This window comes from Botryllus schlosseri, chromosome 11 (genome assembly GCF_051294905.1).
Source record: "Botryllus schlosseri isolate E-star chromosome 11, Bs_hap1, whole genome shotgun sequence".
In the NCBI taxonomy this organism is placed as follows: domain Eukaryota; kingdom Metazoa; phylum Chordata; class Ascidiacea; order Stolidobranchia; family Styelidae; genus Botryllus; species Botryllus schlosseri.
Window position 1 is genome coordinate 10807537 of NC_137246.1, and position 72089 is coordinate 10879625.

The following is a 72089-nucleotide window of genomic DNA, read 5'->3' on the forward strand; positions in this document are numbered from 1 at the left end:
AGGTCCTGCCACTGATTGATTGACTGACTGCGAACTGCTACAGATATCGTACTGTGCTAAATACACCTTTTAAAACGGATATTTACCGTCTGTGGCTTTCTTTAATCGTTCGTTGCCTTCCATCACATTGTTAGCGGTTACATTGTCAGTTTATTGGCGGACGTTTCTGGGCTGGTTTTGCTCTCACAATATATTACTAGAAAGTACAACACCAAAATTCGGTTTGAGTTGACGTTGTATTGTCAAAATACCTTTCAATTTCAGAAAGTGATAGAGCTACCTCCGCGACCCGAGGATTTTTGCACGCTTTGTGACCCGGTCATGGAAACGGATTTTCGCTTGGCAGTCTTCACGACATTCTGCTGTTGGCTGCCACTGGGAATTGTTCCTGTGGTATTTGGAATAGTCAGCATTTATTTTGCGGTGAAGGTAAGATTCTAATCTGTTTTTTCGGAGTCTTCACTGAACCCTGCGAGCCTGGTATATTGCAAAATTACACTACCGTCTAGTTCGGGTCCTCCATTATTGGTGTTGTTTGTTTTTCATTGTGTCTCGACAGCATTGGTCATTTTACACCAGGCCGATATTGTTCATCCTTCAACACTTATGTAGGAACTATGGAGTCGACCTCGGCCGGACTCGAACCCGCAAGGGCCGTAACCTATCGGTGTTGTAGCAGTGGAACGTGCCACCACGTTATCTCGCACTCGCCATGTTCCATTAGTTTATTTGTTAACGAGAATTGTATTTTCGATACTATTGTGCCACCGTGGAAGCCTTGAAACATTGGCTGGCCGTATCAAAGCATATAGGAAACATTGTCTATTCTCCAGGAATCGCGTATGTCTATTCTCCAGGAATCGCGTAGACGAAAATTGAGTGCCAATGACTGTATTACAAGAATGCCATATAACCGGATGCTATCGGCGGCTTCTTAAAAATGAGCTGAAAATTTCACTTCATTTTTCAAAAGCGACCTTTAAGCAATGCGAACCCCAAAACCGGTATCAGATCAGTTGTAGCGTTATTTTGAAGCGCCACCTATATTGTTTCCACGCGGTACTCCGAGTCCAATGAGTGCCGATTTACCAGGCGTCGAATCCTGGCTACTAAATCTGATAATGCGACCTACGGGCAGGCGTTGCGTGTCGGTCTTCTATTCTCAAACATAAACAAGCGGTCCAATGTAACAATACGGAATAGCTTGTTCTGATTTAGTAAATTCGTGAAGCGATAGGTTCGCAATAGTGGCTGCTCGTCCGATAGTTGTAGAGAGAGTGAAAAACAGTAACGAAGAAAATATATGTAGACCACAGACGGCGCAACAATCAAATTAACCAATCAATCAAATCAAACTGAACAATTAAGAGTTGTCGATGAGAAAAACGAAATACCAATGAAGGACAGTTGAACTAAACTGATTTCCTAAAAACACGACTTGTCAAAACATACTATAACGCGGGGGCTCTCAAAGTAAAGGTCGCGACCCATACGTATAATTATGGGTCGTGATGGTACCAGATCGATGTTTTAATATGTATAATGTAATATTTATTGACTTTTTTGGAACAAAAAAATCTTTCGCGCTTCGCGCGATTCCGTGTTGATAGTTTCTACACTTCCGAGGTCACTGTCTTGGGTACTGGTGCTGGTACCGGCCAATATGGGAGAAAAGTATAGAAAAGTCGTTTCTACAATATGGCTTGATCATGAAAATGTGCCGACCTCTGTATTATACAAATTGGTTTGAATTCATGATAAGAATTTTCCAACATCGTTTCTCTGGAAAACACAACGTACAAGTGTTGTCTGCACGTTCTCTATCAAACATGCCCGTAAAAACGTAACATACTATTAATATGGAAAATACATTCTTTTTGACTTGTGGGGCTTGGGTTGGAAGATGTCCCAAAAACTAATATTTGGGTCACGGTCTGAAATGTTCAAGAAAAACTGTGTCCGGTAAATAGCAATCAATTGGAGAGGAATTTCTCCTTGCAGGAAAATTACAAGTGATCCTTAGTGCTGTGTGTTCACTGTTCGCAATACATACACACGCGCTCGGCTCTGCATTTCACGTTTCGCAGAATATCACGTAGCACTACTATATATGCTAGTGCTGAGCATGGACCGGAGCCGGATTGGATATCCTGCCGGATTTTTTTCAATATTGGCCGGAGCCGGATCGGATCGGATCAGTACTTTTTGATACGGCTGGAATCCGTATTGTTAAGCATGACTTAAGTAGCTAAATAACTACCAACCCCACGCAAGCAACCGCCAAGCCAGTGCGAAATTATACGAGCCATATTCATAGATTCGCGGAAACACCGTACCGTGTTGGGTGGACCATGGACCGGACCTGGATTGGATATCCGGCCGGACTTTTTCATTTTTCGCCGGAGCCGGATCAGTACTTTTCCTGATACGGCCGGAGACGGATCGGACCAGAGAATTTGTCGATCCGCTCCGCACTAATACATACGTTGCTATGGTCTTGATGAACAGAGGTTGACGAGTTCGTAATTACATGATCGCTATTACCGCGCTCAGTCCACAGCTTCCAACATGGGCCGTAGGAGTAGGTTTGTGCGAAGTTGCTTACCGTTTTGTAATAATCACCACGCCAAATTGAGAAGTGGGTCGTGGACTATTTTCAAATCGAAATTCGGGGTCGAGGCCATTAAAAGGTTGGGGAGTGGGGACCCCTGTTCTACATCGATCATACTTTCACGACTTCATAACGACTGCTACTCGAATTATTGATTCGACTCGAAGCGTAACACTCAATGCAGACTCGAATCATCCAAGTACTCGATATTGCGCTGTCATAATATTATGCACCATATCCTTCAGCCAGACGCATCAACGGTTTGGGAGTATACATTTTATTACTATGATTCCAGGCAAAGCACGCTAAGTCAGAAGAATCACAGAAGATATATTCGAATAGGTCTCGAACGATCTCATGGATAGGCATGATGTTGTTTGTCGTCATTCTGACCATGGCAGTGATCATTATTGCGACTTCCGGTGTACTGTGATTGGAGGTGGAGCCCCAGAACGTGTCAGAATGAAGTTTATGATTCGAAATTTTCAGCCTTTGTCGCGTGTAGCCTATACACCGTATTCCATTCACTATTTTTTGTTATTATTTCGTTGTTCACGGTCTGTTGCTTACACTGGGTCCCGGCTAACACCGTGTATTACTGGACTAAACGCATGTTCGCTGCCAAAATACTTTTGAGAAGCTTGTTATGTTTTCATTTAGTAATACACCTTGACTTTTGGATACTGTGGTATGCGTAGTGACACTAGAGGACAGTGTAGTGTAGTCACCACCTTCGACTCACAAGTAATCTCGAGTCATTACCCATTTTGACTCAAGTCAATCAATTTTCAAAGGAGACTCGAGTCAAGTCATGTCGCTCGAATTTGGAAGGTGACTTGACTCAATAAAAGAGAAGTCATGAATCATGTGAAGTTACTTTTTCGAAGTACTAGGCAGGATTAAAAGTAATTCCATTTGTAACTGTTTGAAACACAGATTGAGTCGCCATTCGTTCTGAAAAGATGCACGCAAAAAGGATTTATATCGGTCGCGCATACGTAGAACTTTCAAGCTACGTAAGTATAGGCTAACCGTATAGCGTCCGTCTCTAATCATTAACCTAAATAGAGGATCGAATACGAAGCTCGGAAAGTTACTACAAATCGATATGTTGCATTACACTACAGCCACCTTCACATCCATGCGATGCAATTTAAGCCCGCTTCAAATGTTGACGATTAATATAAGCGTAATTACTATATTCATTCGATGTAAATGATATAAGAGGGTTGTTCGAGGTGAGCACTGTAGAATCGAGATATATTGCTATTAGATAACTCTACCAGGGACGTCACTGGGATATTTCGGAAAACCCCAGATTTGGAGGCCAAATAAACCCAGATCCAGAGGTGGTCAAAGTAGTCGAAAAAGATACTCAAGTAGAAGTAGCGACGAAAATATCTGCTCAAGTACGAGTAGAAGTACTTCTTACATAAGCAACCTAAAACTGCCTGAAGTAGAATTGACTGACTTTAAATCTACTCAAGTAAGTAAGTAGCTGTGAAAGCGAAAGTAATTCGTTAGCATGGACCGTCAAGAGCAGCAAATGGCGCTATACGGAAGGAATAGAGAGTTCGATTCATATTGATGCATCCCAGGAGTTATCGATTTTTGACAGAATTAGCAGTCGTCCACATCATAGGATGTAAATGATAGTATTGATATGGAAATGCGATACTACTCCTTTGTTTACTCGAACACCCCGTTTAAGAGAATATCATGTCATGGTGCCCGACCCCATATTATAAGGCCCCTAGCACAGTCGAGGAGCAATACGGAGAAAAGTTGTGTCGGATTGGACTTCAACACTTTGGGCAATTAGTACACGTTAATTAAAAATATGGCAGATAGTAAAAAATGCCATATAGTGTATAGCTTCATTTTCGGAAAATATAAGGCATTACTACACTTTCTTTTTTACTTCAAAATGTATGTTCTCCAGACAAAAGAACTGAAACTATAATTAGAACTCAACGTATGATACTAGTAATTGGAAGAAAAATACAAATACCACTTCTAAAAAGCGGAAAATATATTTCCTTTTTTTGTCCAGAAAGTTTCAACGATCTGCTAAAACAGGTCTAACGTTAAAAAAAAGTCGAAGGCCACTTTTCCAGGTTAGGACACGTCATGGGCTGCTAGGTATAAAAGGTAATTGCTAGATTGCGAAACGGTAGTTCCAAACGTTACGGGGGCCATACTTACTGAGATGAAATATTTTATATAGGCGACAATGCGACGTGAACGGAACCACGCAACCCGGTATCTAAATGATATTCAGCGATACTTTCGTCAAAACATATTTGTCATTCGATATCTACTGTGCGCAAAGCGCAACGAAATTTCTGGGTATTACATAACTTTTATGAAAATTAAATGTTGGTACTACGTGAAAACAGTCCCGAAATTCCTCAGGCTATCTTTCTTATCGGAGTATCAAACTACTTCTACTTGACAAACTGAAAATAGCGAAAAGTAAGTAAGTAGTTCACAAAATATTTCGGTGTAGAAGTAGAAGTAGCGAAAAAAAGATCTACTTGAGTAAGAACCAAAAGTAGAGGAAAACTACTTGAGTACTTCGAAACAGTAGAAGTACTTCGTTACTGACCGCCTCTGCCCAGATCTTATACTTCCTTCAAATTTATATAAGATAGCTGTGAAACTGGAACCTGTCTTCAATTACAGTCATAGAAGCCTTTGATATTGAATTTCCAACAGTTCACTATGCATTTTGCTCGGTTACCGTAACACTGCGAATCACACAAAAAATGTGTTATTTTCCTCCCGACGCATTGCTATGAAACAATTGGTGCCCGGCGTCAATACTTAATAGTATATACATTATATCATCGCGCTGCGAAAGTTCGTAACAATGCCATCCCTTCCCTAATTATGAGGATGATTTTCGTGTATTTTCAGTGACCTGACCGGATTCGAAGTAGCTTTCGATTGATTAATCCTGGGACAATCGCGTTTATCTAGGATAATGACGCAGACCCATGTTTCGTCGAAAGAGTAACCGCCAAATAATATAGGAAAGGAAAGGAAAGGACGTAGTATATTTTTGTCCTTGATGTTTTTTGCAGCATATACACCGACTCACGATACACACACACACACGATCTGTGCATATGCATACCATGGGTGCATGATGTGCATATGCCGCTGGACAAGAAAGTGCAGATATAGCCTTTACGGCTTTCTAAGTTATGCACCACCCCTCCATGCTATCCCAGTGATGCATGAGCGCCAAGCAGGGAAGTCGTGGATACCAGTGTTACTAATCAGGTCTTTGGTCTGACCCGGCCGGGGATCGAACCCACGACCTACCGATCAAGAAGCCGGACGCTTCACCATTACGCTATCTTGTCGGCAGTATAACTCAGGGTGTATTCGAAATTCGAATGTGTTGATAACCAACGCCTCCGACTAACTTGCTGGAGGTATCCAACTGTCTCTCTCTCTCAGAGTTTTGTTGTAAGAACTAAATTTGGGTTGCCATACGTCCGGAATTTCCCGGACATGTCCGGAATTTCACTCTTCAAACTAGCGTCCGGGAGAAATTACAAAAATATGCCAAATGTCCGGAATTTTGAAGACTTGACGGAGGCTCATAATTTTTTCGTAAATCAGCATAGAAACAATATTTTTTGGAAATATTTATACTGATGCATGACATTTATCTTCGCAGTATATTCCTAGAAATTGTTAAGGCCGTTTAAATGTTTTATTCAAAAAGTGGTTCCAAACGGGGGGGGGCTTTGCCTTTATTCTGGGGTTTGTGAATATCTTGAACGTAACCACATTCCAAAATAGCCCGTGAGTAAGTCTGGGCAAAGGTACTGACTTCTTTTAGTAATCAGCTCGTCAAATTTTGATCTGGGCCACGGAACATTTCCAAATTGGAGATGGAGTCGCGACCATAAAAGGTTGGAAACCACTGGATGTGGGGTGTTTATAAATCTCCGTGGTGCGCATCGGCATAAGGCTGATAAACAATCTTATCGGTAGGACATGAACAGGAACATGACTTAACGATGTGCAATTACGCTCCCTGTATTTTCGAACTCATCATCCTCCACCAGCTCTGCCGCTAACTCTGATCATGTGGTAGGAGGGTAGTATCTACATAGTAATATATGAAACGATCAATATTATTGACGTAATTCATTCAGATGATTTAACGACCAGACGCGCATAGCAATCAGATTCATATAGCAAGAACCCTGCTCCGAGAAGTTGCATCGATTACCCTATAGTGTGGGTCAAAATCATTGGTTATTTGGGCGGGAGGGGGCTGAAATCATGTGCTATCGGTCCCGGTTAGACTACACACAGTCACATACTCCTGAACCGGATCGTGACCACCTCTGGTCTGTGAGCAAAGCTTTGCCTGTGTGACGTCATAACTTATTTTGAAATCCACTAGTGAGCGCTATAGAGTGTCCGAAATTTGGGTTGCTGAAATATGGTAACCCTAAACTAAATATACCAGTACTCAGATAACAATATGATATATTAGGCCAGGGGTTCTCAAAGGGTGAGCCATGGCCCACTGGTGGGCCACAGGGGAATTTGAGGTGGGCCACGGAGCCATTTCGAATATTGTAGAATTAGTGAAAATTTGGTTATATTTATTACGTTATTCGCTCAAAAATATATTTATTATTGCTATCAAATTATACGTATGCTACATGAAATGATTGTACCGTTGGATTGGCTGTTCTGACATCGCAACTTCAGTAGATACGTGAATTACTATATATACTGTACGAACATTGAAATATTCTTTCTCCACATCTGTGCAGATTCCATTTCACCAAAGAATTATTTGAAGCTGCCCCAGCCCCAATCCGCACCATAGTGGAACTAAAACCGCAATCACGCAGTGGATGCGGGAATTAAATTATTGGGTTTCGCGACGCGAGTGGAACAACGGCCATATCAATGTACACAAGAGTTATACGATCTACCAGAACCGTAACTGCAGCACCTAAAAATCCCAATTGGGGGGAGATTAAAGGGGCCTAAATTTATTTGGTCGTTTGTTTGTTGGATGAGATTTATTCAACTCGAAAATTTTCGTCGCGCTTGCCGCGATTTCTTTCATTTGAAGGTCTAAATTTGTAATGATCAGTAAGAGAAAATGCGGATATTTTAGAGACATAGGTATATCGGCGCCAGCGATGACCACGCCTTGAACGGGACTATGAATCTAGAATAAGAGGTGGGCCACAGAACATTTTCAAACCGGAAAATTGGCCCCGGGCAAAGAACGGCTGAGAACCGCTGTATTAGGCGGATCATCACATGGTCCATACCATATAGTAACATGTTATTTATTGCTACACGACGAATTTGTCGGAGTGATACAGGATTGTAATGACTCGACTCGAGTCGTGATTTTCTGATGACTCGACTTGACTCGAATCATTTTCTCATACTACGGAAATGAATCGACTCGACTCGAGCCAACTCGTGTATTGACTCAACTGGGACTCGAGTCATTGCGCATGACTCGAACCAAGTCATATGACTCGAGACTCAGACGGCCAAGACCGACATTTCGTTGTAATTTCGAAGAATATTAAAGTGACCACACTATTCGGATTTCGTCTATTAGTGCTGGTACTTGAAAATGCAACCAGAAACTGCTAAAAGGGAGGAAAATTAGTACATTATAAATGCGAACCTTTCGATATCACCAAAGAGAGTTATAAAAAGTGGGTTTCGCAAGACTTTAACTGGAAACTGAGCAGTCCACACAATGACTTGGACTCGGACTCGAGTCATAATACCATGACTCGGACTATATAGATCCTCTGCTCGCTGATTTGGACTCGGACTTGACTCGGTGGTGAATTGAAAATGACTCCACTTGACTAGACTCAAGTGAGATTGACTTGTGACTCGGAGCCTTGTGACTTGGTTACAACCATGGAGTGATACTAGCATTCAAGTCTTAAATCGTTTTAAATTGCAAGTTAACGTTGCCAGTAAGTTTCCCTAAGCATTGTTTTCTGCGACCTGTAAGTTACGATTCCATGATGCTCTATCGCATTAGGTCGAGGCCTCACATTTTAGTAGTGAAACAGTCTCCCAAGACTTTACCGTTACATTAACTGCTAAATCCATCTACAATGGCGAACAATTTAACATATCATGATCTTACTGACCTAATAATTAATTTTCGGGTGTAAACTAACCTGACGAAAATGATGGTGAAAAAAAACAGATTTCAAGGACAAACACCCAGAAACCCGGGTTCCTTGAGAAAAAAACAGATCTGGGTGAAAAAAACAGGAGTGGCATGTCTGAACTCTATTACTCATCTACTCTATTACTCTGATCGCTTCACTCATCACTCAGTAAAACGCACGTCTGTTGGATGATTGGTTGCTCTCACAGGTCACATCGATTACCTGATGTTTAGAAAATGACTACTATATTTTACCCAAATCAATTCGTACGAAAAAGTCGAATTGAATCTGATGTGTCATTGATTTTCATGGTGTTTTAGACATTGAATAATCATTTTACACCAGGTCCGTTATATATTCGATTTTGGTAGGGCGCATTTCCATAGCTCCAGAGCATATGATTCAACACCTTTAGCTGGGCTGGAACACTAAATATAGTAGGAAAAATGCATATGTAAAACACTTGTAAGCTGTATGAAATGTACCAATATACCCATTCAGCAGTATATTTTAGTTGTCTTACTATTTACTAATATGTCCGTATCGATAGTTCTTTCAAAGTGTTCTATCGACTCGACACAAGATGCGAACCGATGAATCGATCGGGCTCTAGTCTCACATCTAATTCCCTCGCACGTGATTTGACGACGATACTTCGATATGAATTCTAATGAGTTGATGTTGAAGATTTGGTGCTGATGAAATTGTTGCTGCAGTTGAATTATAAATATCAAGCAGATCATTCGGGACTATAGGGCTGCATTTCAAACAAACATGTTTCAAACATGGCCCTTTGAACATGTTTTTTATTGTTGTTTTTAAAAACATGACGTCGCGAATCGGTAATTGTGACATCACAGTAAATTGACATTGACAATTGAAAATATAGAGTAAATCTGGTTCTTTTACGAAAGACGCTTCCAATCCGTGTCATAAACGGATCAAAAATATCTTTAACCAGGACCACATCGTTAGGCAGTATTTTTACGGTCGGCGGTCATCATTATCAGAACACTCGTTTCGTACCAATGATCTGTATCGACGTGCCATAACCTGTAACTGTTGAACCGACGACGATTTCGGGAGTTCCAACCGTTCCATATCGCATACGTCGACTATATCAGGTGAAAATCGTCCGTAGACTTACTGCATGCTTTTTTGGCAAGTATTCACACAGTTATGGCATAATTGAACGTCTGAAAAAAGATTTTTTCGGGCATTTTTTAAATACACTGTTTAAGACGTGTTTTAAACACAAGTGCTGCGAGGGCATCTTGTTCAGGATACGTCCTGAATGCGTTCGTCTTGCGACTAGGCTCTAGGCTCGGCATATTCGCTCACCGTTCACCGTTCACCGTTACCACTGAAACACGACATAACTGAAAAATGTGCACCTGATACAGATCAAATTTTAATCTCTTTCAAATCATGTGCTTTGATACAGGCAAGGTTTATACAGCGCTTAGAGATTTTCTCGAAATGTAGCGCTTCAGCCAACGAAGCATTTTCTTTCTCGCTTTGTAAATCATGTCCTTGTTAGGGTCGTCTGGAGTGGGTAGCTTTCTGTGTACAAATCCGTGACTTTGACCAGAGTATTTTCGAACGGCAAATTTCATAGTGTTCTTTTTCAGACTTCTCCGTAGCTTGTTAATCTACGCGCGCATGATAAAAATGAGAATTAATGAAACGTTGCATTCTGCAAATCCCTTATTATGCGTAGGCCTATCTCTCACTTTTCTGTTTGGAATTACCGGGTCTGAACCCCCGAAAATAAACAGTGTCGGTCCATTGATTTCCCCGAATCTAGGATCGTTGCCATCCATGAGTCCGTAACATGACACAGCCGCAGAAATGTCTTTACGAGAGGCCATCGTGTAATGAGCGGCACCGCCTCCCCAGCAAAATCCGACTATACCGAAATTTGTGATAGCGTATTCGTTGCGCAGGTATTCCATACTGGCGGTGATTACGCTGTATTGATGCGAATAATTATGTTGGTCTTGTAACGAAGCACTGATAGAACCCAAGAGGAAGGAATGGGAAATTTGATGGCGATTGTGCAATGCGCATTCTACTTCAATCTCATGTCAGCTGAGTGTATATGAATGAATACAAATATATTCATCGCATTACCCAGAATTTGAAAGTATATAGCCAATTTAACCATCCGTGTGAACGTGTAAGTACCCAGAACAGCATAATAAATAATTACAAATAAATTACAATCATTACAAAATTCTAGATCTAAGGATATTAATTAGTGTTGGGCCGATCGACAAATTCTCTGGCCCGACTCCGATCCTGTTTTTCAATTCTCTGGTCCGACTCCTATAGGCTGGATTTTGAAAGGACCCTGATCCGGTCCGAAAAACTACGATTATAATCTTCAACGAGTACTTATTGCCAGTAAACTACATAAACAGTAGATTATACCGTACGGGTTGAAGTTATATATTGAATATTGCATAACAACAAAAAAACATGAAAATAAAAACTCACAGTTTTTTATTGAACTTATGCTTGTATACCATGTGCCATAATTATAGCATTGAACAGCTTCTTGGAGGTACAGAACTTCAATATACAATTGAATAGTAGTAGTAATAGTAGTATTCAATTATAGCATTCGAATACACACTGCCATGAATGCCATTCTTATCCTAGTCATAATGCTGCTCAAGATCCTTGCCCACGTCGTCAGCGCTTTGTAAGCATATACGTCCAAAATAAGGTAAAAACTTACTTATCTATTGCTGATGCTGGACGTTGCCTAATAAATCCGAAAAATTCGCTTCTGGGCCTTGACCGATTCCATGCTGCTTTTCCTTCAAACGAATCGGGCATAATCGCTCTGATTAAGCGTAAAAGATTTAGATATATAGCGACACACAAACTTCAACATATACCAACGTGAAACCGTTATCCATAAGCATGTCAACCATTGCTCTTGTGTTTGAGAGCGTCCATCCATTAATGTCCTGCAGCACTATTACCCCTCCTCTAGACGTAACATTTGTCGGGTGTGATACATATGCATCAAGTCCGCCTTAATGAAATGAGATCGATGTAAGTTTTCCTTCAAATCAAAAGAGCAGGATGTCTGATTAAACCTGGCAACTGCACTTCTTCGCCCAATTTTCCGTATTCGATTTTATCTCCGAACTTGCAAGGCTCTTTCATCTGCCCTTTGACCTAAATATTGAAGCAGATAACTCCACCTAACGCATATATACACGGTAGTCTTTGTTCCACTATTACATTATTGCAGCTATAATTAGATCTTTAGATATACTATTAGAAAGCCATTATAATTCTAATACTATGACGCCCGATCCCACTGCGGGGCTGATCTCGACGAATAGATGTATAGAACTTCAGACTACTAACCACGAAAAATTGTAGCGTAAATACAACAATCGTTATGGACATAACCCGCCGATTTTCCGACATCATCATGCAGCTTTGATAACAATCGGATACAGGCTTAGTGGTTCATTCAACGGCATTTGCTTCAGCTATATACCCCTACTATATGGCCTGCGGCAGTAAAAGACGCATTCAGTTTCTTATCACAGTTTAGATATATTATGCAACGATTTCTCATATTCTCGTCCGTTGCATAATTTCTCGTACTAAAGAGGGTTCGAAATGTCGCCGTCGTGTGACGGTGATGTGATATCGCATCCGATTTGTACAAATATAATTTTTTAAATGCTTCATACCCGATTAATTCATATTGCTAGTGAAGAGTAGGTAGGCCAGTACAAATACATAATTTAATATGAAAAGTATTGCGAAAGAAAACTCACTGCGGGGTAGTTAGCTGGAAATTGACCCATCGGGTTTGCGCAGTGTGTAGATGTTGCAAAGATATTCATCGCTTTTATTATCATTTGTTAGGGAACTAACGCTATTTATGATGCAGACGTATCACAATATTTCATTGAATCTAATACTGAACATATGAAATTCGAAATCTTCCTTGAATGAGGCCTACTAAATCTAAACAATTTCTCGTACAATGTGCACGCGATTTAGCTCGACCATAATTCGTTCAGAACTCTGGCTACTCTACAATTCAAATTGTAATTTCACCTCACGTCAAATACTGCGAGACCAGGAAATGCGATTAGTCCTGGCTTGCAGCAAAACGCGCGAAGTATTTGAGATCAATCACCGTGTCGCACGCATGACAAATGGAAGGTAAGAATAACAGATAAGAATACGGTTGAACAACCAAATATTTAAAAAATGCTATACGAATATATCGACAGCATTGTGCCATATTTAATACGAACTGTGTTATTTGTCGACACGATGTCTTTTATTAATACTTTTTCGTATTTTAAGCAGAGAAGGTCACAGTCCTCAGGAGTTCTATTCAGGTAGAAGTAACAGTGATCGCATGTGGAAGTAACGCTGTAAATTTCTGCTCAATTACCGATGTCACAGACGTACCAATGTCACAGACGTACCAATATTGCTTCAAGCAGAAAGTGAAATGTCTGGAAAGCACTTAGGGGCGATTAGTTTGAAAAAGTAGATTTGGGCGAGTGGTGGAATATTTCCAGCACTCAATCAGACATAAGCTAGCCAACGTGTTCAAAGCTGCATAATCGTGACTGACACAAAATTACACGACAGGTACAGGCGCACTTCCGGAAAAATATTCACTTTCCGCGATAAAGTTGAAATTTCACCTGTTTAGATGAGACAGTTTCGGTTGCAAAAGGGATGGAAACCAATACGACAATGCTTTCTACTTTACTGAAACTGAATTGGAAAAAAAGTATAGTTTTACTTCAATATCTTCAAGTAGAAGTACTTTTTATCAAGAATATGACAGCCTACCGTCTTCCACCATGAAATCAATACTTGATACTTTATGGAAATAAACCACATGCTAAGTCCAAGTTGGCATAATTACTTCAGATAAGGATTGGGGCTGATCTTTGAGATTTTAATGTCTTTTCTGCATTGTTTCAATCAATATTCAATACCATCCTGTGAGTAGATAATTAATTACACTGGACAACAAAACAATTTCATCATGGTAGGTGAGAACGATTTAGGGTAAATCGGGGGCGCTGAGCTCAAAAATGACATTGGTATCTGCAGATTGGCTCTATTTTTCAAGATATCAACGAATTTGGACATCTTTATTTTTTTTTAACTGGAGTTACCATATTTTGGAAATCTTAAAAGAGAACACTTTTTCATAATTTTCAGACTTGCAAAACCGGAGAAGAATCCTCAAAAAACGCTAAGTTTTTCCCACTTTGAGATCGGTTAACCAAAAAATAAATAAATAAAAAGTCAGCTTCCCGCCCGGCTCCCGAAAAATACCCCCCGCAGCGTCACTTCGGTGCTGATTTACGGCATATCAGTCGCATTTTGCTATAAATATAACCTAAATTCTCAAAAAAGAGGACAAAAGGGCGTCCTCCGAGGACACTTTCAAAAAAGCCAAAAAAGAGAACAAATCCTCTTAAAAGAGGTCGTACAGTAACCCTAATTTAAACTAGGTTCCATTTTATCCTAACAGACTATATTGTATGTTTTAGTAAGTCCGCCTGTACTGAATCCACGAGAATGTGAGAAATGTGAAACATAATTGGATCGGCGGAACGAAACTGTGCTGCATAAATCGATTCTTTTCCACATATCGAACACAAAAATATCTCATTTATTCGTATTTTCATAGGATTCTCCTAATACATTGTAATTTGTGACAATAAGCTTCCTATACAGATCAATGTGCTTGAAGTTAACAACAAATAGCAGTAGCTCGGTAATAACAAACCAAGTATGCCTGAACCTGCAAAAAGACTTCGATGTGTACACACAGACGAAATAAACCAGCAAGCAATATATTTGTTTACCAATAAATATTCAAATTTTCTCGTAGAAATAAATCAATATCGGGATGTGCATTAGTGAAGTTATTAGATGCAACTCCTGTTATTAACTCGAATTAGCTTGAAGTCATCTGCAGGAAAGTAATTTTGTACGATTTTGATAGGGACGGATTCGCAATTGGCAGCTGGCAGTAATCAGTCATAATGTGAGCATCCTAACTGTCTTGATATTTCTCTCCCATCTATTTGATTTATAGGAGAAACCTTCCACCTCGTCTCTCACTCATATTTCCCGGGTTTTCGGAGAAGCGATGATACTGAACTTTTATGCTCATGCTTATCCTTGATCCAAGAACGTTCATGAACATCACCTCCACTTTATCCCCATAGTTCATTTGTTGTCGCCACAACACAAGTCAAGAATTTCGTTGTTTAGCTGATCTCGAGTAAAAGGCGTTGGTTCACTCTGTATACGTAATAATGTTGAGGAGTCGGTGTCAATGGATTTTATACAGCATACACTCAGTGTTGGGATGACTCGAGTCATGACTTGACTCGAGTCAGACTCGAGTCAACTTTTTCGAATGACTTGACTTGACTCGAGTCACTTTGCAAAAATGATTTGACTTGACTTGACTCGGCGCTTCAAAAATGTGGATTGACTCGTGACTCGGAGCAAAATTTACGAGTCAATTTCAAGTCATCAAGTAAACGGTGTCGACTAAATCAATGCATTCTGTGCATGTTCGGATTATTCACGATACGCTATTGTAACTTGTGAGAGCAACCAGTCATTCACTGGTTGTACGTTTCACTGATCCTACATTGTTAGCCTACATCACAGACTGGCCGCATACGAAATGATCACAGCTTGCCTTGTCGTAGTAGCAGATTAATTTAATAGCAACGTATCGCAGTTTATTGGACGGCTCTGTCCTTACATTGCACGGCGCTCACCTTTACCAACTCTCTTGTATGATTTAAATCTAACAAATATATTTTATGTGTTTATATCCTCACCGATCTATATAGATGGCTAGTGTATTGTACGATATCAATTTCTTTCATCTTCTCGAGGCTTCGTATTCGATCCTCTATTTTTGCTGATAATAAGAGAATGTATAGCATGTCGCTCAGAGTTGTCAAACTCAACTGACGTCGCGGGTCGAATTCAAATATACAGATCACTCGCGGGCCGCACATGTCAAATGATTCCAAAATATTACTAACTCCTAACTCAATATATGCACTTTTTCGCATTCTCGGAATTGGGTGTTAATGTCAGCGATTTTCTCTTGACGATAACTACAATCACAACTCCGCTGTCGAGTTGTTATAATGTGGCCTATGAAACATACTCGAAATTTGCTATCTTGAAGGAATATTTATTGGTAGTATTTCTTACTGCAAATTTGAGAAATGTGTTGGATAAAATCACACAATTTTCACCATATACTCAGAATTTCTTCGCGGGCCGAATGAAATCATTTGGCGGGTCGCATGTTTGACACCCCTGATGTAGCTATATACAGTTACTTACGTATTTTATTTGCAGTTCTACGTGTGCGTGAGCGATACAACGCATTTTTGCATGTATATTTAACTTTATATTCGTTATTTGATTCAAGATAAATGACCAATTGATCTCTTTAACATAGTCAGTAAAATATAATGAATTTGAATGATCACTCATACTTCGAAAATGCAATTTGACATGAATTGTGACTTGACTCGTGATTTGACTTGACTTGACTTGACTTGACTCGAGTCACCTCCAAAAAACGAGTGACTTGACTGGACTCGAGTCACCTTTGAAAATCGATTGACTTGACTTGACTCGAGTCAAAATGTGCAATGACTCGAGATGACTCGTGACTCGAAGGTAGTGACTTGATCCCAACACTGCATACACTATTGCTAGCTACATCTTCCACAACTTCCACTACATACTATATCGTGGCATCTTTTGAAATCAGATCTGGCAGGGACATAAAACTGCAACTGGAATTTCAGGGAGTGGGTAATTGGCTGTAACGCAGTGTCAATGTTGAGAAAGTGCTATGACGTCTTGTTTTAGCTTCAGCCTGATATCTCATCCATGTACAAATATCAATCATCATGGTTGCTCGTTGGCTCGCAAAAAAAACTACAGGGATCACAAATTGCATCATTTAGACCAGTGATTCCCAACCTTTTTCGGTGGCAGGGCCAAATTTAGAATTTCAGAGTACGGCCGGGGCCGCACGAATACCAAGGCAATGTAAGGAACCCAAAATATTCACCAAAATATGAAAATTGGCATTGCTCCGATCATTCGCTTGACGCCTGTGGCCATTGTGTTGCCGCGTTCCCGTTGTTCAGAACAATCAGCCTTTGCTGGCTATTTCGGAGTAGTTTTATTGCCAATTCGTATTTTGGGAATCAGTGCGACACTTGCTTTCGATGAACACCGACATATCAAATTATTCGGACGCTTGGGTCGCGAGCTATGGAACTACCAATTATGCTGTTTTTTTTTGCCGGCTAAGCAGTACGCATCTCGGCGTATTCAATCGTGAGTCACTTGTTGCACATCTATCCGTAAATAAGTTATCAATACCCAGGGCCGTAACAGCACTTCGTCAGCCCCCCCCCAAAAAAAAAACGTTTCTCTTTGGCCCCCATAGGGTGATAAACAGAAATTCGAAGCCCCCCAGACCCCCACAGGCTAGATTGCTGTTTACCGCTATTTATCATCTAAATCGGGTGTCCGTTTTGGTATAGGTTCTCTCGACTAATCGCGCGAAGCGCCAAAAAGTTCTATAATTCATGATTGAATCGGTCAATATAATCGGGAATTCCATATATATCGGTATCAATTTTTATCCTCTCTCTGTTCACGTAATCAGATAGACCGGTTGAGCCGAGTGAGTTGTGTTTGATAAGGTATAGGACCACTCAAAAACAATTATTATACATCTTTGGGCGTATACCCGTCGGCAGGAACGAAACAGCACTTCGCCAGGCTCCCCAAAACACTGAGGTCTTGAGCTCCCATAGGGTAATAAACCGACCCCCCGTGCCGGTGTTCGCTTCTGCCACGAAATCAGGATCCCCGTTTAGTGAGCCAGCGTGGAGCGCGAAAATTTTCGATAATTCAAAATAAAATAGGTCAATAAGATCTGGAATTGCATATACATTGCTATCAATTACTCTCTGCTCACGTAATCAGATTTACCGGTGGAGCTGAGTGAGGTGTCTTGGAAACCGTTGGGCCCGTAAATAATAATTAAACATAGTCGGACGGGTGGACCCGTTTGTACGACTTCGTTACATGATGTTATTTGTTATTTCGTGACCTCCAGTCTGATATATCAAGAAATATAGAATCGCCCAAACATACTAAACTAAAAGATGCACACGATTTCAAATTGGTAGTTCTTCACTGGCATATAATTCTTCCCTGCGGGATGGTAGCCTATTTGTCTCGTGACGTTCAGATTGCCAAGACAGGAGCATTCGGCGCCAGTCATTTAGGCGCCTATGGTCATACCTATATGTCTTTTGAATATACATAACGAAGTTTTCGGTCAGCGTAAGGGCAGTCCTTTTCGGTCAGGGTTTTCTCGCTGTCGATCGTTCTGGCACACTTCTTGGAGTCGCATGTTACATGGCCAAAAACTTTATATGTCTTCGCGCGTCGTGGCGCGGTTATGGCCAACGCCGATATGCCCACTTCTATAAATCTTGCGTATTTTATCTTGGTCAAAGAGTGCCCAATAATTAAGGTACTTGGAAACTTGAAATCGCGCCCAGCGCGAAAAATCTTTGAAAATTTATGCTAATTCACTAAATAATTTTTGGGCCCCTTCGAGTTCGCTCCCCCAATTGGGGGGGATTGGGTGCGGCAGTTACGGTCCTGTCTATACCTTCATCTATACCTATATCTATAGGTACTGCCCGTTCAACTAGAAAGTTAGGGCACATTGCATTGAAACAGCAGTGACTTAATCTTAGCAGTCTACTCACAACTTTCCTGCAATTCTAATGGAAAACTCCAGACTCCAAGCCAAGCAAGAGTATTTTATAAATATATATTTTTTTTTTCTTCATAAATCGATTTCTCAAAAATTTTTTGGTGGCCGCAAGAAGGCTAGCTGGGGGCCGCATGCGGCCCTCGGGGCCGCGGTTGGGAATCACTGGCTTATATCTACCATACCCATAAGTCATCATCAGGAAGTTTATCTGACCTATGCATTATTCGGTATCATTGTATCATTGGTGCATCAGCGCTGTTAATGGATAATTTCATCCAAAATAATTAGAATATAAACGCCGGAACTTTCCACACATTAAAAATAGAATCTTGCTTGACAGGTTGGGCAAATTTCCAAAGTATGGAAAAGGTATCAAATATGGAATGGAAGAATGTTGCTATGGTATGGAAAATGTGAAGTATGCAATGAAACGATTGGGGCGGGTATATGGAGTATGGAAATTTCCTATTCCATACCATACCATGCCCTGGCCAGCAGAACGTGTATAGCAGGGGTCACCAACCCGGTGCACGCGGGCACCAGGTAGCCCGCGAGGACCAGACGAGTAGCCCGCGAGCCCGTTCCAAAAATAGCATTCACCAATATTCGTTAGATTATTTCTAGCGAGCTTTTAAATATACATATTGATGGATTCCGCAATTCTTGTGTAAAACACACTAACATGTAACTTACAAGTGACAATATATATATATAAACACTTAAAAAGATCTTCAATTAGAATAGTAATATATAGTTGTGATAGAATCATCAGAAATTGAAGATACGCACTGCCTATACAGGCGACATGACGGAATGCCATTGTCTTCTTGAAATGGCAGGGGGTCCGTTATGATAGCTAGACATCCAAAACAATGCCAAGGTAGTAAACAATATTACTATTTGGAGCCAAACATCTGTGAAGTACTAGCAGATTTTCAATATCTGTATGCCCATTACGTATTGCATCTTTTGACACAGCTTGTTTCTCTTATACTCAACGCAGTTTAATACCATGTTTCTAACTTTCTGTAATCGTTGCTACTGTACGGTATAATGAAATCTTGTAATTTCTGGATGCTGAACAGTCGGAGATTGAAATTGTAATACTGCGAAATGACCTCCACCTCAAAGCCCACCAGACTGCAGCAAACGATTGCTGCCTTGTTGATACGGATACGTACATTGGTGTATGCGCACTTTGCGCAGCTGCTGTCAACTTTGCGAGAGAGTATGGTTCAACTTATCGTTGTGAATCAGCCTTTTCAGACATAAAATTCATCAAAAACAAATACAGAACACGCTTGACTAATGCATATCTGGAACGCTCACTCAGAGTTGCAGTGTCAAGTTACATACCAGAGTACAGCGCACTAGCTGATATCATACAATACCAGACTTTCCACTGATTGGTATGGAAACAGATAACATGATGTCCGTCCCTGGCGTCCAGTCTAAAGTGGAACATGATGTATTTTGAAATCTGAGTTGTATCATTTATACAAACATTCTGCGAAGTTCGTGATTTCGTAAAAAATACTAGTAGCTAGATAATTGAAATGAGATATATTGATTTAAAAGACTCTATTGGAAGTCTTACTACCATGTGATTCCTGCCCAGATGCTATGAATATCAAAGCGGAAATTCAGTGTGATGCGGGTAAATGGCGGGAGTAAATGGTAGCCCGCCGCTTCAATCAGTACGCAAAAGTAGCCCTCGGTTGCAAAAAGGTTGGTGACCCCTGGTGTATAGTATACAAACAGTCAGTGATCTCGAACCATAGTGTTATCGTAGTTTGAATACTACCTAGGCAATGCTAAACCCGAAGAGGATATATAAAATTCCACCATTTTTATTGTCGACGGTCAACTGTGATCGGAAGAATTATTCTGAAACCTGGCGGCTTTTAGATTATGAGGAATCAAATGAAACCGGTCGATTCATGATTCCACCGCATCGTCGACCCGCGTAGCAGTATGGTTCACTATACCTTCACCAGACGGCTTGGTATGGTCCTAGCGCGAAAGCCTATCCAACGTTATGCGCCACGACGAACATAATTTAATCAGACGTTTTGCATTCTCCCGATAAACTAACCCTATGATGTCATGTCAACCTAAACGCCCCGCTATAGAAACGAATCCTTTGTTGAGTTAGCTTGAGTAAATATGGCTAGAAGCGTACTCCGCCTGCTTGACAAAGTTCTGGAGTATGTTCATGTTCATGTTGTGAAGTGTGATTCGAGAGTGTAGATGGATGTCAATAGTACTTGACACGAATATCAGATTTAATAGCTCCTACGTAGAATCGTTCGTGCAGACAGATTAGGATAGCGATTATGACGCATCAACTCATTAATCTGTAATGGAACGGATTGAAGAACTTCTCACTTGCCCGGTGTGTTTGGATCGTTTCAAGGAACCGAAAATATTGCCTTGTCAGCACACCTTCTGTTTGAGACCATGCTTGCAGAATATCGCCCAAGATAACAGGTGACTCAACCTTATATTCGTAGCAGAATCAGTACTGAACCCAGCTTCTAAGCGAAAATGTATGTAAGAAATGACCGGGGGCAACGATTAGAGTTCTTCTTACATATAAGTCGATTATTAGTTACATGGATGCAAGTCAAATTTAGGCAGTGGACTTGACATCGAGATCCTTAAGGGATACATTTTTTACATGTCATTAAATCTGACAATGTTGAAAAGAATGTCAGCATAGCCCAGTATATTGTCATGATACGAATCTGGAAGCTGGGCAGCCAAATACCGGCTTTGTAGCTTGTTGATCGGTGAATATAATTGCATGCATACTGATATTATCGATTCTGTTTTGACTCTGACACTCCCACTTCGTATGCGACGGACCTATCGATCTCGCTTCCCATGACATGCTGCCCTATTTCTTGTCGCTTCCTTTTTTCTATACTATCTTTCTTACTTTCATTCTGTGTGCATGCCTCCTCTTTACATCGCCTAGGCCAAGGTGGGTGTCTGATTCCATAGACAACTCCTAGTCGCTTCGACATCTTCCTTTCTGTTCATTGTATCGCATTTTTTGTGGTGTATTGAACTGATAAAATTGCTAATAAACCAATGATGATGATGTGCTGTAGGTGAATCATTACTCTTATTTGCCTGACTGTACTTTACTTGTTGACAATTATGTAGGCTATTGTTGGGACTGGGACGGCTATATCGTGGGACGCGGCCTACATGCGGCGGGTATTCTCGACCAAATTACCCGATCTTTTGGATCCAAATTCGTGAAGACTAATTATATAATTGTAAATGTGTGGATAATTTCTGTAAATTTCTTCTAAATCATTAGGGATCTTCTTATATCGGAATATGCTATACCAAAATCGAAAAATCTGTCATATCGATCGACTGAAGCAAATTGATTAGGTAATTCTTAATCGTTCTTTCATTCATTCATACATCTATTAGAAAGTCAAAATACCACTAGTTTACGATCATATAAAAAGATTGGAATATGTAGAAAAACACTTGGAGTTGTCTTTTAATCAAACGATCATCACCTTGACCTAGAACAGTGGTTCTTAAACTTTTTTAGACATGCCCTCATTTTTGATAGCGAAATATTTCGCGCCCCCCCCCCCCCCCCCCCCTTATCGTGATATCACAAAATATTGGAGGGAGAAATCACAATGCTAGCAATCACAACGGATATTTTGATGGCATTGAAGGTTATGGCTACTGATGATAGAATTATCGAATATAAAATTCGGACCATAGACAGAGTAAAATCCATGAGCCGGAGGGAAATATTTCAGTTAACTGCGGCTTCGCGCCCCCTTCAGATGCTTTCACGCCCCCCAGTTTGAGAACCGCTGGCTGACCTAGAACATGTGCTTAAGAAGCATGCACAATTGCACATTGCTCAATGAATGGAAAGTAATGGAAGTTGACGAATAGAGGGCAGCGATGAAAATGAAGTGACATATGACGGCAGGTGAAATCGATAGTTCAAATCGTGGTCGGGTAATCTTGAAAGCTGGCTATTATTTGGAAATAGATTATTACCATATCAATAGGAAGACAGGAATACGCCATGCACGTGAAGTGCAGATTCAATTATGTTTGAGGACTATAGCCATATAGGGCTACGACAACGCATTTGCTACCAACGTTACTCTGATTGAAATGATAAAATATTGCCATACTAAAAGGGAGCCAGAATAATAAACAAGACATCAGAGAAACATGGACACTGTAACACTAACAATATCACCATCATGATTGGTTTATTAGCAATTTTTATCAGTTCAATACACCAAAAAATGCTATACAATGAAAAGATAGGAAGGTGTCGAAGCGACTTGGAGTAGTCTATAGAATCAGACACTCACCTTGACGTAGGCGATGTAAAGAGGAGGCATGCACACTGAATTTAAAGTAAAGAAGATGTATAGAAATATAGCTGCACCGAAGGAAATGCTCCGCAGTAGCATCGTGTGGTGCCGATACCGGTGACGCCATACAGCTCTGCGTCCCTCCCATCAATATATATTTTTTCGCGGTGACGCTTTACAAAACCATTTGAATGGAACAACCCTTCATTTAGTATCCGCTGTCCGGAATGTCGTTCTCGACACTTTCTCTCGCGAGGGGGCGTTGAAGGGCTCCCAGCAAATTTGACGATCGTGAAATTCCTCGACCTTCCGACCCAACAGAGACCGCCTCGGCAACAGTGCAAGGTTCGAAACCTCGTTATCGCGAATATATTTTCGATGATTCTCCTTTTGCGTAGTTTAATTTCGTTTTGGCATTGATGTATCGCCTAGCTATATAATCATATTATGTCTTATGCGTGTTCTTGTAATTCAGGGATGCAAAGTAGGAGATAGTGACGTGAGCAAGTGCAATCACTGTGACGAATCTTTATGCAGAAGTTGCATTGCGAGCCATACACGCGGATTGCAGCAAGATTTACATCACTCTCTCACTCAGGTGGGACCCACCACTTCGTATTCCTTACGACCCTGTCATTGTTTGCGGTAATTTCAGGCCAGACGACTGGTTCCAAAAATAGCGGAATCCGTTTCTGATTTGAGAGAGAGGACGAAGAAATGTCAAGAAAATGGCAGACATATGAAGCGTGCAATATCGCAGGTCGGTCTTTCACGGTTTCGTGGGCAGGACATATTTTTATATCGCAGAACGAATGGTTTTTGTGATGTTTATTGTCGGGTAATATGAATCCGGCATGGTGACTGTGTCACCTCGTGAATATCTTCATTCGACGGACCTGACTTGATGCGTATTAACTTGACAAAGCAGGCCTGCCTGTCTTGTAAACACAAACATCACGGGTCATGCTCATGCCATGAAACAATACTATTAGTTTTGACTACTACTCCGGGACCATCGGATTGCACGAAAGCGTCTCAAAGGCCTCTGTCAGTACTATGGATTGAATGTACAGTTATCTGATAACTGGGAATGCAGTTAGGTTAGACTCATTACTGCAATTTATGTATTTTTATTTTCAATATTATGGAGTGGTACATATTTTAAAATCAATGAATATAATGACATTACACCACGTGAAGAAAAACATATCTGTCCAAAACAGTCGACTTTATGTGTTGATTACGAAATACTTTGGGACCCTCGTCGAACGTGGCTCAATTGGAGGATGTTACGCCCCTGCCGTTACCACGATCTATAGACTTTATGAATCAGTAGCAAAATCAAATGTATAAGTGTAAAATGTTATTTTAGAATATCGCATATATTTCTTAACTGTTGTTCTAACGGCAAGCACAAGGTTTCATCAAAGTCCTATCTGATTTTCATTTCTTGGGAATAAATTATACTTCAAAAACATGGGTATGAATCTACTTTTGCAATTCCTTTTTCAGACTACGTGACTGACTTACAAAATAGTGTTATAATTACGCGAAACAATAACTTCATATTGTTAATTTATTCGCTAAAAGCTTTTCGACTAACTCTCATCAGTAGCGAACGTTAGTGATGGGGTGAATCAAATTCGAAATGTAAGAACTATTTTGTCTGTATGACGTAATAATAACAAAAACAAACAACTAGTAGACGGGCTAGATACGGTAGTAACGGTACAAAACAAACGTTAACGAGTACATATTCGGTTATAAATAACCGAAAACACAACACATAACATTAATGAAATATTCCAAGAGTGTAGAGGCGTTCCTTCTGGCGACAGAGAATCGGCTTTCGTAGCTTTATGATCGTAGATTCCAGGACCTTTAAATGAAACAGAGAACGGCCACGAGCAAGTATAGAAAATTGACTGTCATTGTAATGATCAGCACATTCTGGATGGGATAAGAGATGCTGTCCAATAGCCGAATTACAAGCAGTAACTTGATCATAATCACGTTATAATTATATCGATAATTATATATAATTATGTCGAACATCATCAATAATTCTACTAAATATACTAATTATAATATTGTTTTCCGATTATATCGATATATTATCTGCTACAGTCGATAGAACTTCTACAGTCGGAACTGCAGTCGCGAAAAAATTGCCTGTTCGATGAAGTAGACGCGTTGGTCGCAATGGAAACAGGGTTCGTGCCATTTCCGATCACTTGAGTCTTTAATAGAATTCAACAGTTTGGTTCAGATCATTGGAACGCGAGCAGGACGAGCTTGAAGTCAAAATGGCGACCTTGACGACTCATTGCCAGGTCGCAAGCGAGAAATGCAAACGACCTCTTACATTTGAGAAGTGGGTTTTGTACACCGGTCGATCGAGTATATATCTTCGCTATTTTAAGTGTTTCAATGTCTCCCCAGCACGCTCGAAATCCAACGGTTCCAGAACGAAATACTCGCTTTGGCGCAGCATGGTAACGACAATCTCCGCAGCAACGGAATCTCTTCGGACAAAGTTCGTCAAACAATAGAAGTGAGCATAGTTGTCAGCTAGAAAATGTTCAGCTTTTTCAAGTTAGATTAGAATTACAATAACTGAATTTGCGAAAAGTTGGAAATTAAATTATGCGTTGAAATACAAGAAAAATCAAGTTCAGTTCATACTCATAAGGGAATGGCTAATGTCTGTAGCCTATACACAAAGGTCAATTGGCTCTTTTCGCACTGTGTAGTTCTCCTGCCTGTGGCTCTTTCAAGAAAGCCAATAATTAGGTTAGAATTTCAATGATAGCATAAAGACCTTTCAAAATTTGATTAGAATTAGATTACCGTCATTTCGCTTTACTGAGTAATTAGACAGCTAAAAATTTCTAGTTGTCCATGTCTGCTGTGAGTGTGAGGTCACTCAAAGCAAAATATTTTCAGTTCACGAATAGTGACGAAGGTTTTGTTCTGTCCGCAATATCCAATTTCGGCACCGTTTCCACGCATGAGGATCTCACATATGGCGTTGACTTGACCGCGGACCACGACCAAGCCCGAAGAGCCCCGCGGTTCGGCAGGAGAGCAGGTTTGTTCACAATGCGTTTTGTTTGTCGCTTTCTCAAAACCACCGCGTTCAGACCGACAGCAATGCGACTCCCAGTCAGCGAGGGACGAGCCCCGCGCACGTAGAGACCCAGTCGCAGCGGGTGAGGAAGTTTATTATGTGGACATATGAGCGTGCGTCATGCACTCGAGCGTGTGGGGTAAAGTTTGGGTTAGGATTGGGTAGTGATGGTGGGCATTTATATTTTCACCATCTCAAGACACAATGCGATGCAAAGATCAAATATGAGGATGTTCAATCGACAAAGTACGGCCTCTGAATTAAACATCAACCCCGTCCAAATGCCTAATGTAACAGTGCCTGATCCTGATCTCTCAGTTGCCTTTCATGTAACCATAGGAGGTACGTGGGTTAGTTATAAGGGGTTCATCAAAGGCTAATGTTTGGAATTCGAGTAGATATATAACTACATTGTCCCGTACAGCTTATGTCCTTTTCCGCTTGCCGTAGGTCGCAAGCGTAAGTACTTACCTTTTGGTCATCTAAAACCTGTTTATGCAAACCTTTAGCTTTTTGCAGTGACGTGCGGTCCAATGAGGCAGGTGAGGCAGTGCCTCACCTGTCGTCTGGGTGAGTAAGTGAAAATCGTGAAAACCCTCGATGAGTTCATGATTATTGGTGTTTTTCATCGATGTTCATAAATAACTAAATTTGAACATTTTTTTCACCCAACATCATCAATTTGCATAGTTATTATTCAAAAATACAGCGTGAAAGAAGAGGTGAGGCACAGGTGAGGCACGGGCGGGTCGTGCCTCACCTGCGACAATGCAATTCAATATAAATAGCTCGGAATTCATATTAACTGGTATCAATCAAATTCTATCTTCACACTGATTCCGAAAATCGAAATATTAACAGTGTCAGAGCACCAGACCCCACCCCCAAATCGCCAATCAAGGTGACATTCGGCTTTATTACAGACAATGCCATCGCAGAGAAACAATGGCCAGGTGAGGCACAAACGAATCAGCCTCATGCACTATTCGCTAATAATTGGACAATCGAAGCGCAGTAAAACGCACTATCGATTTCGGAATCCAACAGTCTTGTAGGAATTATATAGTAGCGACAGCCAATACGTAATGCCGAGCCAATACATTCCCTTACTTATGTAGCTGTTATGTATTTTCCATCCATAGTTAAGCTAAATTGTGGTATGAGATAGCTACTTGCACAGGCTGCATTTTCATTGTTTGTGTCCTTCATGCTGTGTTCGACAGCAATACCTATAACCCCTAATTGTGGTATGTTATAGCTATACTTACATAGCCTACGTTGACGTTGTTAGTGGTCAGTGGTGCCACTGCTAGTGTTTTTACACTAGATCTAGTGTATTTTGACTTGACCTAGTGCATTTTCTTTCGAAATTCGGCAAATCTAGAGTTTTTTTACTAAAAAAAATTTTAATTGGGGATGCTATTTTCATGTGCTTCGAATAATTTATACCGGTAGGCCTACTTGAAGAGATAGTAATTATTATCCGTCTAAACATGCCCATTTAGCACAATAGCGACCAGTCCTACATGTATTGTACAATATGGAATTGCAACGGCTATCAGAGTGCAAAGAAAATGCTCTCCATACCCGCTGCTATTGTTACGTGCGTGCGTGTTTGTGTGTGTGTGGGGGGGGGGCGTGCCTCACCAGCCATGAACCTCACGGCACGTCACTGGCTTTTTGTAACCACTAGCGTCCCAAATGTCAAGCTTGGAATGTCCACGCAACCATTCAAAGAGATTTAAGAGCTTGCGAAAGAAAAAGGGTTAAGAAATACTGCTTCATAGAATTTCCCTCACCCCTTTCCTACGCTCCGTTGTATACGCACTTAATCGTGTCTTCCTCTGGACGTATAAGAACTAGCGACACAGATTTGTCTGCGTTGTTGACGGTGGATTTAATTAACCACTGTGGATTAGGGTTCGGGCAAGAGTCAGTTTTGGGAATTGGGTTAGTTTTGCAGTTATAAAGTTACGTGCTCAAGTCTGTGTCGGGCAACCGTTTTATCACCCCTACCTGTCTCATGCTCATCTGTCCCAGCCCGCGGCGCGCCGAGACCTCGCGCAAACAACCGAAGGCGGCGCGATGTGCCTCCTCCCGTTTACTTCTCCATCGGAAGCGAGGATCCGTCTCCTCCAGCGGCCGACAACGCAACGGATTTCAACTCTCACGTGACCGGAGTGCGCACAACCTTGTGGCAATATCGAGGCAAAGGACAAGTAAAAAAGTGAATGGTTTTGTGTAGTCATAAAGTGTATTTATGACTGTAGTTGACAAATAGTATAGATAACTAACCTACGTATAGATACCCAACACCCGTCGTCACGCTTGCTTGCCCCGGCGTAATTACTGTTCAGCAATCTGAACGCAACGTGATTGCTAATTCCATAGCTGACGACCCGCGTGCTTAAATTCAATGAAGTTGATCTTATTTGAAAGCTACTGTCGCACTGATTCCGAAAATATAGATTAAAATCGAAGCAGGCAATGGAACCATCTTGAAATACACCTCAAAGTCTGAAAATCGGCATTGTTCTAAACAATCGCAGCGACGCATCACAATGGCCATAACAATGGTCATCATCATCATCATCATCATTGGTTTATTAGCAATTTTATCAGTTCAATACACCACAAAAAATGCGATACAATGAAAAGAAAGGAAGATGTCGAAGCGACTAGGAGTTGTTTATGGAATCGGACACCCACCTTGGCCTAGGCGATGTAGAGAGGAGGCATGCACACTGAATGAAAGTAAAGAAGATAGTATAGGAAAAGGAAGCGACATGAAATAGGGCGGCATGTCATGGGAAGCGAGATCGATAGGTCAGTCGTGGTCCGGTTATCTTGAGGACATGTGGACATGCTCGTCGACTGCCGGATGGCCGGCGGGATACTGTTCCACACATTAGGTCCGGCACATTTGATAGAGCGATGATTTTTTCGGTCGATCATATGATATTTGGACGACGTGGACGTGCGTGTGTTGTACTTGTGCGCTTTTGATTCAGAGGTAAAGAAGTCATTGAAATATTCGGGGCAACGACCGCAGTGAAACTGATACATAAACTTGGCGATTTCTAGTTTCCGCATATCTTCTATGTTTAGGACGCCGAATCTCTTCAGCAGCGACTTATTGGATGGGCACTGCAGCCAGGCCCCTTTGGGGCCCTAGCTATGATTCGGAGTACGTTATGCTGTCGTTTCTGCAGTGGCTTGAGTGCAGTTTTACTGGCAGCCCCCCAACAGAGGATGCCATAATGTAACTTCGATTGGATTAAGGATTTAAAGAGTATCAGAAGAACCCATGCTGGCACGAAGCGCCCAAGGCTGTAGAACAGGCCGCACTTCAGAGATAATTTAGTTTCTAGGGACTGAATATGACTCTTCCAGGACATGTTCGAGTCCAGTAATACCCCGAGATATTTGGCATTATCTGTGTTGGAAACGGGCTGACCAGCGATATCAACGGGTAGGTTATTTTTTGAATTTACTGTCAGCAATTGGGATTCCGAGGCGTTTATGCAAAGGTTGTTCTGGGCCGTCCACTAATGGACTTTAGGCTTTAGGACTTTAGGTCCTTGCGTGTTTGCGATTGTTCAGAACTATGCCGATTTTCAGACTTTGAGGTGTATTTCAAGGGGGTTCCATTCCCCTGATTCGATTTTAATGTATATTTTCGGAATCAGTGCGACAGAAGCTTTTAAATAAGGTCAACTTTATTGAATTTAAGCACGCGGCTCGTCAGCTATCGGATTAGCAATTATGTTGCATTCAGATTGCTGAACAGTACTTTCCTCCGGGCAAGCAAGCGTGACGACGGGTGTTGCGTATCTATCCGTAGGTTAGTTATCTATACTAATTGAGACCGTTATGAATACAGAACTTAATAGTTTGAAACCGACCAATCGGTGATATCGACAATTTTCGTTGCGTAACAACTTGGTTCAGGATTCAGGATATTATAATATGGGTCTGCTAAAATGGCAATAGTCATTGTCGTGAATTTCTACTCAGGTAGGAGTAGAAGTAGTGATTTCCAAGTAGTTCCAAGTAGTTCTCCTCGGCCAATTAAAACACCACGAACCTAAATCAGACGAGGGTATACCTGCTCTCAAAGCTCGGTTATCAGATTTGGCGCATTCGTATTGTGGATGCCCGGTCGACAAGGCGGACTTCCTGATGAACAAAGAGTGTTTCCTGGCCATCAAAGCATTGCGATCCAACCCTGAAATTCACATCACCAAACCAGACAAAGGATCCGGTGTTGTCATTCTGAACAAAGCTGACTACATTTCGAAAATGGAATCAATATTGCATGACAAAACCAAATTTATCTCGCTTGGTTCGGTTCCTAACGGCAGAAACATACAGCGCCATCAGACCGACGGGATCGCAAAGACCACGCATGTACGGACTGCCAAAAACTCACAAAGACAATGTCCCAGTGAGACATATACTTTCCATGATCGGGTCTGCTCACCATCAGCTGGCAAAATGGCTTATTGACATTTTGGAACCGGTTCGGGAATTGTACGGCACGGAATGTGTTCGCGATTCGTTCACGTTCGCTGGTGAAATACGAAACCTGGATTTGCCGAATCCAGACGTGTTTCTGAGCTCATTTGATATCTCTAGTCTTTTTACGAACGCTCCGCTGCATGAGACTAATGATATTTGTGCCAACGAGCTGTACGGTGGTAAGTTACCACCACCATCAATCCCACGTAACGTCTTTGTTGAACTTTTACAAGCGGCAACTTGCTCCGTGGAATTTAGCTTTAACGAGGTCATGTTTCGCCAAATAGACGGCTTAGCCATGGGTAGTCCCCTGGGACCTATTTTGGCCAACATTTTCGTAGGGTATTACGAGGGCGAGCTTCTCTCCCAGCGTGAATCCGCCAAACCACTATTGTACCGCCGATACGTAGATGATACATTTGTCATATTCAGGAATGAATCGGAGTGTGACCAATTTCTCATTCGCTTAAACTCGCTTCACCCGGCCTTGCAATTCACAATAGAAAAAGAACGCAATAACTCATTATCATTTCTGGACGTATTAGTTGAAAAGCGCAATACCAACAAATTTGAAACGTCTGTTTTCAGGAAACCGACATTCACAGGCCAATACCTTCGCTGGAATTCATTCAGTCCTCGACGCAGAAAAATTAACCTCATAGGCACACTCGTGCATAGAGCGTTGATGATATGTTCGGGTAACAAACTGAGTTTAGAACTTGACTACATCCGAAAACTCTTACTTGATAACGGTTACCCTGAACACGTCATCAGCCGCAGCATGGAGAGGAAATTAACGCTATTCAACGCAGAAAAACGAACAGAGCCCACCGCACGAACAATAAAAGATGTTTATATCCATCTACCTTGGATTGGCCCCATTTCCACCCGCTTTGAAAAACAATTGATTTCTGCTGTCGGTAAATGTTACGACACAGTCAAAACCAATGTGATTTTTACAACAACACAACTGCTCCCTCAACACGCAAAGACGTGCTTCCTGCACTTCAACAAAGTAATGTAGTGTACGAATATAGGTGCCACTGTGATTGGCTACGTGGGAAGAACGTCAAGACGTCTGCAGGACCGCATAAACCAACATGTCCCCAGATTTATCAGAACACGTGCGTCACGCGATGTGAAAAGCTCACCCTTAACTCATCCACTTAAGATTGATGCTGATCGATCAAAGGCCATTAATTCTGTCATCGGCAAACATCTGTTGGATAATCCGATTTGTGCGAATAATTATCGAGACGACCGATTTCGAATCGTAGGGCGAGGCCGTTCACAATTCCATTTGTGTGCCTTGGAATCAACTTTTATCAAAATACACCAACCAAAACTCTGTCAACAAAAGGAGTTCGTGTACCACCTAAAAATAGTACATTGAACGCTCTCTCATTCGAAATTTCATGCTGGTGACGTCATATTTTGTGATACGATTGTTGATATACAATGTTCTTTCCAATTCTCTACTAGTTGCTGACGATTACCCCTGACGAGTGTCAGCCGAAAATATTCGGGTTCATTTCAATATGAATATACTATTTACTTTCCAAGTAAGTTAAACGTAAGTATACTAGGCCTCTCTTTGCCTAAAAAATGAAAACTGTTAAGTAGGAGTATTCTGAAATCAAAACCACTTGATTAGTGCAAGTCGGCAGCACCTTCTTGAGTACTCCTGAAAAGTAGAAGTACTTCGTTACCGGCCCCCTCTGCTTGCAGGAGTACAGCTGCAGACTGTCCAGTTTATTTCATATCAAGCATAGCAATGGTTGCAAAGCTGTTTGAATAAATGGAGATTTGGGAATGCGCGTATAGATGCCATAATTGCTGAATACATCCAGGTTCTCGGTGAAGGTGCTAGTCATCCATTTCATCGGTATCAGCTCAAAATCCGATATTGGTCGGATTCTGCTCCTAATACAGTTGAATAATATATTCATATTTATTATACCCGAAGCTTTGAAGCTGGCACCAATCAGGAGTTACAATTAGTTACATCTATAACAATAGAACATAGATTTTGAAAACTTTGTTCAACAACAATCGGTAACGATAATTATGACATCATGACGGTAACATTTTTAACTTCAAAATCCGAGATTTGAATGTTTGCACCACAGCTGACGACAGCCTCTGGTGAGTGTCTAGTAAACACTGTCTACTCGTAAATTTTCGGGTAATAAAAATCAATAAATCATTCCACTGTATTATGACTGTAGTCGAGTGCTGCAGTCGGTGGTAAAAATCCGTTGAAATCGGACCAATTCGCAGGCATTTCGGGACGAAAGGTTTTGACGCAGGGCGGATGAATTTCCCGCGTGGCATTTCCTCAACGGCCGCTGACGACATCGTGGTCGCGGATAGCAACAACCATCGTGTTCAGGTTCGTGGGTTTTGTTGCGACTTGTGGATTGGGAAGTTCTGAATGGAACAGGCCTATACCTGAGTGATTCGGGGTCAAGTTGAGTATTCTAGTATCGGCCATTATGACGTCATCAATGCAGAGTTCAAATGTGCACCAGTTATGCGACTACAAAGAATATATTGCCAGTTTTACATCGCATTAAAGGTATTTTGGTATTTTTTCGCCTATATTTCTATTCCATTGCACTTGTGACATTGTAGTAGGTAGCTCTCAATAACTTTACGGAAACGCTATTTCCACTAACGTGCGTATACCTTCGTACGTCATGTTTCGTATATGATGTGATACGACTAAGGTGGCATTTAAAACAAAGATCTATTTAAAACAAGTATGATTAAAACCAGGCCCTTGTTCAAAACATGTTTTTTATTGTTTTCTTTTTTGTTTGTTGTCGAAGTCATGGCGTCACGCATATTCAATTGTGACGTCATAGTCGATTGGCATTGACAATTCAAAACATAATATAAATGTAGCTTCTTTGACGAGATAGGCTTCCAACCCCTGTCATATACGGACCAAAAATATTCTTAAACAGAACTACATCGTCATGCAGCATTTTTACGGTCGGCGGTCATCATCATCAGAACCAATGATCTATATTTTTCGACTATAGCTGTTGAGCAGACTATTTCGAGGGTTCCAACCATTCCCATATCGTATGTGTCGCCTATATGGGGTGTAAATCGTGTGAAGGCTCATACTAGGCCTACATGTTTTTTGGAAAGTATTTACACAAATATTACATAATTATACAACTTAAACTAAAACACAAATTTTTTCAAAGGCCTTAGTATATAACACTGTTTTTAAAACATGTTCCAAACAAAATGTTTTAAGCCACCATTTGTTTCAAATGCAACCCTAGATAAGTCCGATTTTTACTCGATTCACTTTCGAGTATCATCGTGCACCTGCACATTGCACATATATCCTGATTTACAGATCTTCGACCTAAATGGAGACGTGAAGGGAATATTAGGAAGCTACGGAAACGCCGAAGGCCAATTCGATTGCGTAGCTGACGTGTGTGTCACGTGTCAGGGATGGGTTGTTGCCTCGGACAGGTACAATCACCGAATCAAAATATTTGACGAAGCCGGGAGGTTTGTTCGCACCTTCGGATGTAAAGGATCAGGTGACGATACTTGAAGACAAAATTGTAGGTGAACGTGACGCTGATTTTGGTGCAGGAGTGGGGCAGCTAAGTTTCCCTTGCGGAGTGGCCACGGACGACAGGGGGCAGATTTACGTTTGCGATAAAGACAATCGTCGCGTTCAAGTCTTCTCATCGACCGGGGAGGTTGTTCGGACGTTTGGTTCGGAAGAAAACCGGTTGGACAGCCCGCAATATCTTTCTGTGGCTGCAAATGGCAGAGTAGGCGAGTCGTGAGCGTTAGAATAACTCTCGTGACCTTGAACTTTTTCAGGTCGTTGTCGGGGACTCCGGTAGCCATAGAGTCCACGTTTTCGACGAGTACGGCCGCCATCTTTTCGAGTTGGGAATGGAAGGAACGAACGAGTCCCACTTCAGGTATCCGCGAGGTGTAGCCACAGATCAGCACGGCAACATGATCGTCGGAGACAGCGGAAACAACCGGGTTCAGGTTTTCACGAGCGACGGAGCCTTCGTCTCTTGCTTTGGGAGCTGGGGCTCCGAGCCGGGACAGATGAAGGGGCTGGAAGGGATTTGCGTTCTGTCAGATGGGGGTGTCGCGGTTGGTGATAGGGATAATCACAGAGTTCAAATCTTTTGAGCAATGAGATTTTCGTATTCGAACGGGAGATGTTCAATTTACTTAAAAATTTCATGCATTGTTTTCATATACATTTCTGCATTATTGTTTATAAGTATATGCAGGGACGCTTCTACTATGCAAGAACGCACCTGTGCATTCCTCATTTACTTTTCCTGATTGTTCATTCACAGGGGTTGAAACAGGGGCATTGCGAGCAGACTTTATTAGCGGGATGTGCGAGATACATCATAGGCATGGGAGTCCCCATAGGCATCTCCCTCTCCATTAGGACATAGAATATGGCAAGCTGCTAGAAATAGTAGATGGAACAAATTTTCCACGTGCATCTATGGCGGAAATTCGTCGAACACAACGGTAGGAAAAAGCAAAGGTGATGATTTATTGACTTTGTTGTGCTCGAGGTAAAACCATCGACGTCCGAGACTTCTATATAATTCCGTAATATCCGAAACCACATGCACTCAACGCCCTTTCATCACAAAAACTACGATGGCTGAATTTCTTCTTATGCCAGCGGTTCTCAAACTTATTCTGCTGGCGGTACACTAGAAAAATAATAAAATATTTGCGGCTAAGCCTACTTGCAAGGATAAGATAGTTGGTTGTTGATGTGCTTGTTTGTACGGACGCCGGACATATTACTAAAACGTGGTTGCATTATTGACAAGCATACCAACATTTTGTCATCATGTCCAAGAGTTCCATCCAAGTCTCTCATTTACAGCTTTTAATTTCAGTGAAACAGCTATATACGCCGGGGACATAGCGTAGTGGTGACGATGAGCGGGGGAGATAGTGTAGTGGTTAATATAATCGCCCACCAATCTGACGAACTGGGTTCGATTCCTGTCGGAGGTTTATCTGGACCCCCCACGTTGCTGTCCTTACGGCGACAAAAAAGCCCAGTAAAAGACCCGATGAAAGAAAGCACTCACAAGGAATGGAAAGAACTAGTTTAAGGCATTTAAAAAAGATTGACATCGAAAAGCACTGCGACATCGGGCACTCTAGGCCGAGGTGGATGTTAGAGTAAAAGATCGCTACTGATGCGTGTCGTTCGACATCCTCCTATCTGTTCATTACATCGCATTGTGTCCTATCGCCTTGTGCATTGTTTGTTACTTGTACAGATGAAAATGTTATGTTGTGATAAGCGCCTACCAATCTGTCGGAGCCGGTTCGATTTCCGTCGGATGTTTATCTGGGCTCATCTTACCCGACAAAAAAAACAGAAAAAGACCCGACGAAAGAAAGCACTAACAAGGGATGGAAAGAACTAGTAGAAAGAACCGCGGCTTGAAAAAGATCAACATCGAAAAACAACTGTGACATCGGGCACTCTAGGCCGAGGGAATGTTAGATCAATCAATCAGGTTTATTAATATTTTAATCGTTTCAAAACATCACACACATACATCACATCACACACAAGACTGCGATACAATGAAAAGATATTGCAGCAAACAATACGCTCATATTGTTAAATTTATTCCACTGGAAGCTTTTCGACTGGCTCTCTTCAGCAGTGAACGCCAGTAAATGAGGTTAACCAAGTTCGAAATATAGGAAGAATTTTGTCGTTGTTCCGTAATAATGACAAGTACACAAGTCGCGAACGGCAGTAAACAGCGCACGGTTACGGTACAGCACACACAAAATCAGCTGTAAAACAGCCGAATGACAAAACAACACTAATGGAAGATTCCCAGCGTGTAGAGATGTTCCTTCTGGCGGCAGAGGATCGGTTTTTGCAGCTTTATAATGGTTGATTCAAAATAGGAAGGTATCGAAACAACTTGGAGTAGCCATTAAGATCAGACACCCACCTTAGCCTAGACGAACTAAACAATCAAGGCATGTACAGTACACTGCACAGTTGCACACTGAATGAAAAGTAATGAAGAGAATATAAGACGCAAGGGACAAAATGAGGCGGCTTGTGGTGGAGGGCGAGGTCGATGTTAGGTCGTGGTCCGGTAATCCTGCAGACTGGCTAGTATTGATTTAGAAGAAATTGCTTGTATTTTGACTTGAATGCGGACATGTTAGATTAAAAGGATCATGCAACTGCGTGTCGTTCGAAAACCTCCTAACTATCTGTTCATGACATCGCATTGTGTCTTATCGCCTTGTACATTGTATGTGACTTGTTCAGATGAAAAATATAACCCAACGATTGACTTCAACACCTATTGAAGTATATTACATTATCGAATGTGACACATAGTCACATTCGATGATTACATTAATCAGTTCATTCAATACTGCTTTGGCCTCTTTGTTTTCACCTTAATTTCACATTATATAAGATTTATTCCTTGTATATGTGGATGAATATACGATTACTGTATCGATTTAGCAATCCGGCCCGCCAAGTACTTCATTTTCTTATATCGGCCCGCCGACTGGAGAAGTTGCCCGCCCCTGATTTACAGACAACTTTGCTTTGCGAGACTGCATTTAGCGCCACGTGTGCACTGAAAACTAAACAACGAAGTCGGCTGCAAGTTTAAGCCGACATGTCATTAATAGTCGCTGACTAATCTTGGTAAATGATGCACAGATTTGAAAAAAAAACTCAAACGTCTGGAAAAACCTTAGCGTAATATCTATGGTTGTTTTTTGGCGAAGAAAGGCGTCACTCACGCTTGAATAACCATTGACCGGTGTTATTATTATGCAGTTCGAGCGGTGGCATTATTGCATTAGCTTATTTGCAGCGATGCGTTACCTTGTCTCCAGGCTGCAGCGTGCGAGATCGTTAATAAGTCAGATTGCTGGAATAATAATAGGACGTGCATGGTCTACCTATTATTCCGTCAGCTAATAGTTGATTCTAAACAGCTACTCTGCTTTGCTGTTCTGTTACGATTGGCCAAATTGCGAAGCCAAAACCGGCAAAACGTGTACCGTAGCATTAACTCTAGATCTATCCCTGACCGTAGGGCTTTTCGGGGAACACTGTTTCGTTATGGAACTTTAGGACTTTTAGGGGCTTACTGTTCTATGTTCATGTGATGTCATGAAATTTTGCAATAAGTCACGAATCATCCTAGACAGAAAATTACAGATTTGACGGATGTCACTTTCGATTTTCTGTGGGGACTAACCCTGGGTAATATTTTCCTTATTTCTGTTTCTAGAAGAGGTAAGGTAATATAGGATAGTACACCAAGACACTTGTCAATCACGATCTGAAAGTGAGCCTTTTCTCTGTTGAATCTGGATCTTGTCTGTCTCAGTATTTACTTCGATTTTTTCCAAAACTCAATCCAAATTGCAAAAACAAAGTGCCGAAAAAAATGCCAATGCTTCCACTGGCTGTGACTAACAGAAAACAACGAACACATTTCGTATACCCGGGTATTGCTTTTTTAATAACACTTTACCAGATTTCGTATACAGTGACACCGTATTACATTCGTATGGTATGGCTGTAAATTATTGAGTTATGAATTTGAACTTCTGTAGCTGAGCCTTTGCTAAAAATAGATGAGTCGCCCTATGTACTATGGTGACATCAATCGCCAACCACATTAATTATAGCTTCATGACAAAGTACTTGTTCCTTATATAGTGTCAAAGCTTGTTGCCTCAAACTGCCTTGAGACATGAAGTTCCTCAAGCTTTTATCTGCTGGAGCTGTAGCCGGTGCTGTTATGGTTGGATATCGCAATTACTCTGATGGGCAAAAACGTTTACCGAGCGCAAGTCACGTTGTGATAGTAGGAGCTGGATATGGCGGTGTTTCACTCGCTGACAAGATGAATGAGAAGGGAAGCTTCACTTTGATAGATAAGAGAGATTGCATGCATCATAATCTTGCATCTCTACGGGCTGCTTCTGAACCTGGATTTAGCGTCAGAACGTTTCTCCCCTTCCACCCAAAATATAGTGCGAGTTTCAAACAGGGTAAGGTTGTATCTGTGGATACGGAAAAGAAAACTGTTAGCCTGGAGGGTGAAGAGAACGATATTCAGTACACTCATCTTGTTTTGGCAACAGGAAGCTCTGGCCCTTTTCCAGGAAAAACTGATCTTTGCGCGAGCAGATCTGAGCTCATCAAACAATATGAAGATTACGCTCAAGCAGTTAAGAATTCGAAGAAAGTAGTTATCATCGGAGGAGGCGCCGTTGGTGTTGAACTGGCGGCAGAAATCGGTGAGGAATATCCTGGCAAGTCTGTCACCATAATACACAATGGGCCAACTCTGGTGTCTAGGAGTCTGGCTGATAAGGCGCTCAAAAGAGTTGAAAGTGGATTAAAAGATCTCAAAGTCAATGTAATTATGGGTGACACAGTCAAGAATATGGAGGAATTGCAATTGAACGCTCTTACAGACGGGATGAAAGTTAAAACCACCAATGGTTTGGAATTAGACGCAGATCTTGTGATACCTTGTTTTGGTCTGACTGTGAACAGCGAAGCCTACGCAAGCAGTTTGCCTGATAAAATCAACAAAAGAGGGCAGTTGATGGTAGACGAATTCTTGCAAGTTAAAGGCTTGGAAAATGTTTTTGCGATTGGCGACTGCAATGATCTTCCCGTCACCAAACTCGCTCTTCAAGCCCAATTTCAAGCTGGCCATCTGTGGAATAATCTGACCTCGAAAAGCAGCCCCAAGCCTTATAAAAATGACATGTTCATAATGGCAGTGCCACTCGGAAGGCATGGCGGGGTTGTCCAGGCTGGCAATTGGGTGATGCCTGGTAACTTTGCTGCGAAGAAAATCAAGGCGGAAGACGTGCTCTGCTCCAAAACGTGGCCGATAGTAGGATTACCTGTGCCAGATAAACAAGATATAAGTTAATAAAGTTGTAGTCTAGAAGGTAAATTTAAAGATCTAGCCTAACTAATCATAGCAATCAATTCAATAACAACAGTGATAAAATCTCCGTCCAAAATGGTTTTGTATGTTGTAGTAGCTGAGGTGTTATTTCAAATGGAAGCTGGATAAGCACAATGATTTGAGTACTAAAATATTGTTTGAATTGAATTGAAGTCAATTGCCTAGAGTGACGGTTTACCTTTTTTAGTAGTGGTACCGAAATTGTGCCTTTTGATACGGTACCCTATTGAATATTATTTGAATATTGGGTAACAAATCAATCAATGTTTGTCAAGTGCCTTGGTTTAACTGAGAAAGCTTTGCCAATTTGATTGGTGTCGTGTGTTCATTGACAAAACATCTGCAGCGTGTGTCCAAACGCTACCCAATACATATATGCATAGAAGAACTCAAATCATCACAAGGCACACTAATTACTATGTTCGTTTCTTAGTCATAATATACCAAATCCTTCCAATGCGGCTGGAAGTGGCACAATTCTCTTCATTGTTAGTCATTCCTATGTATGACATCATAGCAAGTGGTGCTAGATTCAACTCAAATATTCTAATACTTGATTTGGTGAATTGTGAAATGCATGAATTTGCCCGGGCCCAACTCAAGCCATTCTAGGATTTATTTATCGCCAGGTAGCATATTCAGGTATGTCCCTGACATGACCCTACATATGAATCTGTTAACTGTTCGCTGTCAACGAGTGGCAACTATTTACCTCTTGACTTCTTGTAGTTATTGTACCTATTGGCGGCAATGAATCAAGATTTTATACTACCTATTATGTGGCTGATTTGCCGATACGATGGTCTATGGATTTCATTTTTATGAATGAATTTTGTTTTCATCCACATATGACATTTGCACTGAACTTCCTTTCATTAATTTCAGTGAAGTCCGTTAGAGTGGTTTATATATGCTTGTATGACGGAGTTGTGAACGGTGTATTGATATGTTTCATTTCTTGTACATTGACAGTTGCATTGTAAAATTGGCGAATTCATTGACAGTTTCGCTACAATTCACCCTAAAAGAGCTCATAAAATCGAGTCATGTTTCATGGGGAATTCTGGATTTACTGGCTAGTTCATTAAGGATAGTATTATTATCATCCTTCATCAGACAGACAACAGTCGTTGGTTCATTTTGGTGCATTGTGTCTCCTGTGATGTCTTCTGCTCGCAATAAGAATCCGCATGTTAATTTGCACATTCATTTTCGATTAATCATGTTCATAGAAAAATTCGCTTTGCTAGAGCTATGATGTAGAAATGTGATAATTATATTGTGTGTAATCGTATTTGTTACTGGAATCTAATTTTCGAAAGTTTAATTTTTCAATAAATCATCCCATTGTAAACATGTTTTTGTGAGTTTATGAGCGATATGAAGCAGTTTTTTCCACCGTGGATATTGTATCTTGGCTTGGTTGACATTGCTGCTCTATTAGTTACAGTGCCATTTCGAGTATTATTCGAACAATTGCTTGCACCAGATCTGCTTAAAGGGGTCATGAATCCCACCCAAGTAGAGAGAGAGAGTGATCAGATTCATTTTCGCCGGTACAATCGAGATGCTTTGACGATGGTGATACGATCTTTAAGCAAGGTCGTCTAATCTGCTATTTTTCTCCTCCATACTATCTGTGGATGCTGAGCGCCTAGCAGGATAGCCGCAGAAAACAGTTTTCGAGTTGTTGGTCTGACCCAGCTGGGGATTGAACCCACGACATACCGATGAAGAAGCCGGACGCGTCACCATTACACTACCTCGCTTGGATTCACTGAATCCCGTAGAACAGGGGTCGGCAACCTTTTGGTAGTCACGGGCCAAATTTCGAGTGTACAACTTTTTCGCGGGCCGGAATTTTTCTTAATGCTATATTTTATGCTCACTTCGGTATATTATCCTGCATTGCTGCAATCTCAATCATACCAATAACAAAACACATTTATTTACGCTTCAACAACGCAGAATAAATTGACAATTGACGTAGCTTGCTTTGTGAGAGGTTTTCAACTTCTGGTAACAAGTCAGATGAAGCAAGAATCAGACCATATTTTAAATGGGCGTCCGAAATACTGATCTTAGCTTGCTATTCGTGAATTTCATTGTTGATTACTATTGTTTACATGCGTACGTGCTGCCAAAAATCGATGCAATTTCTTTTGCATTGTTGGTCAAGCTGGGATAAAGACTAATTTCAAGAACGTACTCTTTGTAAAGTCATGCAGCGATATGCTCTTCGTATGAAATTTGTCATTCAATTCAACTGCATCGCATTTCAAAACGGCCCATTTCAAATTTTCAGGCAATGGTATTGGCGTACACATTAAACGGAATAGTCGGAATTTATTTTGTAGAGAAGGAATTTAGGAAAAGCGGGTGAATATTCGGTAATTAAATTTCGTATCACAGTTACAAATGTAGTGTTGGTAGCCTACTAGGTTTTCTCTCCTCCATTTCTTTGTATTGTTGACATTCCCAGGGTCGCAGATTTGTTTCGAATGCGCATCAACATCTCATGTATTCAGCTGTTTTCCCCCGAAGCTGCAAATCCAGTTTGTTCCGATGTGACGTTAAATGTACAAAGAAAGCAAGATTAGATAACCATTTTCGATTACAAGAGTATGAGTTGGCGATATTTGTATTCTCGAGAAGAGTTTCTATTTCATTTCTCAGTTCGTACACTCGTGCAAGTATAGCTGCTCGACTTAATGCGCGAACATAGCAGATATACAGGACATCGCCATATTAATTCTCTGCTTCTAATATTATCTGGCGTAAATTTTGGTGATTCAGTTTGTGAGACCAAATCATATAAACAGTTTTCATCATTGTGGCCAAAACACTATTCAGGTTTGTTGTCTTGGCGCCTTCTGGTGAATTTAACTTTAAATAACTATAACCTACGGAGGCTATAGTTATCTATAATTAAACAGTGTAAGTTTGAGATTTTGTCATTGTGTCTGAGATGTTCCAAGCGTTTTTGGTGGGGGGCATAGCGTATAGTGGTGACGATAAGCGCCTACCAATCTGGCGGCCCGGTTCGATGCCCGTTGGAGGTTTAACTGGGCTCCTCTTCCCTCGCGTACGGCAACAAAAAAAGTCCAGAAGAAGACCCGAGAGAAGAAAAAAGGCACTCAGTAGGAATTGAAAGAACTTGTAGAAAGGGTCGCGGCTTCAAAAAGATCAACATCGAAAAGAACTGTGCCATCGGGCACTCTAGGCCGAGGTGGATGTTAGAATAATAGGATCGCAACTGCGTGTCGTTCGACGCATCCTCTTATCTGTTCATGACATCGCATTGTGTCGTATCGCATTGCACATAGGCTAATGTGTGACTTGTTCAGATGAAAAATATAACTCAACGATTGATTGATTGATTCCAGCAAGCAGAGGAAGGACACCTTTATTGTCACCCCCCATCAGAGTGGTAAAAAACCTATAAAAAATATGGTACACCTTTGGTTGCGAGATACACCCGATTGATAAGTAGTGATGTAGTCTACCCTACAGACAATCTCCATCTCCTACTTCAGGCACCTTCGTTTTATGGCGTAAGAATAGACTAATACGATGTAGGCTACTTATATCGTAGGCTTACCATACGTCCTCTTTTAAGAGGATTTGTCCTCTCTTTTGACTTTTTTGAAAGTGTCCTCGGAGGACGCCCTTTTGTCCTCTTTTTTGAGATTTTGTCCCCTTTTTGAGATTTAGAGCACATCTAGAGCAAATTGCGAGTGATATGCCGCATATTAGCACAGAAGTGAAGCTCCAACGGGTATTTCGGAGTGAAAAACGGTGATTTTAGCTCTGAGCGAAAAGATGACCTTTTTTTTTTTTAGTCATCCACCTGGCAATGTGGAGTAAAAAACGTTATTTTGGGCTCTGAGCGGAAAAGATGACCTTTTTTTTAACCGATCACAAAGTGGGAAAACTTAACCGGTTTTTGAGAATTTCACTCCGGTTTTGCAAGTTGCAAATTTCTGAAAAAGTGTCCTCTTTTTTTATTTCCAAAATATGATAAGCCTATTATATCGTAGCAATGCCGCATTCTTTCCAAGCAGTGCAGCACTGCAGATTGAAACTCAATTTGAAATGGCGGGCCGTATTCTTGTGATAACTAATTATGATGTCGCGGGCCGGACGATTTCTCTTGGCGGGCCGTAGGTTGCCGACCCTTGCCGTAGAACTAGGAATTAACAGAGGTGTGGTAACTGGTCTGAGTTCTTCAAAAATAACTTTTTATTTCAGGATTCTGGGTTAGGTTGCCTACAAAACGCTTCAAAACAAATTTGGCTCAATTCCAACCAGTAGAAGCGGCCACAGAGCCAATTGAAATTTGTGCAGCGTTTTTTAGGCAACCAAACAATTTATTCAGTGAATTCAGGGATATCCTTAGTGAATTCCCGAAATCACTTACAAATTACTTTTACTTTTTTATGATACTCGAGTATATTTTGCCTAATTCCACTTTTACGTCAAAAGTTATTGGGCAAACTATCTGCTTTAAACGATATGGATTTTGAAAAGTGAAAACAAATATTAGGATAAGTTTTCATCACTTAGGAGTGAAATTGTCATAAGAACCACTTGGAATGTTCATCATAGTAACTGATGAATGTATTTTCGAAGATTGTAGGGCCTACCTATTTGTAGTGTCTTCAGACTTCACTCATTTTGGATTACTCGTGAAGATACTTCTTGCACATTAACTGCTAAAAGTATGCGACCTCTTGACTAAATATGCTTTTTGAAACTACTTGAGTATACTTCACAAATCAACGCCAGGTGCAGTTTCAAGACTATACCCTGTGGACGGATTCCGACTTCATTGGTCGATGTTTTACAAGAAGCTATGTAGGACTGATGTGAGACCTTGTTCGGTATTGCCGGTTGTCTTTAGATCTTCGACGTCGAGTTTGCGGCAGTGCATGATTAGCAGATCTTGATTTCTGGGAATCTTTCTGACAGCTTGAGTATCCATGATTAACAATCCGTCCGCATCCGAAGAATCTTTTTCAAATATCCATACGAATAACTTTCTAAAAATTCCTACCCGAATTGTTCTCATCACTGGTATTGGCGATGGGGACATCCGTTCGGGCCCGCTGAGCAGAGATGAGCGGATTTGAAATTTCTATGTCCTAATCCAATCCAAATCCGAACCTTTAAATCTAAATCCGAATCCGAATCCATAACTTTTTCATATTCAAGTCCATGTCCAATCCTAATCCGATTTCAACAGGAAATTCAGAAAAAATACTAATTTATGCAATGGAAGGATTCGAAAATTTTCTTTCACAACCAACGATTCAATTGATTCAAGATAATTTAGCAACGATAATTACATTAATAACTGATCTGAATAAAGTTTGTCGCCATTCGCCACACGACATTTCAATTTCCCAGAAAATAGGTAAATCCAATCCAAATCCTAATCCGTTCTGAAGAAAATGTCTAATCCAAATCCAATCCAAATCCGACAAAATTTCACAAATCCTGTTTTTTCAAAACCTAATCCTAATCCATGCTCATCTCTGCCGCTGAGGCAGACTTGGACAACTCAATGTCCCTCAAATTTCAACGACTACTTCACCTCGGAGACAAAAGCGCACAAGTACAGCACACGCGTGTCAACGAAGAACAACTGCCATATGTAATGTATACGAATAAAGATTCTCTCTCTCTCTCTGATCAAGACTGAATACAAGAAAACGCATTGTTCTATCAGGTATGCCGGACCCCAATTGTGGAACAGCATCTCGCCGGCTATTCGACAGTCGTCGAGCATGTCCGCATTCAAGTCGAAATACAAGCAATTTCTTCTAAATCAATACTAGCCAGTCATCAGGATTACCGGACCACGACCTATCGACCTCGCCTTCCGCCACATGCCACCTCATTTTGTCGCTTGTGTCTTATATTCTCTGCATTACTTTTCATTCAGTGTGCATGCCTCTTATTTACTTCGCCTAGGCCAGTGGTTCCCAACCTTTTCGACTCATCGCCCCCTTTTCAAGCTCAACACCGATCATCGCCCTCCTAATTTTGTGAACCGAAAAATTGGCAGACAAACTGCTGTAATCACCGGCGGGTTGACTTAAAAAAAGGTCAACTTACCGGCTCGATGTCGAGTTTTACACTTTTGCAACTAAATTTTTGTGGGTTGACTAAGAAAAAAAGGTCATTTCTCCGATTTGACTCCTATATAGCCGTTTTACCGCGTCATCGCCCCCCTATCGCTCCCTTCGCTATTTTCGCCCCCTGTCGCCCCCTTTGTCCATTTTCGCCCCCCTATCGCCCCTTCGTCATTTTCGCCCCCCTAGACCGCCAAATCGCCCCCTGGTGGGCGATATCGCCCACGTTGGGAACCACTGGCCTAGGCTAAGGTGGGTGTCTGATCTTAGTGGCTACTCCAAGTTGTTTCGACACCTTCCTATCTTTTCATTGTATCGCAGTCTTATCATAGCAATTTACAACGTAGCTACGTTGTAAATTGCTATGGTCTTATGATGTTTTGAAATGATGAAAATATTAATAAACCTGATTGATAGATTGATTAATTGACTAGATAATTGTAGTTGTCTATTTTCACTGAATCCGAAATGCCAGTATTCTAATTCTAATCTAATTTGGAAAAGCTGAAAATTTTCTAGTTGTCAAAGTCTGCCTTGAGGAGTTGTCGAAGTCATTTCGATACCTTCCTATTTTTTCATTTCATGTTAATCCTGTGGTGCTGTGAAAAGATATATTTGAACGAACCAGAGGACGGAGTTATGTGACCCGGGAACAAATGAAGCTCGGGTCGTGATTTCTGAAGCATCAGCATCGAAATCTTTCCCGTTCATCTTGTAAGCAGTTCTTAGCATCCATTAATAGCACACTGTATATTAATCTAACAACAATTTAGTAGTATATATAGACGTTAGCCCTCCAAATATAAAGTCAACGGTGTTCACCGAGATGGCGGTCGACTGAGGTATCACATTTACTGATCGCAGAATTCTCGTCAAAGGCTGTCCGTTTTACTCGTCAAAGCTGGCGGGAAGTATGCAACAAACATTTCATGAAAATCCAAGGTTCGGGCTTAGATTTGGGTTTGGGTTTATTAACCCATGCTGGAAAAACTAGGTGAAAATGTAGCTCAGTGATGAAAATTGAGTCAAGTTTGGAGCAATCACCAAGACTAGAAACATTGGTGTGGAGGTGATGGCATTAATCAATTGTGGCATAAATTTTTTGAAACAATCAATGTTATTTATATTAATAAAGTTTCTTTACGATAACGATACGCCATCTTTGATCGCCAGTATTTTTACTTGTCAAACGAGAGCTGGTGATACGATGTTCTTTTTCATTCTCTACTAGTTGCTGACGATTACCCCTGACGACTGATGGCCGAAAATAATCGGGTTCATTTCAATATCAATATACTATTTACTTAAGTTCTGTATCTCCAAAAAGTTCTTCAGCTCTACCAAGTTTTTTTATATCCATGATCAATGATCAGTCACCATAGAAACTAGATGACGCGCGCTTCACGCTCTATCACTTTCAAATCAGTGTTGTGTTTTGTTATGTGCCGATTGGCAGATCGTAAGTGGTTCGCTCAAGAGATATAAGATAAAATGACAGATATCGTAAGTAATGTCAGCATTTCAAGTACCTTCTATTACTAATTTTCTGCTATATCGCACTTCTAGATCATACCTACATTGATAAAGGGCCACTACACTTGGAATGACAATGATAATTGTCTCGAATTCGTTAGGTTCGTCATAATAAGTTATATAAAATATCATGAGTTTGTGTTCAAAAGTAGATTGTTACTTTTAGTGATTCCTTCAACGAAACAAGAGTGAAAAGGAGAAGAAATCAAAATACCACTGCAGGTCCTAGAGTACCTACACGTGCTAAATATGAGTAAGTACACTACAAAAAACAATTAGACAAATTTGGTCTCAAATTTAAGAAATGAGGATGATTTGGTCTCATTTTCAGCAATTTTGGTCTCACTGATGAATTGAGGTCTTAAAATTGAGCAGCTTTTTAAGACCATATATAATTGTCACAATTATTTGGTCTTAAAAATAAGACCAATAAAACGCATCTTATAAGACATATTGTGCTTATTACGACAGTTTTTGCTGTGTCAGTATTTTTGGTCTTAAAATTGAGACCGATTCAGCTTTTTAAGACCATATATAATTGTCACAACTATTTGGTCATAAAAATAAGACCAATAAAACGCATCTTATAAGACATATTGTGCTTGTTACGACAGTTTTTGCTGTGTCAGTATTTTTGGTCTTGTTTTTAAGACAAATTTCGCTAATCAAGAAACGACATGATTTGTGGTCTTAAAAATGAGACCCGAAAGTTGACATTGGCCAGGATCTCTAAGATATAACTAGCTTGTTGAGACAGTTTTTAATGTGTCAGTATTTTTGGTGTTGTTTTTTAGAACAAATTTCGCTAATCAAGATACGACATGATTTGTGGTCTTAAAAATGAGACCGGAAAGTGGACATGGGTCAGGATCTCTAAGACATAACTAGATTATTGAGACGGTTTATGATGCCTCAGTTTTTTTGGTCTTGTTTTTAAGACAAATTTTGCTAATCAAGAAACATCATGGTCCGTAGTCTTATAAATCAGAATGGTAAATTGTCTTGAGCCCGGAGCACAAGACTTAATTAGCTTTCTTTGACAAATTTTGATCCATCACGGGTCATTGCAAATACAATCTAGCGGTGACTTGAGAGCAGAGAGCCAAAACGTATTTGGTGGTGCCATGTTTGTCCATTTCTCGTTGGTCACATGTCACACTTCAAATAAGTCAAATACAGGATGCATTTGCGCCAGAACAAAAATTCAAAGTACCGTACCTTGTCACTTTTCACTGACACAATGGTGTTGCACGTCGCATCCACCACAAATACTATTATATACTCATACTACACTATATATTGTTTGGAGGATTGTATACAAGTTGGTAAGTGTTATATAGAATTATAATGTTATAGAATGGGTAGGCTATATAATGAACTGCAAATCCAGGTATATTATGCTTCCCTTCATGCAGAACCTAACACTGACATGAATACCCACACAGCTCGCGTTGGCAACAATGGTCTTATTTTCGAGCAATTTCAGTCTTACTTTTGAGACGAAAAATCGTTGTTAACACCGATCAGTCTTTAAGACACTTTTTTTCTAAAAAGTCACTTTAAGACCATAAGACCAAATTTGTCTTATTATTTTTTGTAGTGTACCAGTATCGTGTAGAACAGTGATTCTCAATCTATTTAGGTTGTGGGACCGGTAAAATTTTAAAATAAATTTTGCATACCGATAAAATTTCAAATTCCAAATTAACATAAACTGTAATTACAACGAATGTATGCAATTCAAAACAAAATGGTGGAAAATCCCATCCCTCTCTATTTTTAAAGATTTTCCGGCTTCAATCTGCAATCGCGTGGCCTTCCGTCTGTCCGTGGTGACGCAAAAACCATCGGTCCGCCACGGAGCTCACCAAAACTAGCGGTTTCAAATCAGTCTGGCGACATTGTCACTTTGAACAACGTGAAAGATGTCGCTCTCGATCATCTCATTGAAGAATTGGACCAAAGCAAGGGTTCCGTATCCTCATCGTTCAGGTGAATTTGGGGTCTTAATTGAATCAAAATGTGAATTATGAATTGAATCGGCTTTTCATTTATGGAAAATGTACCGTGAATGTGAAGCTGAGATCATATTTTGCCAGGTTATGAGATTCTATATGAGGTTGAAGATCTCTCGTTAGACTCAGTCTAGATTCAAGTGATCAAATGATATTAGGTCTGCATTATCAGTTTTAGGTTGCTATTTTAAATAAATTGATATCGTGAGGTAGCTCTACTGACGGCTGCTGTTCTAACATGCAGTTCTAATAGTTGCTATACAGACCCCATGCCGTAATTTGTATTAGAAGGGGGTTTCATTTGTCAGAGTAAGTTTTTAAAAGAACCATAGGTTTTTGACGTCACACTCACTTCATTACTGCTTAATTTTACCTCAAAAATCAGTATTTCGTGTTTAACTATTTTCTGTTCATACTTTAGATAAAGTTCTTTGGAAATAAAATAGGAACATGTTACTTCTGCAGATTTTAAGCCCAAAACTAGCTTTATAGTGTAAGCCAGTGGTTCTCAACCTTTTTCACCTCGCGGACCGGTAAAATTTAAAAAAAATGACTGGCGGACCGGTGAATTTTAAAAATTGAAATTAAGCCAAAATGTAAAGCATGCAGCCGTTTTTTGCAGTTATATGATGCTAGAGAGTGACATTTAGAGGGTTTTCATCGTGATTAATTATCTTAACGATGGCATCCATGTGATTTTATGGTAGTCAGTCTGCTGAGTCAATGTAAAATTGCCTTATCCAGATAAACGTGCTACTGTCGAGAGTCGTTTACAGTTCTTTCTTGCCGAAGGCCGTGGGTTTAACCGACGACGCCAACTCGAATAATATTATTCTCTTTGACAATATCGATACAAGAAGCGTTTCAGAGTCGAACCAAGCACCTTGTCGTGCTACCTTGCTCGTTGCCCACTGCCACCGGACGCATAGGCTACTCTACATGAATACAATGCGTGACGCAAGAAAACACCTTACAGTAACTATACCGGCAATCCGTGCCTAAAAAGCACTTCGTCAACCCATCCCCAAAAGCCTTGATCTTGTGCCCCACAGGTCAATAAAACCACAGTTGGGAGGATGTTCTCACCTTTGTGAGCACATTCATTCTACTCAGTGTAAGCAAAAGAGTTTAAGTAGCTTAATTGCGTCAATAGCGAAAATTTTCCACCATTCCTGACCGAATCGGTTTTCTCACTGCCGTATTTTTGGCACGCCTTTCGGAGTCGCATGTTAGCCTAATCTTCATTATTATGTGTTGGTACGTCATAACGCGGTAATGGCTGACGCCCAAATACCTATTTCTATAAATCATGTGTATTTCTCGGAGACGGGCACCTAATATGCAAGACATTTGGTGACACTAAATCGTGCAAAGAGCGAAAAGAAATTGAAAAATGTTGAAAAAAGTTTCAAATAAAGACGATATGATTATTGTTCATCATGGTTGTAATGACTCGAGTCAATTTGTGTATTGACTCGACTTGTACTCGAGTCATTGCACATGATTCGGACCGAGTAATATGACTCGAGACTGGGTCTACCAAGACAGGCATTTCATTGCAATTTCGAAGAATAGTAAAGTTACCACGCTGATATTATTTCGTCTGTCAATACTGGTACTTGAAAATGCTACCTGAAACTGTTAAAAGTGACGAAAATGAGGATATTATGAATGAGAAGCATTCGATATCACCGAGTAGAGTTGTGAAAAGTGGGTCTCACATGACATTAACTCGAAACTGAAAATTCCGCACACAATGACTTGGACGCGGACTCGAGTCAAAACACTATGACTCGGACTCGACAGTCTACTCAGTGACTTGGACTCGGACTTGACTCGGTGGTGAATTGAAAATGACTCGAATTGACTCGAGTCAAAACTAAAAAAGTGAGATTGACTTGTGACCTGGAACCTTATGACTTGGATACAACCCTGATGTTCATTTGCAAAATAATTTCGGGTTCGTTTCAAGCTCAGCCCTTCTCCTGTTAGGCGGTTTTGGGTGCCCCGGTTACGGTCCTGCACAGAATGAATGAATCGAAGACGAATGCTCGCGCAAAATGCGCTGTTTAGCGATGAGTCAGCTCGTACCTTTTCAGTACTTGTCGCTCGCATGTCGTCAAATGACACGTCTTGAACTTTATGTCAAATCGAACATGTTTCCAGCCCTAGTGTTACCTCAAGAAGTTCTGAATCCGTTTAAAATTTGATGTTTTATTTATTTGATCAATGGACAAGCCTTTTACATTGCATCTTGAATTTAAGGTATAAATCTGTAATTTACCTGGCCGACCAGCAGGAATGTCGTCGCGGACCGGCACCGGTCCGCGGACCGGCGGTTGAGAACCACTGGTGTAAGCAGTAATCAAGATATTGTAAAATTAGCTATTTTCGGCTCTTTTGGCAAAATTAGACGTCCATAGAGGGTGCGCGGTGCATGAACCCAAAATCATGATAGAAGAATTTCATTTCGTATTTGGGGCCATACATCAAGACTACATTTTCAAACTCTTTTATTGATTACGTCACCCTACTGTGACAGCTAACATCTGCCGAATCTTCATTGTGCGATCTCGAATCGAATGTCTGATTGAATACAGTTGTGTGCGAAGTCGCTGATTTGCTTGATCAAGTACGGAAGGCCAAAGTTACAACAGAATTCTCAATACATTTGTCCCTGAAGATGAATCGTATACCGTAGCTGAAGATGTAATTTCAGTTATAAGAGAATTTGTAGCTGCAAGGAAGCACAAGGTAGTCCAATTTGAAATTAGATTTTAGGATTTTAACATGTAAATGCAGAAGTATTAAGATTTGTGCATCTCGCCAACACTGGTTAGAAGATGCATTCCATATTTTGTAGTGACCACTAAGCCCCAGGCAGAACTGTTTCAGGTAACAGACAGCACAAGAAAGCGAGTAATAGTGCCAAGGCGGGGAAAGCAGCAGATAATCAAGAAAAGCTTAACAGGCAATCGTTTCTTCAGCAAAATAATATATTTATAAGGTAAAACTCAATGGCTTCTCAAGGGTTTTTACATTTGTAGAAGTACTATCAAGTTTGTGTTGTATGTTCTAGAAATTTTCTAAGTTTTTGTTTCTATGCGATCTAGGAAACTGGAAAATACGAGAGAATTCGACGATTTTCTTCTGGCTTTATTACAGTACTTCACATGTTTCTTTGATCAACTCGAACAGGAACTAAAGCCGCAAAAGACCAGCTTTCTTGAACCCAGCAAGTATGCACAGTATTTCGTGTCTCTTATGAAAAAAAAATGTTATAGTGACTCTACGGCTTTCCTGCGAATTTCCACACGGCAATCACATACATACTATAATAGTCAAGAGAAGTGTGACCTGCTCTACGGCCTTGGACGCTGCATGCCAGTTCTTTTAATACTCTTTAGTTCCTTAATTCAATCAAAGTTACAATATACCATCCTCTTTTGGGAGCTGCCAGTAAAACTGCACTCAAGCCACTGCAAAAAGTACAACATAACGCACTCCGTATCATAGCTATAGCCCCAAAGGGGCCTGGTTGTCCAGCCAACAAGTCGCTGCTGAAGAGATTCGATGCCTTAAACATAAAAGATATGCGGAAACTAGAAATCGCCAAGTTTAGCCTATGCATCAGTTCCACTACGGTCATTTCCCCGAATTTTTCAACGACTTCTTTACCTCGGAATCAAAAGCGCACAAGTACGACACTGGTATCCACATCGTCCAAATATCATACGATCGACCGAAAAAATCATAGCTCCATCAAATATGCCGGACCTGACGTGTGCACGGTATTCTGCCGGCTATCCGACAGTCGACAATCATGTCCAGTGTCCACATTCAAGTCGAAATACAAGCAATTTATATTAGATGAATACTAGTTCACCCTCAAGATTACCGGACCACGACCTGACCTAACGATCTCGCCTTCAGTGACATGCCACCGCATTTTTTCGCTTGCTTTTCTATACCATCTTATTTTCCTTTCCATTCAGTGTGCATGCCTCTTCTTCACATCACCTAGGCCACGGTGGGTGTCTGTCTGATTTCAAAGACCACTCCAAGTCGTTTTGACACCTTCCTATCTTTTCAATGTATCGCATTTTTTGTGGTGTATTGCTAATAAAAAAATAAATAAAAAAAATTGCTAATAAACCGAACGAATGTATTTTCGACAGAGCCGAACTGAAAGCTCTAGCCGATACCAAGAAGAGGATGGAAGTGACTAGGCGACGGCTGGCACAATCATATTGTGTTCTTATCCTGGGACTTGGCATACAAGATCAACACCATATGGGATGTGGGAAGAAAAGGGTATCGAACACACACAGGTAATTCCGACAGAAGAACCATGTTATTTGTTCCTTATTTTCTCAACATTGGCTCGATTACCAACTATAGTCTCACAATTACCTACCAGAGTTGGTCAAAGTAGTCAAGAAAGCTACTCAAGTAGAAGTAGCAACGAAAAAATCTACTAAAGTACGAGTAGAAGTACTTCTTCCATAAGCAACCTAAAACTACTTGAAGTAGAAGTAGAATTGACTGACTTTAAAAGTACTCAAGTAAGTGAGTAGTTGTGAAAACGATCCTAGTTCGTTTACAAGGATTGTAAAAAGGTGCAAATTGAGCTATGCGAAAGGTGACGAGCTTGATTCACATTGATGCATACCAACAGGTATCCAATTTTCGATAGCATAAGCATTCATCCACATCATGATAGCATTGATATGGAAATGCGATACTAATCCTCTGCTTTCTCGAACAGCATGTTTTAGAAAATAGCATGGTACGACACTATCCCCATATTATAAGGCCCGCAGTTTAGTCGAAGAGCAATACGCGAATTTGCGAATCACACAAAATGAATACCACTGGTAATAGATTTTTGATAGTAATTTTTGAAAATATATTCAGGTACCGTGACACAAGGTTGACAGGTTGACACCGGTTGTCATGACAATTTCACCGATAAAATTTATACAAGCATATCCCAAAACCACTTTCTAAATTTTCAAAATCCAAATTGCAAAAAGTATATGGTTTTGCTGAAAAACTGTCAAATAAAAGTAGAAGTAGTCTAAAAACATAACCACTGGAGTTAATAGTATAAGTACCGGTAGGCAAGATATAATTAGGCACTCCTAAAAAGTAGTAGACCAACTTTGTATCTGACCACCTCTGATTATTTGATAGCTAATTTCAATAATTCAAATCTTGCATTTTAAAATATAATTGGGATCAGGATTAGATAAGGAATGTAGCTCTATCAAACCCAGATAAAATCGTTATTCAAGAAACTGTGATCTATACATGTCTGCTATGCTCATTTCTTGTCATACGGCTTTTGCTGTGTTGGGGTTACCAGAGCGGATGCTCATTATAATTCGGCTGAAGTTCTACGCCAAATTTCCCTCCTGCCTCAAACCTACCAAATTTAACCGGCACTGGAATGCATTTTGCTCAGCGTGATGAGACCAGTGCTCTGCTCACGCCTGCTATGTTATCCCCACAAATTTTTCCACTTCCATTTTCCAGGGACAAAAAAATGTACGAAGACCTCTATCTTTTCTGTACTTACGTCGTTTGGATAACGTTTCGGCGAAAGGAATTTGACCTCGTGAAAATCGAAGTCGGAAATATGCTCAGGTCCGAAGTATTTAATCCTGCGCTAAAGCAAAAAATCAAATCGTCAATCACCGCCGAAGCGAAAAAAGAAAATATGATGAAAATCAAGCAAGAACCTGCAAAGCCTCTCCGTGGTAAAAATCTGATGTGAAGTCAATATTCCGGGCTATTTTATATTTCACCACAAACAGTAGATGCGGTCAGTAACAAATCACCTCGACTTTTCCAAGTAATCAAGTAGGATCTGCTGACCTTCACTATTTATTCATGAACTATCTTAGTGGATCAGCATTTCTCTACAGAACTCCAAGAGTTTTTTAAGCAAAATTACTTACTTTTTACACTTTTGATTTTAAAAAGTAGCAAGTGGTTTTGGTTTAAGTTTGCATCACTTTTATATGTGAATATAATTTCGAAGATTGTCCCTATTTGCAGTGTCAATAGTTTTTTTTTGTGTTAGTCGTGAAGAACCATCTTGCAATTCCACTTTCAAATCTAGTTTCTGAAACTACCTTTTTGTAGTGTCATTAGTGATTGTGGATGAATTTTTCAATTTGGAAAGTAGTTATCTGCAATTGACTACTTTCTTGTTGTAACCAAAATTTTTGAAACTATTAACGTGAGTAATTTTCAGACATTTCCCTTTGTACTGCCACCTGCAGTAGCATTGACACGTACTGGAAATCGGTGTCTTCGACTTGTGATTGAGTCAGGGTTGTAACCAAGTCACAAGGCTCCGAGTCACAAGTCAATCTCACTTTTATAGTATTGACTCGAGTCAAGTCGAGTCATTTCAATTCATCACCGAGTCAAGTCCGAGTCCAAGTCAGCGAGCAGAGCGCCGAGTCCGAGTCATGGAATTATGACACGAGTCCGAGTCCAAGTCATTGTTTTGACTGCTCTGTTTCCAGTTGAAGTCTTGGTAAAGACTTGATAAAGTCTTGGTAAACCCACTTTTTACAACTTTGTTTAGTGATATCGAATGGTTCGCATTTATAATATACCAATTTTCCTCACTTTTAGCAGTTTATGGGCGCATTTTCAAGTATCAGTACCAACAGACGAAATCCCAATAGTGTGTTGGCTTCGGAATTACAATGAAATGTCGGTCTTCGTCGTCTGAGTCTCGAGTCAATGACTTGGTTCGAGTCATGCGCAATGACTCGAGTCCAAGTCGAGTCAATACACAGAATGACTCGAGTCGAGTCGTGTCATTTCCGTATTTTGAATAAATGACTCAAGTCAAGTCGAGTCATCAGAAAATCGTGACTCGAGTCGGACTCGAGTCGAGTCATGACTCGAGTCATTACAACCCTGGATTGAGTAAATATTTATGACATTACTTATGCTACTACTCCAGTTGTGATGGTGACTACTTTCATCACCTCTGACAATCTGCGTGTCTGCTGTTTCAGCTTGCATTGTGGTCTGGAGAAATTAACAAGATACATCAATTCCACATTTGAACCTTGGTGTCAGTACTTCACTGGCAAAACCGAAGAACCTGATACTTTCAACAAATGTGACACATCATATGTTGCCTTGTACAGAAATGCTCTCCCCGTGCACATCGATCACCTTTCAATATATGTGATTAATGCTGTTATACTCACGGTTTCCTGCTTTCTTGGTACCGGTATTGTAAAGTACACTCACATGATGAAATTCATGTATAAACACTCAAACTGTGTTAAATGTCCGCTGTGCTTTCAGAACCTACGAAAGCAGATCCAAACGCTCCTGGCCAGAGAGCACGAGAACTACTTGCTGTCCGACTACCAAAGTTAGAACGTCTGACCCCGGCTCAGCACAGAAGAATGAAAGGCAACGCGCCAGCGATTGGAACTTCTGTAAAGTAATATTTCTTTTGTTTTCATATCGTTTCATCGTTGAAAGATTAGAAGTACAACTAGAGCCGTAAAACTTAATTACAAGTAGCAGTAACGATTTTCAAGATATGCCAAATGCAGGGGTGTAACCAAGTCCCAAGGTTCCGAGTCACAAGTCAATCTCACTTTTATAGGTTTGACTCGAGTCAAGTCGAGTCATTTTCAATTTATCATCGATTCAATTCCGAGTCCAAGTCAGTGAGTAGAGAGTACGGTGGCGAATTCTATAATAAATAATGAAAGAATTTCCTACCGTAAATAGTATTATTTTCAATCCAAAATTTTATACTCCAATATCTTTACTTTGTTATGCATCGTCTTTTTTTAGACAGCCTAACAATTTCATGGAGTTGCCAGTAAAATTTAAAGAATTGTTCCTAATTTTTATATTGAATAAATCCAAAACTTTCTCCTGTAATAGGTATAGCAATGCTTCCACAGTTTGATATTGAGCTAAATTTGGTGTCCGTGGTTTTCAGGAACCTAGCAATTTCATGGTGTAGCCCAGGGGCGGGCAACTTCTCCAGTCGGCGGGCCGGATATAGGAAAATTAAGTTCTTGGCGGGCCGGATTGCTGAATCGATACATTATTCGCCCATTTATCCACATATACAAGGAATAAACAGTATTTAATGAATGCATTTTAACGACAGCAATGACTCTTCAAAGCCATTTCTCGCCGATAATTACGAATACAATGTGAATTTGAGAACAGTATTGTCATACATGCGCCGCCATGTCTGCTCCTCGCTGATCAATTACCACACGGTGCAATCCTTAATTAAGATTTCAAGGCTTTCGATAAGCCCGGTACCCCGATGTATCACTTCATTAGGGTTAAGTAGGCTACATCGTAAATGCCGATAATGCAAGTCTTCTCGCTTTTACGAACTTACGCGTAAGTTCCACTCTCGCACGCTGCGCACTGCGCACACATGTATAATAACATACAGTCACTAAAATATGAAGTTTAAGCAAGAAGTGGGGAATCTCGGCAGACTGGAGCCGCAGGCCACATTATCATGTAAGACGGGAAACAGTCGGCGGGCCGGAAAAAGTCTTGTAGCGGGCCGGATCCGGCCCGCGGGCCGTATGTTACCCACCCCTGGTGTAGCCAGTAAAATTTGAGAAAATTTTATCTTTTACTTTATTCAATGAATTCCAGACGTTCTCCTGTAACAGCGATGCTTCTAGAACAGTGGTTCCCAAACGGTGGGGAATTCCCCACTGGTGGGGAATTCAATGGTTTCTGGTGGGGAATAGGCGCATTGGTTCATAATTATATATAGGACAGTCTAAATATTCATGGATACACACGCGCAATTACCGTTACCAGTTAACTGCTCTGGATTGTACGTATCGAAAAATATATTGTGTGTTGTTCACAAAACCTTATTTTCAAATCTCGATGGCAATCATTGCGTCACAAACGCACCCAGCAAGACTAGTTTGACGTGAAATAATGCTTTCGCGAAATTTTGAGCTTAACTGGTATCGGTTCACAATACGTTTCATGTTGCAGTTATAGGCGATTATCTTGTGTACTGGTGTGGTTGTGTGTCTTGTGTAGTCAAACCAGCAAATAGCTGCTCTGTGATGACAAAAGTGATGGGTAGTGGGGAACAGGATCGTAACTGCCGCACCCCAAACCCCCCATGGGGGGGGGCAAGCTCGAAGAAGGCCAAAATTATTTAAAACGATATATATAGAATATACATATATGTTTAATTGTCCATAGACTGCTTCATGCCTAGCGCTGAATGTTCCTGTCCTGGCGATCTTAACCCCACAGGACAAATGCATCCCGCAGGGAAAAATTATTTTCCAGTAAAGCAATACCAATTTGAAATCTTGTGTGCCTTTTAGTTTTGGTGATTTTCATATCTTTTGACATAGCAGATATAGGATGTCCCGAAATAGCATAATGTAACGAAGTCAATATACCAACAGGTCCGCCGAAGATGTTTAATTCTTATTTAGTGGTCCTTCCTTTTCCAATACACCTCACTCAGCTCTACCAGTGAATTTGATTACGTGAGCAGACAGGGGATAAAAAATTGATAGCAAAATATATGCAATTCCAGATTTACAACGACGCACTAAGACAGTAGACCCAATGTAGCTGCTAAGTAGCCGGGGAAAAGCATACAGGGTCAGGGGGCTGAGGGGTTCTGACGAAGTGCTGTTACAGTCTTGGTGGGGAATGAAGTAAAAAAGGTTGGGAACCACTGTTCTAGAGCAGTGGTTCCCAAACGGTGGGGAATTTCGGGATTTCTGGTTGGGTATAGACTCACTTTTGAAAATATCTTTACAGTAATATTCTCCTTTATTAAATGTCGTGTTGAAATGCCGACCCAATATTTCATGGCTCATTTGCAATTCAACGATTCATATTATCAGTGCCTCCAATTAGCGAGAATCGCCTGGATAGCGACACACGATCTCCAGAAATGTTTTTATTCATTTGTACACCATCATCGGTCTTGAAACGTAGTGATAGAAAAATTATGATTCGTTGTAATAAGAGCTCATATTGCTGAACATGTATTCAAGGGAGATCTTGGACTCGCTAATTGATAGCACATCCGAACTCATTACAAACGAAATTACATATTTATGTTATTTCAAGTTCTTTTAGTACTGTGCGAAAGTGTAGTTTACTGTGGCTTATATATATATCGCACGCATGACTTTGTCAACATGGGGAAGTTTATCTGACCCATGTATTATTCGGCATTTACGTATGTAAATTGATGCTACCCCGCAACATTTGGAAACTTTTCAAACCCTTCCTAATTTTCTGTTGGCTGCGCGCCGGGGTAGATACATATATCTACATAGGTGTGTTTACGGTTACCAGTTCACCGCAGCGTTAATTTTATTGTATGCTGATCAATTCCGGGGATCTTAACAATCCCCAATGGCACGTACTATTTACTATGCAAAGTCTTGCAAAGTTTTGTTGTAGGTAGCACTTTAAAGGGTGGATGTGGATATAGAGATTTTAGGTGGGGAATGAAGGCTCGTAATTAATCGGAAGTGGGGAATTAGGGTAAAAAGGTTGGAAACAACTATTCTAGGGGTTGAAATGGATCTAAATTTGATGTGCAGCGTTTTTGAACAACCTAACGATTTTTTCAAGTAGCCAGTAAAATTTGAAAAAATAAGTTATTTTTGAAAAGCCCTAACGTGCAATCTACATATTGATTGTCGCATCGACATGTAAATTAGTAAATTATTTCAGATAGTGTTTCGATGAAGTGTCAACAAATTTACTCACAACTTAACTTGCAGTCAACGGTCAACTGTGCTCGTTTCGCTACTACCACTCCCAAAAGAAGAGTCGGATTATCTGTTCCACTCGCTAGTCGGCGATAACGGGAAAATGGAACCCAGAAATCCAGGGATGGAAGATTTCGCTTCTCATATCTACGTCTCGCAAAAGTGAGTGTAAGACACCATTGTGTAACTTACTCAGAAATTTTCAAGACAAGACTTTTATTAAAATATGATGTTTTATATCAATCATTCATTCATTTATTAAATTCTCAACATTTCAAAATACAACTCGATAAAAAGTATGTTTTGCCTACTTCCAATACTTACACTAGTGATTATGTAATTATCAATTCCACTTCTACTTAACATTTTTATGCAAAGCTCCTTACTTATTACACTTTGGATTTGTGAAGTAGAGAGTAGTTTTGCGGTTGGGCCTATGATTGCAGCACGTTTCTGAATGGAATTGTCATAACTAGACAAAATGGCGCCTTTATCACAGAAAAATAAATAAATTTAAAAATACTGTACCTGTTTGTACTGTCATCAGTCGATTTGCATCAGTCGCGAAGACATATTTTTCGATTTTCAAAGTAGCCATTTTCGTATATCCGCTTGAAGTATGTGACCACTCAGCCAAATTCTACTTTTTAGAACTATTTCCTTAAATACTCTTCCTACTTTCATTTTCTACTTCCACTTGAAGTAGTTTTGACGTGTCTTTGAAATCGCTACTTCAACTTGGAATCGAGTAGAAATTTACGTCGTGAGAGAGATCTGTTCTAGATGGAGAATGACTAACAGCTTCACTAATGAGTATGATTTTCTTATAAAGGACAAACCTATGGATTGATGTACATTGTGCAACGCGTGACTGCACGGTTGGGCAATCAGATACAGCTAGAAATCCGGCATTGTTACGAACAATTGCAGCGCCACAATAGATCATTGTTATGCTCATTATATTGTGGAGTCTCGGTTTGTCAGTAGAATGCCGATGGGAGCAAATAAGAGCAATTTTGGGGTAGTTGCAGTGCTTTGATCAGATTATTATATATATTTTCGAAATCAGTACGACATTAGCCTTCTTTCAAAGCCAGTTTTTATAAATTTTGCCCTTGTTCGCAAGCTACAAGTTGTTTGTGAAGCTACGAGAAATTGCCAGCCGTCTCTGATTGCCTTACTATGTAATCACGTGTTTCGCATCTATCTGTAGTTTAGTTATCTATATCGTAATACTATATTCTGTTACTATGAAACAAGACCTACCGGTATATTGTCGAGATTTCAATCCAACCCAATAATGTTGTTGATTAAAGCTGTTTGTGTTGACTAACGAAATCTATGTCAAGAGCAATATACTTCCGAATATAGTTTTCTTTATTGCTGAATGGGATTATCCCAGTTACGAAATTATCTGTTACTGCCTCAACTGACCACCTAGCAGTGAATTGATTGAAACTGACAGGAATGACCGTTGGCACTAACAAATGATTGTAATCTGAATTAGATTCATCCATTTTTCAGAGCTTGTCAACCTTGCAGGAAATCATATGTTTAACTAGATCCGAAGTTAATTTACCAGTAGAGTACTGCAGTTTTATCCACCACACTGGTATTTGCATTTGCATTCAATAGGACAGAAGAAGTGTTGATTGGGGATGGTGTGAACGCGAGGTTCACGTTCTGTGTGTAAATCTCAAAAATTTAGAGGTTCACGTTCACAAACGAACCTTGGTAGGTTCTGCACTGTGAACCTTTTTTATATATTACAATTTTCACTTCATTATAACATCTTTGGTTGAAATTTATTGCATTTCAACTGCGCGGGCCACTCTATGCATGGCGTTGGCAGCATAAAAAAATCAACACTAAACGACCATACACCTGGGCAATCTCAAAAATCTTACTTGCTTTGGTACAAAAGTTTGCTCGAAATATCCAGCTTTCCATTTGTGAATATTTAGTGACTCTCTGCTGAGCTTGACCCGAAATCACACAACATCAAGACCAAATACACTATAGTCAGCGAATGATGCTTATTCAACCAATCAAGAAACTTGATACCGTTATTCGATATAAAAATAAATCCAGCAGGCGTACGGTGTAATTCTTCATATGTTCATTGTATCATAAAAACCAAATCCGTGTGACTGGGGTGTTAGCTACTGCTAACTTGTTATTGGGGTAATATCGGTAGCAAGTATAGAAACCCGTTTTACACTGCTCAATATCAACGTAGCAATACTCAGACGCCGAATACATTGTCCGGTCTGGCCTTGACTGTTAAGGCGTAAACTTATATTCCCTTGCAAGTCCTCCTAGAAATTGTTGGCAAAGCGACGGAAGATATTGGTTTTATGGGATTATTATATCATTTGATTGCCCTGGTTGATACATTCGGCGAAGTTTAAAACGTCAAAATGGATTTCAGCGTTGGGGCATTATGTGGCCCGAGTCGTCGTTAGGTATAGTGTACATGTACAAGTTCATCAATATAGGCTATCACTTTACTGAAATGTAGGGTTGGAATTAGCAATATGGCGTCACGTTACGTCATGAGGTTCACGTTCGCGTTCACACAGAACCTTTCAAAAAGGGTCGCGTTCACACGAACCTGAACCTTTCAGAGGTTCACACCGTGTTGATGCAATTTAGTACTTTACATCCGGAAAACAGTGTACGACCGGTATTTGATTGCATAATCTCCTTTGGCAGTGGTGCTCACCTGTCGGTCCACATCAACTTATAGGTGGTCGGTCAATTCTATTTCATTTTTATTCCAAATTGAAAATTGTAAGAGTTTGAACGCTTGTCAATTAATTAGGGAAAGAAGACAACAAATCTTGAATAAAAAAATTGAGAACGTAATTTAGAACTCGTTCTGATGGAATATATAGTTCATGCTTCATGGTCTACTTCGGATTTATCCTAGCAAGCCGCATTGTGCCAAACTATTGAAAAGTAGGCTATAACTTGTTTGAGACCAGTAATATGTGGAAGATGAGTGCCATTTTTATACTACTGGCTCCAGCTTCAGTGAAAATGCACGGCTCCTTGCTCCGGCTCCAAAGCCCTGCTTGTGTACCGCAAATACTCATTGCCGCACTTTTATTTCGATCAGAATTGGCATCATCGGAGAACAAGCCGACTTTTTCAACATGTCGAATTTAATGCCAAAATGCCTGGACAATGAAGAAGATGAAGAATCGAATGACGGAGGCGAGTATTCGTTAAATCCTCCTCGAGAATCATTCCACATAATAATGCCTAGATAGACCTCCAACATTTAGGTAGGACTTCTGGAGTCGACCTCGGTAGGACTCGAACCCTCAACCCATTGGTGTTGTAGCTGTGGATTATACCACTACTCTATCTTGCCGCATACATTAGTGGTGATAAAATGTATAGTGAAATCGCAATGAACACAGGTCGGCAGAACGCCCGTACCGCCCTCATCATCTATAGTTTTGAAATAACCTATTTGTGGCGGCACTGGTCTTTCTGCATTATGCCGAATGATGCGTGTTGTGAAGTTGTTACTCCGGCATCATAAGTAGTCAGTAACAAAATATTTCTACATGTTCGTGTTCGTAGTAGCAGTAGATTTTAGCGCACTTCCGCAGTTCTACTTCTACTACAGTTTTGAGTTTATTAAGCAAAACTAGGCCTAGAATACTTCCTTTTTCACTTACTTTGAAATCGATACTTCTACTTGAGTAGATAGTTACGACATGACTTGAGTACCAACTATGATTACTTTGACCAGCTCTGCTCGCTATTGGCTAATAAAAGTCTGAGATATCACAGCCTAATGTACTTATTGAAATCCGGATGCTGATACTTTTAATCGAGTAGATACGCGGCATTGTATCAGATCTGATTATACATAAGAATTATGATTAGTATCAATGATTGCTTCGACTACCTGTGATAAGTTACAAAGCTGTCGACAACTTTTATTTGTATTGCACGAGAATGAATGCGGCATGTGTTGGTAGGAGACTTCGATATGTCAGATTGTGGTCCGGTAATCTTGAGGGCTGATTAGTGAGCATATTCAAGGTTTTATTCACTCAAGTGTATAGATTCGCATCTTTCTCTTAGATTTCTTGCTAAGTAACTTCGCTTTTTATTCATGGTACAATGCAATTTACAGCCAACACCCGCGAAAGCAATGTATCCACGGACAGCGAACGAAGATCCAGCAGACAGGCCGATGCGATTTCGAGGGTTACTACGGCGGAAAAAAGATGACTTTGTCGTTTGCGCACTGATTTTCAATTCTATAATACCTATCAGAGAAAAAATGTACCTATTACTGGAACTCATATTGCGAAATACATCAACGTTGTTTCGTTTGTACGTGGGTGGAATTCGGTGATTCACGCGGGGCATGGGGCATAGTGCGGAGTGGAGTCAAATTTCCAGCTCCAGATGCGATGCGGGTGCTTTAAAACGTAGTCCAAATCCAACTCGGGTCCTAGAATCCATCATAACTTCAGTCTGCAAAACTCTGTATAAGTCATCCGTACCGAGAAAACTGCACATAAAATAGATCTAAGTAATGCGATAGTGTTTTATTATCAAAATGAAATGTCATCTCTCGAGACCAACACGCGAGTGTTTCCATCGTCATGTATGAGTTCCATAGGTCATTTAGCAATTTTGCCTCCTGAACATTACAACAGAGGTTCTCAACCCTTCTGTCCTCGCGGGACATTGACTGAAAAGGAAACGTAGTTCGCGGCACCTCAGTACGAAGATTTGGTGCTTCTATGCGGCAGTCTGAATCTTGCGCTGCCGATTATAGGCGCAGAAGCCTGTCTACGGATGCTAATCGTTGTAATTCATACACGTGATCCATGACTTTAATAATTCATACACGTGATCCATGACTTTAATAACACAATAGCACGCCAAACTTGATGATGATAGCTGACACTTAGCACAGCAACAGCAACATACGGCCGACGAACGTAACAGAATCAAGAGTAACGTAAGCACGGGGCCAAAGTAAGATTTACAATTAATTTTGCGTCAACGTAAATAACCAACAAATAGTGGTTCGCAGACGCTTTATATAGCGGTAAGAACAGCCTATCTGAAAAGGCTTGATTACAAATGATAACTAAAATCAGGATTAACCAATGAAATGCGCGAGCGCAAACAAGCTATGACTATGACAAAGCTATGACTAAAAATCTGTCATCGACCTACCTCATGTCACTGTTCAGCGCTAGATGTTGAATGCGGCGACTAAAAAATGACGTCACAGGGATATTTACTTCAAATCTCTGTGACTTCTGCACTTCCTTTTCAGAGACCAGTTGAAAATCCGAGGCTTCACCTTGAAGAGTAAATCTCAACAAAGTGATACGTACTGATGAATTTCATATGAGCAGCGTTGTAATGATTCGAGTCATGACTCGACTCGACTCATTTTCTCAAAATACGGAAATGACTCGACTTGGACTCGAGTCATTGCGCAATCTAAACCCCCAAATTGAAGGGGGCTAGCTTGAAGAGGGCCAAAGTTATTTTGTGAATGAACATAAATTATAAAGTATTTTTAAAAACTTCATCCAACTTCTTTCAATTTTTTTTCAGTCTTCGCCCGATTTAGTGTCGCTAAAAACTTTGCTCTTCCCCAAAGAAATACGCATGGTTTATAGGAATAGGCATTTCTGTGTCATCCATTAGCATGCCACGACGAAGAAAAACATGATGAAGTCTAGGCTAACATTGGACTCCGAAAAGTGTGCCGAAAATTCGGCAGCGAGAAAACCTTGGCCGAAAAGGACTTCCGTTTGTTGACTGAAAACTTAGATATCTATAGGCTCAGGGGTCGCCAACTCAAAACGGGTCGCGGGCCACTTTTCCAATTTTGTAGCGGCCGCGGGCCGCATGAATTCAATATCGATATGAACTATAGGCAATCGCGTTTTAAAACTATACGTCAGTACAACGCCGTGCTACTTATGATAGACGATGGGCATAATGACCACAAAAAGTAATATTGTATTGAAGGAATACAAATACAACAAAAAATCATTGTAATCAATTTCATTTTATTTTGAACTCTGAGCTGTGCACGATCCGTGGAAACGCTTTTCAGCGAGGAATCGATATTAGGGGCTAGCGCGATACGTTGCTGGCTGAAAGATCATCTCCACGTAAAGCTTGCTCTTGTGGGGAAGACCTAAGCCTGTGGTTCTCAAACTTCTTTAGACACGCCCCCTTTATGATACTGAAACATTTCGCTCCCCCTTATCGTCACATCACAAAATGCAACCAGAATGCCGGCAATCCAAACGGATAGTTTGATATGACACGGAAGGTTGTGACTGCTGATCAGAAAATTCTATGACATGAATTCCGAACTATAGCCTACACATAATCTGAATGCGATGTTAATCAAGCTGAGTGCGAAAAATTTTCCAATTGATCGCAGCTCCGCGCCTCTTCAGATACTTTCACGCCACACAAGAGGGATGCGCGCCCAGTTTGAGAACCACTGCCCTATGCCGTTTTCTAAGCGTTTCGGACTTGGCAGTGTTTGGGCGATTGCACGTCTGTACAATATGCCAAGCCCATTCATATCAGCTGATTATTCTCCATCGATGGAATGCTGTTGCTATCGACAAAGCCAGGGGTCGGCAACCTTTTGCTAGTCGCGGGCCAAATTTCGGGTGTACAACCTTTTGGCGGGCCGGATTTTTTCTTGATACTATATTTTACGCTCACTTCGGTATATTACAGTGTTGGGATGACTCGAGTCATGACTTGACTCGAGTCAGACTCGAGTCAACTTTTTCGAATGACTTGACTTGACTCGAGTCACTTTGCAAAAATGACTTGACTTGACTTGACTCGGCACTTCAAAAATGTGAATTGACTCGTGACTCGGACCAAAATTTACGAGTCAATTTCAAGTCATCAAGTAAACGGTGTCGACTAAATCAATGTATTTTGTGCTTGTTCGGATTATTCACGATACGCCGTTGTAACTTGTGAGAGTAACCAGCCATTCACTGGTTGTACGTTTCACTGATCCTACATTGTTACATGACAAATACACTGACCGCAAACGAAATGAGCATACTTTGCGTTGTCGTAGTAGCACATTAATTTAATAGCAACGTATCGATGTTTATTGGACGGCTCTGTCCTTACATTACACGGTGATTTAAATCGAACAAATATAATCTATCCTCACGGATGTGTATGGATGACTAGTGTATTTTTCGATATCAATTTCTTTCATCTTCTCGAGGCTTCGTATTCGATCCTCTATTTTGGCTGATGATAAGAGAATGTAGCATGTAGCTCAGAGTTTTCAAACTCAACTGACGTTGTGCGTCGAATTCAAATATTCAGATCACTCGCGGGCCGCACCAGTCAAATAATTCCAAAATATTACTAACTCGCTCAACTCAATATATGTACTTTTTCACATTCTCGGAATTGGGTATCAATGTCAGCGATTTTCTCCTGACGAATACTACAATCACAACTCCGCTGTCGGGTGGTTATAATGTGACCTTTGAGCAATTGAACATACTCGAAATTTGCTATCTTGAAGGAATATTTATTAGTAGTAGGCCTATTTCTTACTACAAATTCGATAAATTTGTTGGATAAAATTACGCAATTTTCAACATATACTCAGAATTTCTTCGCAGGCCGAATGAAATCATTTGGCGAGTCGTATGTTTGACACCCATGATGTAGCTAGTTAATGAAATATTTTATTATCAGTTCTACGTGTGCGTGAGCGATACAAAGCATTTTTGCGTGTATATTTAACTTTATATTCGTTATTTGATTCAAGATAAATGACCAATTGATCTCTTTAACACAGCTAGTAAAATAGAATGAATTTGAATGATCACTCATACTTCGAAAATTCAATTTGACTTGAATTGTGACTTGACTCGTGACTTGACTTGACTTGACTTGACTTGACTCGAGTCACCTCCAAGAAACGAGTGACTTGACTTGACTCGAGTCACCTCTGAAAATCGATTGACTTGACTTGACTCGAGTCAAAATGTGCAATGACTCGAGATGACTCGTGACTCGAAGGTAGTGACTTGATCCCAACACTGGTATATTATCCTACATTGCTGCAATCTCAATCATACCAATCCGAAGACTCATGTATTTACACTTCAACGACACAGAATAATCGTGACAATTGACGCAGCTTGCTTTGTGAAAGGTTTTCAACTTCTGGTAACAAGTCAGATGAAACAAGAATCAGACCCTATTCAAAATGGACGTCCGAAATACGTGATCTCAGCTTGCTCTTCGTGTATTTCATTGTTCAAAACTATTGTTCACATGCGTACGTGCTTCCAAAAATCGATGCAATTTCTTTTGCATTGCTGGTCAAGCTGGGATAAAGACCAATTTCAAGAACGTACTCTTTATCAAAGTCATGCAGCGATATGCTTTGTATGACATTTGTCAATCAATTCAACTGCATCGCATTTCAGAAAGGCCCATTTGAAATTTTCAGGCAATGGTATTGGCGTCCACATTAAACAGAGTACTGAATAGTCAGAATTCATTTTGTAGAGAAGGAATGTCGGAAAAGCGGGTGAATATTCAGTAGTTAAATTTCGTATCACAGTTACAAATGAAGTGTTGGTACTAGGTTTTCTCCCCTCCAGTATAGGAAAGTGAGAATAATTTTCTTTGTACTGTTGACATTTCCAGAGTCACAGATTTGTTTTGAATGCGCCTCAACATCTCTTGTATGTAGTTGTTTTCCCCCTGAAGTTGCAAGTTCAATTTGTTCAGATGTGACGTTAAATGTACCAGGAAAGCAAGATGAGATACCCATTTTCGATTACAAGATTATGAGTCGGCGATATCTGTATTTTCGAGGAAAGTTGCTATTTCATTTCTCAGTTCATACACTCGTGTAAGCATAGCTGCTCGACTCAATGAGTGAACATGACAGATATAGGCCTACATGACATCGCCATATTGATTCTCTGCTTCTAGTAATATCTGGCGTAACTGATTCAGTTGATGAGACAAAAATCATATTAACAGTTTTCACCATTGTGGCCAAAACATTATTCAGGTTTTTTGTCTTGGCACACAATGCCTTCTGGAAAATCAAACTATAGACAGGCTAACTAACATACGGAGGCTAGTTATCTATAATTGAATAGTTTGAGATTCCGTCATTGCGTCTGAGATGCTCCAAACGTTTTTGAAGCAAAGGAGGAACACCTTTTGTCGCACCCCGTCAGAGTGATTAACCCTTTAAAAAAGCATGGAACACCTTCGGTTGCGAGATACACCCGATTGATAAGCACTGATCCAGTCTGGTCTATCTCCATCTCTTACTTCTACCACCTTCGTTTTATGGCGTAACAATAGACTAATACGATGTAGGCTACTATTATATCGTAGCAATGTCGCATTTTTTTCATGCAGCGCTGCACTGCAGATTGAAACTCATTATGAAGTGGCGGGCCGTATTCTTGTGATAACTAATTATTATGCCGCGGGCCGGACGATTTCGCTTGGCGGGCCGTAGGTTGCCGGCCCTTGGACAAAGCCGTTTTAGCTATGTGACGAATAGTGATGTTGGGCACAGAATAGTGCGGGCCGCGTGTTGCTGACCCCTGGGCTAAGTGAAGACAACTGTATGGTAAGACAATAACCAATAGTCAGGAGAATATATTTTCATCCGATCAACATACACACAACGTACAATGCGATAAGACACCATGCGATGTAATGAACATATAGGAGGATGCCGAACGACACGCAGTTGCAGTCTCCAAAACTGACATCCACCCCGGCCTAGTGCCTAATGTCACAGTTCATTTCCAATGTTGATCTAGCTCTTCCCATTCCTCGCGAGTGTTTTTTTCATCGGGTCTTTTTCACCACAAAATCTCAAGAATGAAATGAAATGGTTCAGAAGATTTATTGATATGAGGAAGCTATGCAATCATTATTATCAACCAACTGGTCACATGACGCATCTCCAACATCATTACGGTACATTAAATTCCCTATATGATGATGCGGATCCGCTAAAATTAGAAAATAATGCCCAAGAATTCGTAATTCGCCTTGTAGAGGTAGCTTATATAGGAGTCGTGAAAAGCAAATTTCATAACGCATTGCGAAGAAAACTGCCATAACGTCGTCGAATCTACATATGCACGACAAAATATATTTTCAGGTGTCGATATTAACCTGGGAAATATATTTTGCTGCATTTTACCTGTACGTCAGTTCATTTTCTCTTCATGGTGCCTGATTTCAGCCTTAAAAGTATTTTATTTGCTAATACATCACCATCGTTTAAATGAGACTATACTTCCATTTCGTAGACTCATTTCCAGCAAATCACTATCAAATTAATCTTTTAATAATTAGCAATTTCATTATCTCAGCGCTATCAGAGGCTAGTATCAAGATGTTAACATGTGAAAAAAACATCACTTTGCCTTCAGGCATGCCTGGAACAAGATGTTTCGTCATATCGAAGTGTCGTCATTTGTCACCGTAAAAACTATAAATTCAAAAATGGTCGAAATTTTAATTTAAAGCGGCACTGTGCTCAAAAAATGATGTGGTCTCAAATTGAATCCAGCTCCAGCTGCCGCGACTGCTTAACCCGGTACGTGGCACGGTGTATTCACCGTACACTTGCTCGACGCGATTAGGCAGTCACCCCTGTATCTATATCAACCCATAACTAGGGCTGGGCGAAATCGAGTACCTGGGTGACAACCAAATGAGTATGCTACACACAAATATAAAAGAGCTGCAGGCTTATACCACGAACAGAACTGGCCGCAAACCAATACAATATACAGCAGAAATAAATCGTTTACTACAATGGTCACAATTTAGTCTTCCATGCAAAATCGCTGCTTATTCAAGCTCCAGCCGACCAATATCATTGATTAACTGGTCAACACATATTTTTAGGCACACAAAGTAAGAGTGATTTTGGGGGTTCTGAAGGGCACTGATTCCGAATATGACCTTCGTTTTTTCAAATTGGCTCTTGTTGTGGAGATAGCCCGTGGGGCTATTTAGACAAAAATCTCCCATTTTCATGGTAATGACTATACATAAAATCGGCTCAGTCGTACTATAAAGTTTATAAATTCAATCTGCTTGTTATTTTTACACACAGAAGACTCTTTTAAATCAAAATACAGCAACAGCACTATATTTAGGGGTAATTGATTTATCATAGTAACAGACTTTCACGGATATCATGTACATAAATAAACTCCAGTCATGTATAAAAGTATTTAGCTAGATAATCAAATAACGCGGCAATAATTCAATCAGTTTTACGTCAACCCCTATAGTAAATTTGAAATAATCAGTTGGAGTGTAATATTATTGATATATGTTAAATCAGAGGTCTCAAACACGCGGCCCGCGGGCCGCATCCGGCCCGCTAGAGCATTTCGTGCGGTCCGCGACGACATTTTAGATTTTTAATAATTTGACAATATATAAGTGTCACATATATCTTTTCAGCTTATAAAGTCAAAATTCTCTCTTAAATTGCTCCGAAAGCCTGAAACTATTCATCAAACTTCACTATCACATCTATTGCAAACGCTACCATGCAGGGGAAGATTCACCATTTCGCCAAATTTTCAATTCATAATGACAAAACCTGACCCTTAGACGATTCGTGGCTGAAATGCGTGAGTTGGACTAGGACACGGCCTTTCTTAGACTTACTCAGACTCGGGCTAACTCGATGGCAAAATGAAAATGACTCGAGTGGACTCGGAGTGACTCGGAATGCCGTGGATTTGTTAGAGCCATGGACGCAACAAACTAATCGC

General features: G+C 40.5%; 4 protein-coding genes and 1 pseudogene across 6 annotated transcripts in view; 4 read left to right on the forward strand and 1 right to left on the reverse strand.

Annotated features, from left to right (window-relative positions):
• The window catches only part of LOC145450804 (uncharacterized), a 3744-nt gene extending 452 nt beyond the window's left edge, over positions 1–3292 (forward strand). The window contains exons 2-3 of the mRNA XM_080329309.1: positions 265–429; positions 2907–3292. Of these exons, the coding sequence (XP_080185435.1) occupies positions 265–429; positions 2907–3044 (303 nt within the window). The 3' untranslated portion in view covers positions 3045–3292. The remainder of the gene's footprint in view (positions 1–264; positions 430–2906) is intronic.
• A 6917-nt stretch (positions 3293–10209) lies between these two features.
• Positions 10210–12337, reverse strand: LOC145450843 (carboxymethylenebutenolidase homolog). Its single transcript, XM_080329351.1, has 6 exons — positions 12199–12337; positions 11922–12003; positions 11722–11857; positions 11555–11662; positions 10545–10782; positions 10210–10463 (listed from the first exon to the last, which is right to left on the reverse strand). Exons 1-6 carry the CDS (start codon positions 12265–12267, stop codon positions 10263–10265), a joined length of 834 nt encoding a protein of 277 aa, XP_080185477.1. The 5' UTR covers positions 12268–12337; the 3' UTR covers positions 10210–10262.
• Positions 12338–20458: 8121 nt separating this feature from the next.
• LOC145450468 (uncharacterized) lies at positions 20459–35045 on the forward strand. The gene is made up of 14 exons (XM_080328990.1): positions 20459–21175; positions 23274–23406; positions 23537–23659; positions 23717–23821; positions 25189–25274; positions 25331–25435; positions 25504–25615; positions 26008–26152; positions 26205–26273; positions 28232–28418; positions 32993–33104; positions 34089–34281; positions 34337–34521; positions 34574–35045. Exons 1-14 carry the CDS (start codon positions 21048–21050, stop codon positions 34898–34900), a joined length of 2010 nt encoding a protein of 669 aa, XP_080185116.1. The 5' UTR covers positions 20459–21047; the 3' UTR covers positions 34901–35045.
• A 3357-nt stretch (positions 35046–38402) lies between these two features.
• LOC145450922 (ferroptosis suppressor protein 1 pseudogene) lies at positions 38403–39782 on the forward strand (annotated as a pseudogene).
• Positions 39783–47367: 7585 nt separating this feature from the next.
• Positions 47368–64599, forward strand: LOC145450654 (protein phosphatase 1 regulatory subunit 36-like). Of its 3 annotated transcripts, none has more exons than XM_080329165.1 (12): positions 47368–47393; positions 47457–47524; positions 47590–47676; positions 49209–49415; positions 52323–52445; positions 52552–52677; positions 53617–53769; positions 54977–55200; positions 56780–56921; positions 60250–60399; positions 63359–63456; positions 64394–64599. In XM_080329165.1, exons 1-12 carry the CDS (start codon positions 47382–47384, stop codon positions 64489–64491), a joined length of 1488 nt encoding a protein of 495 aa, XP_080185291.1. In that variant the 5' UTR covers positions 47368–47381; the 3' UTR covers positions 64492–64599. The 3 variants fall into 3 exon arrangements, with proteins under 3 accessions (XP_080185291.1, XP_080185292.1, XP_080185293.1); XM_080329166.1 differs by having other exon boundaries at positions 52341–52445; XM_080329167.1 differs by lacking the exon at positions 52323–52445.
• The last annotated feature ends 7490 nt before the right edge of the window (positions 64600–72089 follow it).

Excerpts from the sequence above, each read along its gene's own strand:
- LOC145450654 (XM_080329165.1), top strand. Across the intron at positions 56,922-60,249 it reads GCGATTGGAACTTCTGTAAA|TCAACGGTCAACTGTGCTCG; the intron begins GTAATATTTCTT and ends CTTAACTTGCAG. Across the intron at positions 60,400-63,358 it reads CATATCTACGTCTCGCAAAA|AATTGGCATCATCGGAGAAC; the intron begins GTGAGTGTAAGA and ends TATTTCGATCAG.
- LOC145450843 (XM_080329351.1), bottom strand. The coding sequence starts at position 12,267 with ATGATGATGTCGGAAAATCGGCGGGTTATGTCCATAACGATTGTTGTA. Across the intron at positions 11,858-11,921 it reads CGAAGAAGTGCAGTTGCCAG|GCGGACTTGATGCATATGTA; the intron begins GTTTAATCAGAC and ends CATTTCATTAAG. Across the intron at positions 10,464-10,544 it reads CGGTAATTCCAAACAGAAAA|ATTAACAAGCTACGGAGAAG; the intron begins GTGAGAGATAGG and ends ATGCGCGCGTAG.
- LOC145450468 (XM_080328990.1), top strand. The coding sequence starts at position 21,048 with ATGGAACGGATTGAAGAACTTCTCACTTGCCCGGTGTGTTTGGATCGT. Across the intron at positions 25,616-26,007 it reads AAGTTCGTCAAACAATAGAA|TTCACGAATAGTGACGAAGG; the intron begins GTGAGCATAGTT and ends AAATATTTTCAG. Across the intron at positions 28,419-32,992 it reads GGCAAAGGACAAGTAAAAAA|GCATTTCGGGACGAAAGGTT; the intron begins GTGAATGGTTTT and ends ACCAATTCGCAG.